Raw genomic sequence first — 72,089 nt, 5'->3', positions numbered from 1 at the left:
AGTTGCATAATTTTATGGACGATGGTTGTGTTATAATTTAACATTGGGAGAGAACATCTTTTTGATGCTTAACAATCATGTATTAGGCATTTTCGTTGAAGCTTAATTAATATAAATATAAAGGTTGCACTTAAAAACGATGTAAGATAAGATAAAATTTCAATCGTTATCCAGTATATAACGCTCTGCGTTTCAGTTGTTTATTCGTGATTTCAATATCAGAAGAAGTTAAAAGTTTTCAAGCTTTTTCGATTTTTGTTGAAACTGAAAACAGAAATGATTTTTATTAAAATACAATTATTATGAATCTTGGGATTGTGTTGGATGAACAGAATCACAACTTTTTGCATTAGAAACGTCAAGTCTAATAAATATCATTTAATTTTTATAAAAGCCCAACATCAACATCCATAAGAATATTAAAAGACTGATTAAAGAATCAAATTTTTTTTGACAATCACCAACTTTAAGTAATAATAAAAGGAATGGTAACGTAAAATTCTCTGTAAATGTCATAAATCATACCGTGAATGGAATTTTAAAAGACTGATTAAGGAATCAGACATAACAACACACCATTAATTGCCATTTATTAATCAATCAATTTCTCACCAAAACACAATTAAAATTTAAAAGAGAAAATTATAGATTAAACAAAAAAATGTTTAAAATTATAAAAATTTAAATATAGTTGATACAAAATAATTTAAATTTGGAAATTAAATGAAAAAATAAGAAATGACATATTTATACTTTAAAAGAAAATAAATTAAAATTTTAACTTATAAAAAAATTGAAAAAAAGAAAAAAATTTGTATGAGTATTTTTTTTAAGAAAAAGTAATATAAAAGTTTTTAATTTATATGTATAACCAATTTAAAAATATAAAATTTTAAATTAAAAGAGAAAAAACTTACTTTAAAAAAAATATGTATAATTAATATAAAAGAATTTAAATTTTAAATTTTAATAAAAAATTAAAAATTTACATCTATGATTCTGTAAAAAGTAAATTATTAAAATTTAATTACTATAAAAATGAATGACCATCCAGCTCCTACATCGCAAAAAGATATTTGTCACTAAATATTTGTACTTGATATTTGTGGTGATTTAAACCACGCAAAATGGGAAAAAACTAACAGTGAAGTGTAAAAATATTCAAACATAAAAAAATAAAAAATAATAATAATTAAAGCCAACTTGGCAACACTTTAATTTGATCATAGCTGATTTGACATTTGCTTGATGAAAAAGAAGGCCGCCTTGAATTGAAACTTCTATAAATAATCATGGGATAATTTCTCTACTTTTAAAATTTTCCCTCTATTAGCACATATAAATATAGGTTCGCCTTTTCTACAGTCAATGTAGATAACTTATCTACAGTGAGTCCAAAACGACGTCAGTTTGAGGCAAAAATTAAGGTATTTTTGTAATTGTAATTTATTTTACGGTTATAATAGTCTTTTTTATTATAATTTTTTAACTCAAAACGACGTCATTTTGGGAGCGAATGTAGATAACTTATACATTCACTTTAAACACATTAAAGCCTATAAATATTTAGACTAAAAATTTATAAAATGCATAATTTACTTAAAAACTATTTAGATTCTCATAAAATATAATGATATCAGTAATAAATCATAGACTTGTTGAAGTATACCGTTTTCATGATCAACTTGCATTAGTAACTCCCACTATTTTCTCAATCGTAAATTAAAAGGCCATCTTTTAATTTTTCTACAAAATAAAAACAAAAGATAATGTAATAATTCCGTGAAGATTACGATACCATTATTTCTATGCAAAATATAATCTATTTATTATAAGCACACGCACTAAACAACGCATGGAAGGAAGTATGCGTATTGTAATAATTGCATCCTTTTACAATGATCCACGCATAGCCTAGGAAATGATGTTAATGAATGAATGAAGATAGCAATGAAAAGATAACAATTAATATGAAAATAGAAATAGGGGATTATTGTGCAAAAGCCGAAGAGATAATTCAAAATATTTCGCTCAAAATTTGAAGAGGATACGAAAAATAAAAAAGCAATAGAGAAATTGGCTAAGACCAAATGTATACGTATATAGCCTAACTTGACTTATTAATAATAATATTTATCATATTAATTAATAGTATATATATATATATATGTATATATGCACACACACACTAAAATAGTGTTGTAATAATTGCATCCTTTTACAATGATCCACGCATAGCCTAGGAAATGATGTTAATGAATGAATGAAGATAGCAATGAAAAGATAACAATTAATATGAAAATAGAAATAGGGGATTATTGTGCAAAAGCCGAAGAGATAATTCAAAATATTTCGCTCAAAATTTGAAGAGGATACGAAAAATAAAAAAGCAATAGAGAAATTGGCTAAGACCAAATGTATACGTATATAGCCTAACTTGACTTATTAATAATAATATTTATCATATTAATTAATAGTATATATATATATATATATATATATGTATATATGCACACACACACTAAAATAGTGTTCTTCCCAAAAGTTATTAGGAGATAGTCGCTACCAAATGAAATAAAAGGGGAAATGCGCATTTACTCCCCATTTTGATTTTCTTCTCATTCCTTGAAAGTTGAAATCATAAAGGAACAAGATTTTTAATGCTAATTATTCTGTGTATTTCCTCACTCTTTTGAAATTTGAATTCTGAATTGATTTCAAATTTTGGATTTCAATTTTAAATTTCAAATTGTAATGTTGGGAAAGGATTTGGAAATAAAAAATTGTATAAATAATAATTTCTTTTAAAAATCGAAATAAAAAATCAATAGAAAATTAAGTTAGTCATTTATGGTGGCAGACAACTCATTCAATGTCCAACTTATTTGTACATTAGAATTACTCAGCTCTTTTAAATGCTTTCTACATTAAAATTGCTCACTCTTTTGAAATTTGAATTCTAAATTGATTTCAAATTTTGGATTTCAAATTTAAATTTCAAATTGTAATGGTGGGCAAGGATTTGGAAATAAAAAAATTAAATAAATAATAATTTCTTTTAAAAATCTAAAGAAAAAATCAATGAATAATTAATTTAATCATTTATGGTGGCAGACAACTCATTCAATGTCCCACTGATTGGTACATTGGAATTACTCAACTCTTTTAAATGTTTTATGCATTGGAATTGCTCACTCTTTTGAAATTCGAATCCTGAATTGATTTCAAATTTTGGATTTCAACTCTTCTAAATTTTGAATTTATGTTTAAATTTGAATTTTAGATTTGAATTTTTAACTTTGTAATGATGGGAAAAAATTTAGAAAATTTTGTGTGACAGACAACTCATTTAATGTCCCACTAGTTTTCTTTTGTTGTATATTATGAGTAAAAAGACCTTTAATTTTCTTTTGTTGTATATCCCACTATTTTTTGCATGGATAATTGTTAGTCCTATTAATGTTGCATAAAAAAACAAAAACATTAAAAAAAATTGTAAAATAACAAAATTATTTATATTGTAAAATAAATTTGAAATTTGGAAATAAATTAAATGAAAAATTATGTGAACTTGATATGTGGGAAAAAAGTTCAGCATTTAATATTTATGCAAGATATATATAGTAAATTTAAATTTAATATAAAATTATAGTTAACCAATAAAATATTTAAAATTATAAAAATACATTTATAGTCGATAAAAATTATTTAAAATTTAAAAGAAAAATAAGAAATGGCATAATATATACTTTACTAAAAATAAATAAAAATTTTAACATAAAATTTTTAAATATACATGTATAACCAATTAAAATAATATACATGTATTTTTAAAAAAAAATATTTAACATAAAAATTTTAAATATACATGTATAACCAATTAAAGAAATATATAAAAATCATAAATTAAAATAGAAAAAATAAACCAAAAATATGTATAATTAATATAAAAAAATTTAAATTTTAAATTTAAATAAAAAATGACGTTTGTCATTCTGTAAAAAAATTATTAAAATTTAAGAACTATAAAATGAAAATTTTAATTTAGTACATAAGAAAGAAATTAAACTTTCATTTTTTTTTATTGGAAGAGTGTAATTAACACAAATACTTGCAAAAAATAATTATTTATACAAAATGCTGAGAGTTAGAGATGAAAAACTGGGCTCGGCCTGGAGGCCGGCCCGACAATATATTTTTATAATTCAATTGAAATTTTATTTTTCTTCTTTTATAATTAAATTACTAAATTTGATTTCAATTTTTGTAAATACAAATTTGTGAAATTCCAAAGACTAACGACACTAATCCTTGCAAAAAAAAACTATTTTTATAAAATGCTGACAGTTAGAGGTGAAAAACTGGGCTCGGCCCGGAGGGTCGGCACACTAATATATTTTTATAATTCAATTGAAATTTTATCCTTCTTCTTTTATGATTAAATTACTAAATCTGATTTCAATTTTTGTAAATGCAAATTTGTGAAATTTCAAAGACTAACGACACTAATCCTTGCAAAAAAAATTATTTATATAAAATGCTGACAGGTAGAGGTGAAAAACTGAGCTCGGCCCGGAGGGCCGGCCCGCTAATATATTTTTATAATTCAACTAAAATTTTATCCTTCTTCTTTTATAATTAAATCACTAAATATGATTTCAATTTTTGTAAAAATATAATAGTTTTAACTAAAATAACTATTATTTAAAATGACAAACATTTTTAAGATATACATACTCTTTCATCAAGAAAAGTAATTGAAATGAAATCAATTAATAGTTTTTGTAATATTTTAATAAGCATGCTTTATGAAGTTGGGATATTGCTTATAAATTTTGTTCCATTTTTTTAAAATGCTTCATAGAAAATAATATAATCCAAACACGCAACTAAACGTCCAAAGCACGTGTGCTTCAACCCAGGTCATTGGAATGCATGCGAGAGTGATTTTTCAAAATATTTTTTATTTATTTCTTTCAGATGTGTGTTTAAATTCGGTTCTTTTTTAACTAATAATTAAAAAAAATGAAAAAATTGTTTTTAAGCCAAAATTGCTAACTTTTGAAAAAGGTCAAAATACTAATTTTTACTTATAAATATTTTTTAAATAATGATCAAACAAAAATAGCTGTCATTTTTTTAAAAAAATCCTTTTTAAAAAATAGTGCACAATCAGGTTCCAAATATCCCAAGTTTTGATGTTTAAAAAAAGGTTTAATGTCTTTTATGTTGTAGGAGATATAGTTATCTCCTACACATACATAAAAATATGTGAAATTCATATTTTTACTATTTCTTTTCTCTTCACATGACCCCACACACTTTTTTTTGTGTGTGTAGGAGATAATTTTATCTCGTATAACATGAAAAACATCAAACCCTTTAAAAAATAAAAGTTTAATATTTCTCTAATTCAAGGATTTGGAAAAAGAATTAAGGCATTTAAACTTTTATAATAAAATTTTGGAAAAAGTTCAAATTCCCTCGTGTCGGTTTACCTTTCAATCACTTACCCTTTATGTTTTTTTTAATCATTTATCCCATGTGCTTTTTTCATCCAACTTCCTATTTAGCCATGTTAGAATTTCTAATCAATATGTCTCTTCTATTCTTCTTCACAAAGGCTCTTTTCAAGTCCAAAAGGTTTGTCCTTACAGATTTTCTTAGAGATTCCCCTTATATATCGGAAATCATAAAAACATTTTTGTACCACCACCAAAATTGAAAATGTAAAATCTGATGCAGCTAGGAGGTTCCCAATTGGTCCAAGCTCACGAAGTTCACACCATTATGTCAAGTCTAGTGTACATGGAGAATCTGACATATGATGTCTACCCATTATAACCATACTAAAATTTCCCTTTATTTTTCTGATAACTTGTGTTGTTCCTGCTCCATCTTCCACACTCTCCTCCTTAAAGGTCACTTGTTGGCTTTTATGCTTATTACTATACCTTATATGCTCCATCAAATCAATGAAATGGTTCTTCATATTCCATCAAATCAATGTAAGGGTTCTTCATATTCCTTTGTTTGCCTTACATTTTAACCTTACCCAAAATACAGTATGTCCTACATTTGGATGCTGAGCCATGCGTAGACTAAGCTAATGCATCTTGATCATCACCACCACCTACAAAGATCATTTCAATGTTAATATAATTTCTCATAGATAACTAATAGTTTGCCACTCATTTGGCTTCTGTTAATAAAAAACTCCAACTGAGTAAAGAGCTTTCCTATAACTTTCTGGTTTAGTGTCCTAGTGTCCTAATTGTATTGAAATATGAAAAGAAAGGTTTTCTAACATTGATACATTTGATTTACATTGATAGGGGTATTTATACAAGAGTAAATAAGAGGAAAAATTAGATAATAATAACTCAGCAATGAGTCATCATCCCTATTCAAATTCCTATCAAAGAAAAAAATCAATCATTAATTAATAGGAAATAAAAAGCAAAATGATTCTAATCCTGATTTTCTACACTCCCCCTCAAGTTGGGAGGTAAATGTTGATCATTCCCAACCTGTTAATCAGGTCTTCAAAGGCTGGCCAGTCTAGGCCTTTAGTGGGGATATCTGCAATCTGCTCTTTGGTTAGAATATACATCATACACACACTTCTATCATCTAATTTTTCTTTGATAAAGTGACGATCAACTTCCACATGTTTGTTCTGTCATGGTGAATTGGATTTTGAGCAATACTGGAAGCAGCCTTGTTATCACAATACACTTGACAAGTAGGAAAAAGAGATTTTCAATTCCTCAAGAAGTCTTCTTAACCAAATTCCTTCACAAATACTACGGGTTAGAGCTCGAAATTCTGCTTCTGCACTGCTCCAGGCAACAACTGATTGTTTCTTACTTCTCTAGGTCACAAGATTTCCCCAGACACAGGTACAATATCCTGAAGTGATATTCGGTCCAATGCAAAGCAACCAAATCTGCATCTGTATATATTTCAATCATCCTCTTGTGTCCCCTTTTAAAGAACAATCATCGACCAGGGGTGTTTTTAAGGTACTTGAGAATTTTATAAACTGCACTCAGGTGTTTTTCCTTAGGAGAATACATGAATTGACTAACCATGCTAACTGCAAATGCAATATCAAGCTGAATGTAAGATTAATAGATCAATTTCCCTACCAATCTTTGGTACTACTCTTTGTCAACTTCTTTCCCATCTTCAATTCCCAATTTAATATTAGGTTCAACTGGAGTCTCTGTTGGTCTGCACCCAAGCATTCTTGTTTCTTATAACATATCTATAATACCTTTCTTCTGAGTTAAAGAAATCTCTGCCTTACTTCGAGCAACCTCCATGCCCAGGAAATATTTGAGAGATCCAAGATCCTTCAGTTCAAACTGATCAGCTAAACATTTCTTCAAAGAGTTTATTTTCTCACAATCATTACCTGTGACAATTATGTCATCGACATAAACAATGAAAATAACAATTTTACCACCATTAGAGTGTTTTAAAAATAAAGTGTGATCAGTCTGAGTTTGGAGGAATCTTCTTTCCTTAACAACTTGAGTAAACTTCTCAAACCACTTTCTTGGGAATTGTTTAAGACCATAGAGAGACTTCTTCAACTTGCATACTGAACCATCTCCTTTTTCAAAACCAGGTGGTGGATCCATATAAACTTCTTCATGTAGCTTATCATTCAAGAAGGCATTCTTTACATCTAATTATTGCAAGGGCTAATCAAGATTGAGAGCAAGCGATAAAAAAACTCGGATAGTGTTAAGCTTGACAATAGGGGCAAATGTCTCCTGATAGTCTATCCCATGAGTCTGAGTGAATCCATTAGCAACCAATCTGGCCTTATACTTGTTGATGCTATTATCCGCATTAAAATTTATTGTGAACACCCACTTGCAACCTATTGTTTTCTTTCCTATGGGTAATGCTATGGACTCCCAAGTTCTATTTTTGTTGAGCGCATCCATTTCTTCAAAGACTTCATTCCTCCATTTTGGATCATCAAGTTCTTCTTGGATGTTTTTTTTGGTATTTTTGTACTGTCTAACATAGTGTTGAAAGCACAAAAACCTGAGGATAACTTCTCATTCGTAATATGATGAGAAATAGGATGAGCAGTACAAGATCAAGTACCTTTTCAAAGAGCAATAGGCATATCTAGGTCCTCACAGGCATGTTGAGTTAAATCCGGATTGTTGGAACTAGAAGCCAAAGTGGAATCCTGGCAGTGTAAAGAATCTAGATTATTTACATTTTGAGGAGGTTGTCTTCGACTAAAACCCAACAATTGTTTCTGTTGATTATTGTCTCCATCTTTTGCCATCTGCTCATCTCCCCTTATTTCCAACTGTGGTGAGTTCTGTGATGAAGAGATAGATAAGGGAAGATATAACACTGAGGGAAGAGGTGAAACTGAGGGTTCCAAAGACTGATCTTCATCTACAAGCTCCCCCTGAAAAGAAGGCTGAGAAAAAAGAGATTGACTCTCAAAGAAAATGACATCCACGGTTGGAGAGATGAGGAATAACATTTATATCCCTTTTGAGTGGGAGAATATCCAATGAAAATACACTTGTGAGATTTAGGATCAAGTTTAGATTGTTGGTGTAATGGAACATGGACAAACTCAGCGCATCCGGATAATTTTGGAGGAAGTAAAGACATATAACTAAGAGATGGATAATTCCTTAAAAGACTTGATAATGGAGAATGAAATTGAAGGACATGTGATTGCATCCAGTTGATAAGGTAGGTGGCAGTTAGGACGGCCTTCCCCCACAAATATTTAAGGACACTCATGGTGAACATAAGAACACGAGCAACTTTAAGAAGGTGCCTATTCTTTCTTTCTACTACCCCATTTTGTTTAGGAGTATCAGGATATGAACTCTAATAAAGGATGCCTTGATGAGACAAGTATTCACCAAGGATAGAATTGAAATACTCTTTACCATTGTCTGTCCGAAGAATTTTTATGTAGGTGCCAAATTGGTTTGAACCATGGTATGAATTTTTTTAAAAAGTTGGACATTATCAGACTTTTCTTTGAGAAGATAGACTCAACACACTCGAGAATGGTCATCAATGAATGTTATAAATCATCACGAGCCAGAAATATTTTTGACACGAGATGAACCCTATATATCACTGTGAACAAGAGTAAAAAGGGATGATTCTTTATAGTTCCTAATAGGATAGGATACACAAGAGTGTTTAGCTAACAAACAGATATTACAAGAAAAATCACTAAGAGATTTGGTAACAATTTTTTAAGGTAATTGAATTTTGGGTGCCCTAACCTACGGTGCCACAATATTACATCATCACCACAATTGGAAACAAAGAAAGGATCATTTTCAGCAAAAGTAGCTTGATTCTCCACATGATCAGATCCCTAAAAAATGTAGAGTCCTCATTCTTCTTTAGCACTGCCAGTTATCCTCTCTGATTCTTATTCTTGAAAAAACACAAGTATGCACCGAAAATTTTGCTACATAACTAAGTTCTGTTTTCAGCTTACTAACAGAAATGAGATTACATGCTAAATTAGGAACATGTAGGACAGAATGTAACGCGATCTTCTAGAAGAGTTTAACTGACCCTTTCCCTGCAACTTGGGAAAAACTTCCATCTGCTATTTTGACCCGATAATTCCCATAAAATGGATTATAGGAATAGAACAATATTGGATTACCTGTCATGTGATCCAAGGCCCCAGAGTCAAGTATCCAACGAGTACTACCATCAATATGAAACACAATATGTAACAGCCCGTTGTACACCAGTATTGTTAACATTAATTATGATATTAAGCGCAGTTACAATCACAACAATTCAATTATAAAAATGCGAGTAAACTTTTTCCGTTTATTACGCGAGCATTTAAACAATAAAAAGCGTAATAAATAAAAGCTATGACCGTAACTGTAAACTCTTTGCGGAATAATTATTTAAACTACCAAGATATCGTAAAATACTTCCCTCAAGTCACTAAGGGGTTCCCATAAACCCACTTAGCTAAAATCTCACTTTTACGTTTTCTACCTATCCGAACATGGTTCGGTCTTTGAATTTCTGCGGACAAACCGCATTCTACAAGCCTCTCATCTTTTAGTATGTTATTTTAGACTTAATAAACTTTCTAGGAAGCTATCACACTAGTCATAAAGATCTTGTTTGCTCCGGATATCGCCGTTTGAAGTTGGGTAAGCAAATCTGTCAACCAACCTCAATTCGGCTCCAAACATCCTTCACTCAATCAATTATTATGGAAAATAAACTCAAGCAATTTCTCTCAAATTTTTATACAGTAAACTAGACACCTCAAGCTTAAATTTGACATATTACACACTTAATTTGACAAAGAAACGAAGCGGGAATAATTTTCCAAATCTCGCACCAGATCAGCCACATGTGCAGTGGCCACATGAGCAGTCTGTGTTCTCTGCCTTCTACATACCGACTTCCAAACCAGAATTTTCTCAAATTTTAACACAAGATAGAGGACATCTCAAGATTTAAAACAGAGTATGGAACGTCCCTATCAGACTTCTGTGGAGGGAGATATGATCTCCCAAAATTTTCCTAAATTCTGCCAATTTCTAGAAAATTCGCCAGAGTTTCCTTTATTTTTTCAATAAATCCCATATTTGTAAATGTGTTCTCTAACCTCAATTTGTACCTAATAATCATTGGGTGGCATATAAAGACCAGCAATGTCTTGGTGCTCTTACAACCCTTCACAGTTTATATCCAATTTGCTCCAAAATACATAATCAATGCTTACATTTCCAAGTTAACTTATTTCAATCACAAAGGTCCAATTGCATGCATACTTTGAATCATAAATCATCATTCACATCCTAGAATAGGTCTATTGCCCTTTCATCATGTTACATACTTCAATGTTACACAAGATCCAAATATTACAATTACACTTCTCCAGTGTAAATCATAAGACCATAAATTCTCCAAATACAACATAATGAAATAAGCCTCAAAATGAACATAATAAATATGCAACTAGACTTAGGCAAAATATGGCATGAACAAATATGACAATATACCTCATCCTAAATCCATATACAATGTTCATGCCCTAAGTCTAGTCTAGGCCCACTGGCCACCAAAATGCAAAATAAATAGAAGTCCTCCAGCTCAACCTACGGGCTTCTTGTCCGCCGCCCCGACACCACTGCTATCTCCTGATATAAAGTCCCCAAAGCGGGGTGAGATATACGAATATATCTCAGTAACCCAGAGGTTCTGGAGAATACTCCGCCCAATGGCTCACTTCGATGCATATAAATAACATAACATAACATCTAAAATCGGGTTAAAGCAAGGGATTTAGTGAAGTAGGGAAGCATAGGGATACAAAATACGACGAAGCTGGAATGGTCAATGCCAAAACCACACAACATCCAGCCTATTGGCCTCGGCATATAGCCTACGAGTTTCAAACCAAGGTGTGTTCCCAGAACATCAACCAAGGCACCCTTCATCCATAACCACCCTAGACTTCCTAATGTGCTCCTACCCGGATCACACACCACGACCCCAGGTCAACTGGAACTCCCTCACGGAGACCTATCCAGTGGAAGTCCGTAACTCCCGAAGGCAACAATCTACTGGCCAGAGACACGGTACATCCTATGTACCACCACACATACAATATGCATGAACATGTTATCCTATGTTATTCACATACATTTCCTACCATTACCCTCAACGGGCATGATGAAACACACAAGGGGATCAAACCCCAGTACCAAGAGATTACCTTACTAATCTCCTTCTCGTAGCTGCAACGCAATACTTCCCCGAGCTAGGTATAAACAGAAATGCCTACACATAGGACATTCCCAATTTAATTTCCATTCACCAATTACATGCCAATTATCAAGCACAAATGCATGGTTCAAAATACTTACCACAATCCCTTTTGGTCCGGGACCAAGGGCAACCCACCGAGCTCACGGTTCAGGGTTCAAATTCGCGGGAAGTAACCTACAAAGACCATATACGGATCATCAATATACGGTAAATTCACCAAAATCCAAAAACATCAAAATCCTCCCCTACACAATGATAGGTTCGACCATTTAAGTGTTAAATTCCAAAATATTTTCTTACATTTTCTTTTTATTTTTCCTTAGCATCCTTAGGCTACCACAACATCATTTTAGGTGCCACGTTACATCCTACATCATCACAACACCATTTTTCTATTTATTCTACTTTAGGCATAATTTCAATGTCCACACAATCCCACCATTTTTCCTTTGATTATCAAAGCATCTAATCGTCACACAACCCTTCTAATTACCATTTAACAACACAACATATCAATCATACAATTTCACAACATCAAATCCCCATTTTTCCTCTCATGACCGAATGCACCTAGCCACACACCAAGGGTTTTTCAATTCAATTTAACTACCCCACACCTCATACAATCCTATGATTAACTCATAGAACCCTATGATTAACTCATACAACCATACAACAACTCAATTACACAATCCTAAAACCAACCAACATCACAAAGCATGGAAACATGTTCAAATTTCACTAAGTTATCATCAATTTTTCCCAATAAATTTTATGACATATATCACTCCAAGACATCATTCTAAGGCATATTCATCTAATACACAATTCCCATTTGAGCTCTCTAACTACATCAATTCATGCAAAATGACTCTAAGATTCATGAAATTAAATCAATTAATCCAACCAATAGAATGTGATGAAACTTACTCAAAAGATTGGCCTAGGACTCCTCCACAACATACTAAACCATTGGAGAACAAAACAACTCCATGAGTGCAAATCTAAGCATGTTGGCCGCGGGTTTGGGGGGGGGGGGGTTTCTCAAAATCTAGGGAGTTTCATGGCTCAAGACTACCACCATTGTGTTTGGGAGGTGATTTCCAACAAGTTTCAAGACAAACTTTTCTTGATTTGGTTATGTTTTGAGTGAGTTAGAGGAGAAAGAAAATTCAAAGGAAATTAGGCCATGGAGGGGGAGGGGGGGGAACTCGGGTTTGTGAGAGAGAGAGAGAGGGAGTGTTGGTGATGATGAATAGTGTCGTGACAAGTGGACTTAAGTGAGGTGGGCCCCACCGCCACCTTACGCGATTTCAAACTAATTCAAAACTCCCTCCGATTCCACTAAACGTCCGTAATTTCATAACTTATTTAGAAACTCTAATTTTTAACATTAACCATTGTCCTTTAATTACCCTTGATAAGATGAATCCAGAGTTTTCCACTCGTTCGAGGAAATTGCAGTTTTTAAGCTTTTACGCGCGCCGTAGGCACGCTTCCCCAAACTTACTAATTTCTGTCAATTTTCATCAGAAATCATATTTCCTAGTCATATATACCATTTATAACTTATATCCAAACCTAGAGCTCAATATTTAAATGACACACTTTACGGTGCAATTGTACCGCGATATTTTTACCAGGTAAAAATACTATTCACCGAATTTTCCAAAACTTGCCCAACCACTCAATTTTTCATTCTGAATCCATTCCCAGGGTTATTTTTATCATTTAAGACCTCCTACTCAATTTTACATTTCTAGGGTTACGTGTTTGGCTAATTACCGTTTTACCCTTCCTTTGTATTTTGACCTAATTTTCAGGATTTTCACTAATCCTTCCCTTTAATCCATGTTTAATATATTAATATATAATTTAGAAATGTGAGGTGTTATACAATATCTTGTTTAGCCACATCATTGCTAGATGCTATACTAGATTGAGGGCATTAGAGAAAGTTCTTTCCATTCATCTTGTGAAGGGACTGATTTTTACCATATGCTTGCAAGTTAATGGCTAAGGACGCAGTGGTAGAGCCATTGGAGGAAACCAATGTAGAAAACAAGGAATACCCGAAAAAAAGTGCCTCCAATCACAGATTCCAACCTTGGAACAGAGAGAAGAGAAGAAGGCTAGCTGAACGAGAAAAGTCCGAAGCTCACTAGGTGTCCGCAGGGTGACGTGTAACACCCCGTGTATACCCGGTTTGTTAACATGTCATCGTATTAAGCCATGCTTAATTTAAATATTGTGGAATAACTTTTTACTTTCAATTATGACGTCATTAATATTACCAAGTTGAATTACTTAATTCATTTCAAAAACATTGTCTGTATGTAAATGCAAGTAAACAACTATCTACACTGAATAAGCTCATATATAAATAAGTGAGTATCTAAGTCACGGATCTACAACACGTAATTCGGACAATAATTCTGATACATTATTCAACTCAAATAAACTCAATCATAACAGAAAATCAATGTGGCATGGACAACCTCCATACTCACCAAATAAGGCAACAAAGCCCAATAGAGTCTCAACAATAACAACATAATTATAAAGATAACATGTCAGCATCCAGCATATAATCGTAACAGCAAACATCTAACTCAGCTCCGACCTCCTACCGCCAGAGGTCTCAACCCCTGGGTTACCTGAACCTGAAATATGTGCCCCAAACCTGGTGTGAGATCTCTAAACAGAAGTTTCAGTAACACAAGGGGTCCCCAAGGATCTTCCACCCCAAGCTCACTTACATGTGCAATATAAGTTCTAAAAGCAGTAATTCAATATCAGTTCCAAAATCAGTGCAATGCAGTAGATAATCATGTCATATGTGTTAGAACTAATCTACTAGCCAGAGAGGTGTAGGAATACGTCTATTACCCACACAGTACACGCCAATGCCGTACCTGCCCACAGGAACTTAATCTCGTCTAGGCGAACACCACATACATATCATAAGGCATTTGCACTTAACAGCTCAATAGCATTTCAATAAAACAATATATGAAAACACATCATGCATATAAACCATCCCCCCATGGGATATGGTGGAACCAAAAAATGGCAAAATCGAGGACACGAAAGCTTACCTTGCAAGCTCACTATCCAAGCCAAGAGTACAACCAAGAGCTCACACTAGCTCAAAGCCCACAAACAGCACAATCACAATCTGTTTATACAGTAAATAATCATCAATAACCATTTACCAAGGTTACATTAAGTGATGAAGGCTTTCCATCTCATATTAAGTCATTTTAGGCAGTTTCTGCAAGAGGTATTCGAATACTCCCCGATGAGTATTCGAATACTCCAGCTCTCTAGAAAGTATTCGATTACTTTCACAAAAGTTTTCGAATACCACAAGGTATTCGAATACCAACACCTAAGTATTCGAATACTACCCAGTATTCGAATACTTCTTCAAGGTATCCGAATACTTTTCTTCCTAGAAAAGTATCCAATACTCCAACAAGGAGTATTCGACTACCAGTGGACAAGTATTCGAATACTACACGAAGTATTCGAATACTTCTCCAACATAATGCAGAAATTCGAACAGACCTCTGCATAATCCCATTTTTAAAGGTTCTAACGTGATTTGGAGTCCAAAGACTCCCTTAACAGATGTTCATTAGCATGTTATGAACTCAGAAACACATTCCTTTATTCAAATGGTCCAAGTTTTACTTTTTAACCGATTAAACAAGCTTAAATCATCAAAATGACAAAGAAGTGATCATGTATACCTCCAAGGCTCCAAAACTCCGAAAATGAGACACACAAGGGGTCCTCTACACAGCACTATGGTTCTGACTTTACCAAGATACGAATTTGATCTTAAAGCTTGACCCTTTATGCCAAAAGGTGGCTTCTTGAAACTAAAGAAGCCAAAAACAAGGCTCCACTCCACCAACTCCGAAAATGCAGCCCCTTAAACCCCAACAACCATACAACTCAGGAGCCCAACTCAGAATGAGTGGTCTCACACCCTCACAAGGTTCACTACTTAGTGTTTACAAGGTTTAATGGAGAGAAATCAATGAAAAGGTGATGACTTGGTTGGTTTTCAAGCAAGTCTTAAGATTCCAAGAAGAGAGGAGAAATGGCTGAAGAGAATCAACACAAAAGAATCCTCACGTAGGCAGCCTCAATATGGCCTAGGGTTTTGTGCCCTTAGGCTTATATAAGCTCACTTAATTAACCACACATTATTAGCACTAATAGCTACGCTTATCGTTTTAATCTCAAACTTGAGATTCAGAACCTACTCATTTTTCTGAGATTTTTCATATTTTTATTTTATTTTTCGCAGCACCTTTCTGGTACACGCTTTTTCATAGCCAGTGTCAGTTCTGGCACTAATTCTCATTATTTTGACTTGAAACTTGAAATCACAGTCCTACATATTATTTTAGGAATATTCATGCTCTTATTATAATTTTCCGGGATACTTCATCGGTACGCATTTATACCGAGTAGCAGAACCGGTATCTGCACTTTTCGTCAGAAAAGCGACTTTCAACATTCTTAATCACTTACTATAATTATTTAAGCCTTATCATAATTATTAGGGTCAATTATGGAATTATTTCCTAATTCTCATATTTATTTAATTAATTTCCTAAATTAACGGTGAGAATCCTTACATGACGCGTGGATCACACGCGTCAGAGAGGGAAGCGCGTGGGGTGCATGTTACAACAGCTTCCAGACTGTTTCCGGCGCGTGGAGGCACGTGAAGGTTTAGATGCCTGTGGGCCTTTTGCAATATTGTAGATTGGCTCTTTCTGATTCCAATGTTACTTGTTTTTGCCGGAAAGGTCACCCGAAAAATTTGTTTGTAGAAGAAAAATGGTGGTTGGTGGTGGTGACAGGCTGGGATTTGACCAATTTTGGCCTTCTACAGTGACTGGTAGGTTTACTTTTCTGTTGGGGCTTTGTATGAGGTGACAACAGGCTTAACAATGGCTGGAGGTTGAGTTTTTCGGCGATTTGATGGTGGTTGAGGTGGCTGAGCTTTCTTATGACCAACATGCTCTTGATACCATATTGAAATATGAAAAGAAAGGTTTTCTAACATTGATACATTTGATTTACACTGATAGGGGTATTTATACAAGAGTAAATAAGTGGAAAAAATTAGTTAGGAATAAATCAGCTATGAGTTATCAGCCATATTGAAATTCCTATTAAAGGAAAAAAATCAACCACTAATTAATAGAAAATAAAAGCGAAAAGATTCTAATCCTGATTTTCTATAAATTGAAGCATTGGAAACCTCAACATTTCCATTTATGGACCATCGCTTATGGAATGGCATAATCACCGTGTTAGATTTCATGTCTATTGCCATGTAGCATATGTCATCATGCATGCTTGCAAATGGTGCAATTACAAAAAGAATTGCAACTTGACACACTTTTTTTATGTAGCTGAAATTGATCAAAGACATTGCTTATATGTTGAGAGGAACTCTCCTTATAAGAATATGATTTGTTAGTGTTCTTGTTTTTGGAGAGGATGGAAGCTGCCCTACCTTAAAGTTCCATGAGATGTAGAACAAAGACTGAGAGTGGTGTAGCCATTTTGGGGTTGGAGGCTTAAAGAAGGTTGATGATTGGATATACATTTTCTTTATTGTGGACACAGACAAGTACTTTGAGATCAAGGTCTAGATTGCAGTCCCTAATTGATCTTATAATATAGGCTTTGTACCTCCTTGAAGTATCATATATGCAATAAACAACTAGAGATACAAAACCAATTACATGCACCATAGTACATATAGTAAGGGTAGAATAGATATTATACTTTTGTAAGAAGGGTGTAATAGACGTAATGATTAGAAATTCTAACGCTATTAAAGGAACTTGGATGAAAAAAAAGTACAAGAAGCTAAATGATTAAAAAAAAGCATAAAGAGGGGGGGGGGGGGGGGGTAAGTGATTGAAAGGTAAACCACATTGGGGTATTTGAAATTTTTCCAAAATTTTTTAAATCACTTTGTCTTTTTTCTCAAATTCTAAAATTTCATTATTTTAAAATTACATAAGTTAATTTTATCTTCAAAAAATACTTTTCTCGAAAATAAACTCATTTTTATGTTAGTATTGAAGAGGTATATATATTATTACAATATATATATAGTCACGATCACGAAGATCATTTTATACTAGTGAAAGTTATACACTTAATCTTGGCTGTTGATTCTATTCATATTTAATTGTTCTAATTTATTATATATTTGAGCCGTTAGAGGGAAGCAAATTAATGATCAAGATTTGATATAAAACTTCTTATTCTCGCACCAGTGTAATAATATCATGCCTACACACACATATATATTTTATACCGACCATAATTATTTGTTTGAGGCCAGTCAGCTCCAGGTATTTTCACAAACTTCAACTCTTTTAATTCTGAATCAAGAGACTTAGTCATACTTAAAGTTCATTACCCCTCTTCAAATATATATTTGGTGGGAATTGGATACAAGCACTCTTGTTAAAATCACGAGTTAAAATTTAAGATCGTACGATCCTAAGATTTTCTCACCCTGGCCGATTTGAATCGCATATAAAACCAGTCTGAATGAAGATCGCACATGATCGAAGAGAAAGAGCGTAAAGACAATAGGATCCTGCGATATCACCATTGGAACAATTTAAAAAATTTCAAACCTGTTTGCCTTCTGATGTGGAAAATTAAAAATACCTATGACCCAAAATTGAAAAATACTCGAAAACTTGAAGAGAGCACTCAAATTTTGCGATTGCTTTCTTCTCTCTAGTGAAAATGACTGCTACTCTTTGCTTCTGGTGTAATGGTGTAAAACGAAAAACTTCGTTTACACTGTCAAAGACTTGAAGAGACCACTCAGATTTGCGATTGCTTTCTTTTCTCTAGTGACCGTGACTGCGAGTCTATGCTTTTGGTATTGTGGTGCGAAACCCAGTGGTGTGAGGCTGTGAGCCTAAGGAGCATACCTATTGTGCTCTGTTACCTGGGTGATGTTCCATTTTGATTTTTTGTTATCCTCGAATGACGTTCCTTGTACAGTGAAATGAAACCCATGTGTCTATTTCTAAATGTTTGATTTTTTTTATATTGTTTTATTGTTATCATTTTATGACCCTTTTATTTAATATATAATTACACATACCTTGTTAGTCTGTTACTATTTCCCAATTCACTGTACGATTAAATATGAAATCCATATATTTATTCTTATTTTCTCGCTTTTGTGTTTTGGCATTTGCATTATTTTATATATTATGTTATTATTATTTTATTATGACCCTTTTATTTTATTACTAAGGAGAAAATTCAATCTAATTTTAATCTTTAATGATTGAAGTTGTGGTGTTTAAATATTATTTTGTATTTATAAATATATTTTTTATAATTATATAAAAAATAAGATCTTATGATTCGTCTCGATTCAACGATTTACGATCTTGTTATACCCTTCCGATCTTAGGTAAGATCTCAATTTTAATAACATTGGATACAAGTTCTTTCTCTACTCAACTCAGTCTATACTCTATATTGCTAACTGAGCTACACCCATTGAGTTATATTGAAAGTATATTTTGTTTCCACTCAATTTTACATTTTTAGGACTTTAAATTCAAGTGCATTTAAAATAAGTATGAATAGTATTTCTTAATATTAATTAACACTTTCTCGGTAACACCATAATATTTTTAATTTTTGGAATTTTTTCGATATAGAACACTCATGTCGATAAAATGGCTTGAATTTCCCTTATGGTGAAAAATAGGAAAAACAGGTATTTGACCCCTTTTTATACTTATACAATGTAGAATTGATGTAATTTATTTTGGAACATCTCTTAGTTCTTTTATTTTTTAAATTATAATTTTATTATATATATATATATATATATATATATATATATATCAGATTTATTCATGATAAGATTAGATTAATTATAATTTTAAAAGATTTAATTTGATTAAAATATTCGGTTAAGATTTACCCTTTTTCATTCAACGCAACTGTAAAGAACCAATTCAACCCAAACGCTTAAACTGATGGACCTACATGTGCAAAGAAAGGAATTCCACTAGAAAGAAAGTGGGGGCGGTGAAGATCGAATCCGGGACACGAGGCTCTGATACCATTAAAAAACTAATTCAACCCAAAAGCTTAAACTGATGGGTGAGTGCTTTTTAATGTTTTTATATATCTCAACAGCAACAAATTGAATGCACGAGCATGCTAATTTTTTTTTGGTAAACGCACGAGCATGCTAATTGATTGTAACTTGAGTTACCATCTATAATGCACTGATATCGATATAGGACATGAGATGAGATATAATATGATACTCCGACATGTTAATTTAAAAAAATATATTAGATTTTGACATATTAGAACATATTTTGCAGTGTTTTAAAACTCGGACCGGTCATCGAACCGGTCGAGGTACTGGGTCACTAGTTCAACCGAGTTGAACTGGTTTTATTGTTCACATATTAAAAATATAAAAATATTACTTATATTAATAAAAATTCACATAAGAAAACTATCTATGAGCTTCAAAAAATAAATTGGTTTTCAATGATAGCAAATATTATATACTTCTAAGCTTCTAGCTCTAGACCGTTGAGATGAGATCATGAGACCATCAGTGTTTATCACCATTTAACTTCATGAGATCATTATAAGATGCAACTAAATTACATAAACAAACTACACTAATCTAAAATACCTTATTATTTTCACCTTACTTTTAATCATATTCATCAATATGATATAATTCAAGAGTTCTTATCAACAAAAAAATAATTTTTTCAAAAAAAAAAAGAAAAAGAAAAACCGGTTTAACCCGAGTCAACCGGGACGTTGAATTTCGGCCGGGTCAACCGTTCCAATCCGGGCTGACTACATAACCAGTCTAACTACCCGCTCGGACTGGGGAACCCACCAGGTCATCGAGTCCCGGGTCGACCCGGCCGGTCCGAGCCGGGTTTTAAAACACTGATATTTTGATATTAAATAATATTTTTAATTTATATAATATATACTATATTCAATATTAAATAATATTTTTAATTTATATAATATATATTATATTCAATATTCAATAATTTAACAAAAAATGAATTTAAATTTGCAATACTTATCAATTTTGTGAAAATATAAAATATCACAAATATTTATATTAAACTCAATAAAATAATAATCATAATCTAACAAATCTAATAATTAAACTAAAAACGTAACGGAACCTTTAAACAATTTCTTGAGCGTTTATAATATGTCTTAAAGTGTTGAAGGTGCATCGTAGGTTGCCATTTGTAGGGTTGCAAAAACGAGCCAACCCGTCTTAAATAAGTCGGGTTGGATTGGCCTAAATGAGCTGCCAACCCGATACAACCCGACCTAATACAACCCTAACCCAAACGAGTCAACCCTCGGGTTAAACGGGCCAGCTCGCGGGTTGGGTATTTTTTTTAAATTAAAAAAATAAAACGTTTGGTTTGAGCTTTTTAACGCTGAAGACCAGAATCCTTTTCCAGCATCAGGGCGCTAAAACGTTTGAGCTTTAACGTTTTAACGCTGAAGACCTGCATATTTCTGGCTTTGACGTGCAGCAGCGCGCTAAAACGTTCTGGATGGACGTTTTAGCGCTCCAGACCAACATCTTTTGGCTTCTTTCTGTAGCAGGGCGCTAAAACGTTCTGGATGAACGTTTTAGCGCTCAACACTTAGAATTTTTTCTCTTCTTCAGAATCTTCTTCCTTCTCCTAGAGCCAACCCGCGAGCTTTTTTCCGAGCCAACCCGCGAGCTGATTATCGAGCCAACCCGCGAGTCAACCCTAACCCGGCTCGGGTTGGGCTGGGTTGGGTTTTCTGACTCATTTATTTTTTCAAGTCACCCCTAACCCGACCCGATTTTTACGGGTTAAATGCGAATTGGGCCGGGTCGAGCTGGGTTGGCCCGTTTTGCCGACCCTAGCCATTTGCCTCAGTTATGTCTCGCTTAAGGGATTAATGTAGGCCCACTTTATCTTTAAAAGCTCCAACGTGGCACAACGTTATTGAGTATCGACCACATCCACTAAAACGCAATCCAAACCAACTCTAAAGTGCACCCCGAACATAAATTTTGATATTTTTTTTGGTTCATTAAATTTGATATTAATTTATTCTTTATTCAGATTTTCTCTGTTTTATATTTTTTTTTAAAAAAAATCTCCGTTTTTACTTTTCGTCTTCTGTCTTCTTAACTTTATTTTTCTTTAAAGTCAAACATACTTAAAAAATTGATAAACATCAATGAGGATTTATCTCAAAATTATTTATAACGTTTGTTTGGAAAATTTTTATTTTACTTTTTAACTCTTTATTTGTTATGCTTTAGCTGAAATTTATACATAACTTACAAATATATATATATATATATATATATTTCTGAATTCATTTAAAATACAAAAACTATAATAATATAGACTTGACATAAAAACTCACATTCTATAAGGTCCAAAAAGGATTAACAACTAAGTAGAAAAATAAGAAAATATTCTTTAGCTATACTAATTATAGTGTGACAATAACGAATCAAAAATTGGACTCTCAATTTTCTTAAGAGGCTCAACAATTCACGTGTTTGCCGAGTAACTTATTTATAAATAAATGATTAAATCAATCAGGTACACACTTTTGATTTCTTTTTCTATTTTTCTTAACTGTCACTATACATATATTCTATCATTTGACTATGCCGTCATTATAAATGCAGAATGATCCTCTATTCTCTAAGGTATTTGAATACTTCCCCCGTAAATACCTAAAAGAAGATATCTAAATCCTATAAAAATATATCAATCTCTAATTGCACATCCCGATCCTACATGTACTCTAAAAGAAAATTAAAGATTTGTACATGATATACAAATATTTCAAAACCATGTTAAAAATATTTGTGTAATGAATGGGATATTTAATGCATAAAATTATAATATTTACATGAAAATATGAATAAAATTACGTTAACATGTTATACAATAACAACAACTATGTATTTCATGTTGACGTGCCCAGAACCTACTTTAAAAATAAAAGATTTCTTAATATAAATAAATACTTTATGTGTGAGATTATACTATTTTTCAGTTAATATAATTTATTTGAAAACGTCTCTTAGATTTTTTATTTTGAAAATTCTATGATTTTATTATAAGGTGAAAAGAATTGAGGTCATTTGCAATTGCCTCAACGATGTCTTGCTCGAGAATATTTTTGGTATTGCATGTGTACTGAAAATTTGGTGCATCTTTTATTTATTTTGTGACACGTATCTTACTTTATATTAAATTATTTTCTTTTTAATTTTAAAATAAATTATTTATTGTTAATTTGATAAAAATAAAACACATATTACAATATAAGTGGAAGATACACCAAATTTATTGTGCACAGCACCAGAAATTTTTCGTCTTGCTCAATCGATGAATAGGGCGTTAATGTAGGCCCACTTTATCTTAAAGGCTCCAATGTGGCACAACGTTATTGAATAGCGACCACATCCACGCAAACGCAATCCGAACAAAATCTAATTCATAGGATTTCATTTCCACAAAATAATAATAATAATAAGAATCGGAACAAAAAAAACAACCATCACAACAACTTGGCTTGCATTCCTGGGAGCAGAGCGAAAATGGCCACAACCTTTGCGACCGTCGTAGGATTGGGTGGTGCATCGCTTTCATCTACCTCATCACGCCTCACCTCAGGTATTATTACATTAAAATATCATGTAGATTAGGATCAAGATGAGCATCTTATTCTTATGTGACATGTTTTGTAATTTTTTTTGCAGGGTTTGTGAAATCGCCAATGATTGCTAGGAATCCTTTGAGGCAAGCTATGGCACTGGGAGATGGTGGGAGGGTTACGTGGTAATTTTATTATTACAAGATTTATTTTTGTGTGAGTTTGAAATTAAATATATTTTTTTTTTGAAAAAAAGGGTGACATATGTGAATTGTGATGTGCTATGAAGCTTCCAGAGGGATTGGCTGAGGACAGATTTCAATGTGATTGGGTTTGGGTTGATTGGTTGGTTAGCACCTTCTAGCGTACCGGCTATCAACGGTAAAAGTCTCACCAGCCTCTTCTTTGATAGTATTGGAGCCGAACTTGCTCACTTCCCCACTCCTCCTGCTCTTTCTTCACAGTTTTGGTTAGTCTATTCTTGTTCAATTGGTTCTTTACTTTATGCCAATCATAATAATAATAGTAAAATGAGAAATTAGAAGAAAAATGATAGATAGGAAGTAATCAGTTTGATGTGTTGGATCTTCTGAGGTTGTCCTTGTCCATGAAGAGAAAACTTATTAGTTGAGTATTGCATATTTTGATTCACGTAGATGAGTAGATCCAATCTCAAAACATTTTCTATTTGTCAGTATATATCTTAAACATTGAGATATAGGATAAGGTTGAGAAAAAAATAGTAGATGAAATACAGTCGGGGCCTCTCTCTTGGGTTTTATTTTATGTCAAGAATTTAATTAATATGTACTGTAAATTCTATACTAAGTGTTGGGAACTTGGTTCCCTCAAACTTGGCTAAACAGTCTTTTTGCGGAAGTCAATCAACAAGATTCTGGATCTCGGATCTCGGCAATTACTTCGGCCTGAACTTCACCAGGTCGGGCAGCGCAGCGGAAAATCAAAAACACAAACAGGAGAGAGAGAAGGAGAACACAAACAAATTTTAACGTAGGAAAACCTTCTCCAATGAAGAAGTAAAAATTCACGGGACCTAGTCCAGATCAAACGTCCACTATGAAAATAATGGATACAAAGAATCAAAATACACCAATGTGGTGGTTAATTCAACCTCTCAAACAATGGTGATAATCAAACTACCCTAGAGATGTTTTACTCAAACTCTCTCTAGAGATCTCTCAAATACAAAGCTTAAAGCTTTGCTCACAAATCTCTCAAATAGAAAGCTTAAAGTTTTGCTCACAAATCTCTCAAATATTTTTCTCTAATTCTCTTTCTCTAACCTAGCCTCCACCCACAACTAATGAATATATAAAGGAGGTGAGATATAAGGTTTAAGGTTTAGAGTTTTTAGGAAACCCCTCAATGGGCTTGGGCTTAGCATTGAAGGAGGAAGCCCAACAAATTTCCCCCTCCGACTTCAATGCGTCGGCTTCAGCATCAACCCGGCTCCTTCACAGCAGTCTTCGAATTTTCTTGTTGGAACCGGCTTTGTCATCATGTCGCACCAATTTTGGTCAGTGTGCACTTTGATCAGTTCGAGCTCTCCACCTTCCACCACATCCTGGATCCAGTGATACCTCACATCAATATGCTTAGTGCGGGAGTGATAAGTCGAATTCTTCGCAAGATGAATTGCGCTTTGATTGTCACAACTCAGCTCGTACTTGTCTTGATCATGGCTGAGTTCCATGAGGAACTTCTTCATCCACAACATCTCTTTGCTTGCCTTAGTCGCGGCAATGTACTCAGCCTCGGTTGTCGATAGTGCAACACATTCTGAAGTCTTGATTGACAGGAGACAGCTTCTCCGACAAATCTCATAATGTATCCCGTCGTCGATTTTCTCGAGTCGGAATCTCCCCCTAAATCAGAATCTGAATAGCCTTGCAACTCGGCTGTGCCTTCTCCAAATCGGAGGCATAAGTTGGTCATACCTCGGAGATACTTGAAGGTCCACTTCACTGCTACCCAGTGCTATTTGCCTGGGTTTGACAAATAACGACTTACCATTCCAACAGCATACGCCAAGTCGGGTCTAGTGCAAACCATTGCGTACATCAAGCTTCCGACAGCGGATTGGTACGGGATCTTCAGCATCTCGTCTTTGTCTTCATCAGATCTCAGACATTGCTTCTGGTTCAGCTTTGTGTGTCCAGGTAGAGGGGTGCTCACTATTTTGGCTTTGTCCATGCTGAATCTCTTCAGAATCTTCTCAATATACTTCTCTTAACTTAGCCACAATAGCTTCTTTTGTCTATCTCGGATAATCTTGATTCCGAGAATCTGCTTTGCAAGGCCGAGGTCCTTCATTGCGAAGGACGAGCTCAACGCCTTTTTCAGGGCGGCTATCCTCGATTTGTCTTTCCCTGCAATAAGCATGTCGTCAACTTATAACAACAAAATCAAAAAATCTCTGGCCTCATACCTCTTCACAAATACGCAGTGGTCGGCTTCTGTCTTCTCAAACTTGTGATCAATCATAAATGATTCAAACTTCTTGTACCACTGACGAGGTGCTTGCTTCAAGCCATAGAGGCTCTTCTTCAACCGACATACTAAGTCTTCTTGGTCTGGAGCTTGGAACCCCTCAGGTTGCTCCATATATATCTCTTTTTTTAAGTCACCATGAAGAAATGCCGTCTTCACATCCATTTGTTCTACCTCGAGGTCCATCGAAGTCGCCATGGCTAACACGGTTCGGGCCGAGGTCATTTTCACCACAGGAGAAAAGATCTCCTCAAAGTCTACTCCTTTCTTCTGATTGAAGTCTTTCATTACAATCCGAGCTTTGTATCTCGGCTTCTGCCCGTTCTCTTCATTCTTGATCATGTAGACCCATTTATTTTTCAGAGCTCGTCTTCCTTCAGGCAACTCGGTCAGCTCATAAGTCTGATTCTCGTGCAGAGACTTCATCTTGTCTTGCATTTCTTTTTCCCATTTTTCTTTCCCTGAGCTCGTCACAGCCTCATCATAACTCTGAGGCTCACCGTCTTCAGCTACAACGGTGTATTCATCAGATGGGTATCTTGTAGAGGTCTTCTTTCTCGAATTGGATATCTCGGCTGTTCTTCATCTTTATAACCTGGTTCATCATTTTCATCTCGGATCTCATCATCAGCTCGGACCTCATCATCAGCTTGTTGTTAGTCATCATTTTCTTCATTTTCTTGATGTTCTCCCCCTGCTTCAGCTCGGACAGAAGGAACGAGTTCTTCACGTCTGACATTAACCCGGGCTTTGGGTTTCGAGATGTCATGAATGTTCTCATCTTCATGAAAGATCACATCTCGGCTTCTCACTATCTTCTTATTGATTGGATCCCAAAGTCGGAACCCGAACTCACATCTCGGCGAACCAAGATAGATGCATTCTTTTGTCTTCGCGTCAAGTTTTTCCCTTTCATCTTTAGGGATATGCACGAAATCTCGACATCCAAACACCTTCAATTGATCATAGGTCGCTTTCCGACCTGTCCAGACTTCTTCTGGAATTTCTCCTTCAAGTGGCCGTGATGGTGAGAGGTTGATCAAGTCAACAACAGTTCTAACGGCTTCTCCCCAGAATGATTTCGACAATCTGGCATTGGATAGCATACTTCGGACCTTCTCTTCAATAGTCTTGTTCATCCTCTCAGCAAGTCCATTCAACTGTGGAGTCTTGGGAGTCGTCTTCTTAAGTTGGATCCCGGCTGCTTTGCAGTATGCATCAAAAGGGCCGCAATACTCACCACCATTGTCAGATCGGACCACCTTCAATTTCTTGCCAGTCTCCCTTTTAACCATAACATGGAATTCGTTAAAGGATTGGAGTACCTGGTCTTTAGACTTCAACAAATAAACCCACACTTTGCGGGAGTGGTCATCAATGAATGAAACAAAATACTGAACTCCTCCAATAGATCTCTCTGACATAGAGCAAACATCTGTATGGACGAGGTCAAGAATATACCTGCGTTGTCTGGGTTGATCCGGTCTCACAAAAGAAATCATGTGCTGCTTTCCAGATAGGCAGTGCGTGCAACTCTCCAACGCTTGGCCTTTCAACCCGGTCAGTAATCCTTTCTTGTTCAGGATCTGGAGCCCTTTCTCGCTCATGTGGCCGAGGCGCTTGTGCCATAGCTCCAAGATAGGTTCATCTCGGATATAATTGGCTTCTCCGCCATTGATCTTTCCTTGTATCACGTACAAAGAGCCTTCCTTCTTACCTCGGGCAACAACCAAGTTTCCCTTGGCCAGCTTCCATCTAACACTACCGAAGTAGCTCCCTAACCTGACATCATCAAGCTTGCCTACTGAGATTAGATTCAATCGCATGTCAGGCATCGCATGTCAGGAACATGCCTTACATCTTTCAACACAAGTCGGCATCCAACATCTGTGGTCAGGGTTACATCTCCGACACCAACATTCTTGTTGGTCACTTGATTTCCCATATTCACCAACACCAACAATCTTGCAATGTTGGCCTCAAACGTGCTCGAAACACCTCGTTATCTTCTCCTGGCTTCTTCGCTCAGGAGGCTGTCTGTCACGATATCCATCTTCACCGACACCAACAATCTTGCAACGTTGGCATCAGACGTTCTCGAAACACCTCGTTCTCTTCTCCTGGCTTCTTTGTTCAGGAGGATGTCTGTCACGATATCCATATTCAATTTTCCATCTAGAGTCGAATTACTCAAGGTCACCACCAGAGTATCCCAGCTTTCTGGCAGCAAACTCAACAACAGCAAAGCCTGCGTCTCGTCATCAATTTTCATCTCAGCCTTTGACAGCTGATTCACGATACCTTTGTAGGTGTTGAGGTGTTCAATCATGCTCATGTCGTCCTTGTATTCCAGCTTCACAAGTCGGCGAACCAGGTGTGCTTTGTTCCTGAGAATCTTCTTCTGAATCATGGACTCCAGCTTCGTCCACAACTCGTACGAGTTCGTGAAGTCGGACACGTGCTCAAAGAGGCTTTTATCAATATATTTTCTGATCGTAGCTACCGCCTTACGACTCTGGATCTCCCACTCCTTATCGGTTTTGCTTGCCGGTCTCTCATCAAAGATAGTGTGCTTATGTAAATCTTTGTCGTAGAGATGATCTTACATCATCGGTCTCCAATAAGTGAAATTGTCTGCGGTCAGCTTGAACATATCTCCGTCATGGGTTATACCATTGGTCTCCATCTCGTCTCCCTCAGAACATGTCGAAACTCGGGCTTTGATACCACTGTTGGGAACTTGGTTCCCTCAAACTTGGCTAAGCAGCCTTTTCGCGGAAGTCAATCAACAAGATCCTGGATCTCGGATCTTGGCAATTATCTCGGCCTGAACTTCACCAGGTCGGGCAGCGCAGCGGAAAATCAAAAACACAAATAGGAGAGAGAGAGAGAGAGAGAAGGAGAACACAAACAGATTTTAACGTGGGAAAACTTTCTCCAATGAATAAGTAAAAATCCACGGGACCTAATCCAGATCAAACGTCCACTATGAAAATAATGGATACAAAGAATCAAAATACACCAATGTGGTGGTTAACTCAACCTCTCCAACAATGGTGATAATCAAACTACCCTAGAGATGTTTTACTCAAACTTTCTCTAGAGATCTCTCAAATACAAAGCTTAAAGTTTTGCTCACAAATCTCTCAAATATTTTTCTTTAATTCTCTTTCTCTAACCTAGCCTCCACCTACAACTAATGAATATATAGAGGATGTGAGATCTAGAATTTTTAGGAAACCCCTCAATGGGCTTGAGCTTAGCATTGAAGGAGGAAGCCCAACACTAAGATCTATTAGTATTTTGGTATATTATTATTGGGGTATTTGTTTCTCCTTTTACAGGAAAATAAAATTTCATTCTTGACATAATTGTGTGTGTCCCATAAGTCAAAAAGAATAATTAAAAAACAAGATTAAAACTTATGTGTACAGAGAGAGAGAGTGTTGTTTCTCCAACAGGAGAAAAACAACACCCGTTATTATTTATCATACTTGTTATATTAATTATGGGTAATATTTTTCTTATGTTGCATAAGAGAAATATTATCTCCTACACTCACATTTTTTAAATGGGTCCTATAAGATTTTTTCTCTCACCTTCAATTTTTTTTTTCTCTTATTTATTATTTGAGTAGGAGATAATACTTCTCTTATGCAACATAAGAAAAGTATTACCATTAATTATTGAGAGAATGAGCTGATAACAAATGGTGATATGTTAAAATATTAGTAGGTGTCAGCAGAAAAGAGTTTTTAATGCATTTTTTTATACAAATAGTATATACTAATTAAACTCTTGACGAAAAGTAATTTTTTTTTTTTTTTTTTTTTTTTGGCTTAATTTGAAAGCATATAGGTGAGAAAAAGTGGACTCCGGCCCAGAGTCCAAATGCTTGGCCAACGTTCTTAGCCCAATTTTTGAGTAGGCCAAATTTTAGTTATCAGTTCATTTGTGGGTATTGCTGCTTGCTTTTTCTTTTCTGTTTTAAACTTTAAAAATTACAATCTTAAACCTAGAAGTTAGGCGAGGACCGTGAATGATGAGAATTTTTTTTTAATTATATTTATATAATAGTAATAAATTTATTATTATTATTTTCATTTTCCCCCGCTCAAATATTAATTATGTAGCAACAATTGTTTTTAATTGCATGGAAAAATCGGTTTGAGCCGAATCAAGTCGATTTCTCAACATTCTTTTTTTTAAGCTTATATAATGAGAAGTTGCCCTGAGGATTGTTTAGATGGAATTTGTTTAAGCCAAAAACTGTTTTTTTTTTTTTTTAAAAGCACTTTTACTATAAAATTTGGTTGGATATCTGTTTTTAAAAAAATCATAAGCCACAAAAAAAGTCTTTTGAAAGCTAAAAATTTTAGTTTCTAAAAAGAAGAAGTAGAAATCAAGAATTAAATATTTTCAAAATTCAAATATTTTTTTAAAAATCTAAATAAATTTAGCTTTTATAAAAAAATACTTATAAAATAAGCAAGACATAAAAAATATTTTTTTTATAGAAACAGTTGGCAAGTCGCTAAATATTTTTTTCAAAACTCAAATATTTTTTTTTAGAAATCTAAATAAATTTAGCTTTTATAAAAAACACTTATAAAATTAGTAAGATATAAAAAATATTTTTTTATCCAAACAGTAAGTCGCCTCTCAATAGAAAAAGTATTTCTGCAATTAATAATTGAATTTGAAGTAAGATAAAAATAATAATTGTAAGGTCCCACCGAGATTTGAACTCGGGTTACTGGATTCAGAGTCCAATGTCCTGACCACTAGACCATGGGACCATCGTTGCTACTAAGTGGCGATACAAAATAAAAGTTATGGTATTACATCTAATAATGTATGTATTTTCAAAACTTTTTCTGGCAAGACGTAATATATGAGGCAAACTTGATGAGCAGGTTATGGATGATTACGTGGCACCTGGGGCTGTTCATATGCCTCACTTTTGGGCAAATTGGCTTCAAGGGAAGGACCGAGGACTACTTTTGAATTCCTAACTTATGGTCTTTTCTTGCTTTTTCCTTTGTTATTATTATTTTTCTGTCATGCAATGTACGATGTATAACTCTTGCCACCTTTTCCTTCTGACTAGGAAAAATCTGTGTAATATCGCTCCGTAATGTTGTATATTATTATTATTGTACTTGTCCCTCATCAATTCCCCAACTTTTTTACTCCTGCAATCTCAAGAACCTATCTTTTTTTTTCTTTTTTTTGGTACATCAAGAACCTATCTTTATTATAATTATCAAGCAAGAAAAAAAAAAGTCTTCATTCATTTTTTAAAAAATTAGCCTTGAAGGGATGGAATGGAAGTATTGCTGTACCATTTATTAGTTTAAATGTGATATAATATTAATTAATAGACGACGTAATAATAAATTAACATATATTCGTAATTAAGTAATATGATAATATATTTAAGTTTAATAATAAACATAAAGTTTTTAAGTTTATGATATTAAATATTATACTTAAAAATAAATTTAAATATACTATCATATTAAAAATAATTATTTAATACTTTTAAAAAAATCAAAACAGTGTCCGATGAGTTATTTATTTATTTCTTTAAATTTCTCTAAACCAATCTGATCGAATAAAATTTTCGTCCTAGGTTTACTGATTCTACTAATTATTTGTATGTTTAAGTTTATTTGGTAGAAGAGAAAATTCTTTTTATTCGAGAATCTCGATTTTTAAAAATATGATTTTTACATTCAATTTATGATAATATTCAAAAATATAAAATTTAAAAAAATTTAATTTTTCGAGAATTCTGAAGAATTCCGCGTACCAAACGCCTTCCAGTTCATATTGGAATTTTTTTGTCACTGGTTTCATATTGCTTGCACTGTCGGCAATGTTTAAAATAAGGAAGTTTCTCTACAACCTCACCACGTGAATGACGAAAGATAGACAAATGATGGTCCTATTTTATTTTCTTTGAACTTGAATAATTTCAGTGTACGTCTTGCCATATTTTTTTTTCTCTTATTATCAGTTTCTTATCTTTGCCAAAGCATGCAATAATGCCTGACCAACTCCAAGCACCAATGTCAATGCTCTAGTCACTCTACTAATTAAATTGGCTGTGAAGACTCAATTAGGATAGACTCATAGACCTGTTTTCCTTCCCCTTCAAAAAGCTTTCGGTTCTGCATGTCCTTGCGGGTATATCTGAGGAGATACTATGGATCTTAGAAAAAGCACTATAGGCAGTAAAGTAAGCTATAAAAGCTGAAGACTCCAATGGACGAAGATAAGCTTGTATAAAATGCAATTGCAGGATCGCTCAGCTGGTCGAATTTTCTGCCTAAGTCTCTTCTAATTTGGATTTGATTATTAGCCTTTTTTTTTCCTTTGGGAAATGTGTAATAAGTATATTTCATAATTGAGAAATACTACTCTCATCTTACATGAGGTAATTATCTTATATTCTCCCACTTCGAAATTTTTTTTTTTTTTTTATCTTTTAACAGTGGACCTCACCTAACTTCTCTCTATAATATTAGATAACTACTCTAATATAAAATGAGAATAATATTTTCTTAAAACAATTATGATGAGTATTAATAACATAATTAGATTGATATAAATTAAGTGTGATTGATATAATCATGATTATATTATAATTCATTAGAATTAGATTGATATCAATTAAGATTATTATTATTTATTATTGTTACTGTTTTATGAAAAATTATTATAAAAAATTAGTTGGCGGAATGGAATAAATAACAATAAGAAAGTTTTTTTCTCCCAATTATTTCTTAATTCTCTTCTCCCTCTATCAATCAAATTCTCTCTCTCTCTATCTATCTATCACAATACTCATCGCTTCTTTTGCCCTATTATATATTTCATTTTGTTATAAAATGATATATAATTTCACTTTAAATTTTCCGTGAGACAAGTGATGTGCCTGATACTTAAATGCCTTCTCTGATCTAAACTTTTATTAAAAAATGCAATTGAAGTGCAAGTTCCCGCATACTTACAGACACAATGGCCAAATGTCCAAATGAAACCACATTCTATGTTCCCATTCCAAAACAAAGAATTATAAGTATAGGCAAAATAACCATGGTAGGGGCCACCATGCAACAGGCACTGTGTGTTTTCTTTATGAGTTATGAACTTATTATGACCATTAGATTTGCTAAAAAGCACATTGAGCCGTTTGTTAGGGCCCCACCGCGTGCCCTTCTCCCTGTGAGTGTGTGAAGGAAGCAAGTGACTTCTTGATATGATTGATTGGGAGTTTTAAGGTGCAGTAACACTTCCTGGACTAGATTACACAGCCACCTCAATTATTATTCCGTACATTTAATTTTTTTTTAGCCTAACTCTGAGAGTGCAATCTATTTTTTCTACATGAAGCACATCTTGCTTTCTTTGTTTTCTCTACTTTAATTTGACTCTAATGTTAAGGTTATCTCTTTATCCTGGTTATGCTATCCATCAAATTATGAAGACAATTTATTGGTCTATGTATTCCCCCTAGTGACCCCTAATGATTTAGCATTCAATGCACCAGATGGTGTGATGGTATGACATAACAAATAACAATAATCAATCTTTATCTTACATATTAATAATCTTTGAATCATATAAAAAAATATTATTGGGATTGGTTCAATTAGAATAAAGTTTATAACTCCAAGGACTAACGGCAAATAGAAAATGGTGTTATAGATGACGTGAAAAGTCTGCTCAAGACAGATTTGAGGAACATTCCAGGTGAGATCAAGGGCTAAGTACAATATAATATTATAGATTAATATTCGAGTGGCAATGAACCAATGCAATACAGAGAATCAAGTCAATAACTCATCAATATCAATTTTAATTACTCGTATGCATTAAATTAGCATGGACGTTTCTTTGAACATTGATTGAATGCACCTGCCCCTCACGTGTCAGCCACGTTGTCTCTTCTCGTCTTTTTCAAAAGGGGGGGTTTTCCAACCAATCAAATGACCAATAAACAGTGTGCATCCTTCCCCCTCACAAGATTTCTCACACTCCACACCAAAAAAATAATTTTTTTTTTTCCTCTCACTTTTTCTTTCCCTCTCACAAGATTTCTCAAGGCCAACACAACAAAACACAACTCAACTCAAACTCAAACGTATCTTTCCATTTTTTGACATGTTCCCACTTTCTCTAGTCTTCAAACCCCTTTAGACCTTCAAATTATAAGCCGAGGGAGAGAAAAAGTGGTAGAAGTAGCAGTACTGTAGTATTAGAAGAAGAAAGAAGATCTTTCGTGACCCACTTTGCTAAATTCAAGGCTAAATAGTTTCATTTCCATTTTAACCAAAAAAACATTGAAAAAAAAAGAAACAAGATGATGATGATGATGCTGACCTTGTTCCCATGAACTTTGTGCAGCTAGCACTGCCCTTATCTCGTGTTGGAATCCTCATGTGAATCTCGCATACCCGGGATTTTCGGGTACGTCAAATTCCAGCACGCAATTTTTCATCACCATGTCCTCGTGTCATCAGAACAACAACCTTAACGAAGGTATTATCAAAGAGAACCACAACAAGATCAGGAAACGAGGTTGTTCCTCGTCCTCTTCTTCTTCTTTGGTCCGAAGATACCGATTCAAGAGAGCTATTTTGGTTGGGAAAAAAGGAGGTTCCAGCACCCCAGTACCTATGTGGAAGACTAGAACAACAACGACAACAACAACGTCTCCTTCTATGCCTACTCAACAACTTCACCATGCCCAATTCACTAAACCTTTGCATTCTTCTGGTTCTGGGTTACCCTCCAGAGAAAAGGAACATTCTGTGTCAGCTAGAAAACTCGCTGCTACACTTTGGGAAATCAATGATTTGCCTCCTTCGAGGGTCAAGAAGGACTTTAAGGAAAAATTCAGAAGCAGAGAGAAAGCTGTGAGCTTGTCCAGATCGGACTTTTTGCTACCATACATGTCAGATCCATCGCATAGTCCTACTTCAGAGGTAAATTCATATCAACGTATCATCACTTCCCACCCCCCCTTTGTTTTGGTTCAACGGTCATGCTTTACATTTGATTGCACAGAGAATGAAAGTGTTTGAAGGTGATGGCTGCAAAAGAAGAGTGTCAGCGTTATCTCATCAACTTCATTCGGATGATTTCTACAGTGCCAGTTTAATTGAGGTAGAGTGTGTTTAGTAAATTTATAAAACCTTTATTTTTATTTTTTCTTGGGGGTTTTATTTAATGGATGAAAATGAAGATGGATTACAATGATGACACTTGAGAGAAGTTCACTATGAAATTATTTAAGGGGCGTTCATCAACTGATCCAAATCGCAGTGACTGAACCGAAAAACCGAAAAAAAATAAACGGTTACTTTAATTGAATTAAATCGGTTTTCAGTTTGGTTGCTGAAAACCGATCCAATAAAAATCGATTCAATGTATCATGTATCTATTATTTTTAAAATTCCACTAATGCCTTTTTCGCTAAGTGAGTAACGGGTACTTAGTTACTCTCTTAGTTTCGAATCCTGGAATAGGCTATTTCTAAATTCACACCCACCCGCATTGCAGCTCCTGTCTGAAGAACCCATTTGGAATTTTGGAAGTTATTGATAGCAAATTATCTTATTTTGGTTTTTTATTGTATATTACTTTATTTTAATTCTTTATGAGTTTGAAGACTTGTTTTAGTTTGAAGACTTGAATTTTTCAGTGGTATGTAACTTTATATAGTTTCATTTTGATATAGTTAGTGATTTGTATGGCTGAAATTTTAGGCTTTTCAAAAAATCGAAAACCGATCTAATCCAAATTGAATAAAATTGGATCGGATTTGAAAAAAATCCAAACCGAATAGATGATTAAATAATCAAACCGAAGGGGTTGAATCAGATCAGACCTCGAACACCCCTAATTTAAATTGTTTCGTTGGAATCTGTCTCAAAATATCAACATTAGTTTGAAGTAACAACCATGACCTTATAGCGCTTGAGAATTCATTAGTCTAGACTTAGTTTATGGTTAAACTGTTATGACTCACTCTGAACCTGTATGATATCTTGATATTTTTCTTTTCCTGGTTGTTGGGAAGGATGGAACTGAACTATGTTGAAAACTTGAAATGCAGGAGGTAGAAAATCAGCTAAGAAAGGAGAAGAATTATGGGAAATGCACGGTTGGAATTAAGAACCGTCTGAAGGAAGCTAGGAGTGGCCTATCTACATCAAAGAAGCTTCTAAAGGTGTTAAATCAAATGTGCCTTCGAGAAAAGCAGTCATCAAGCATGCCCCTTGTCTTGGCTCTGGGAAGTGAGCTTGATAGGGTCTGCCACCAAATTGATCAACTGATCCAAGAACAGCATTCAGAACAGAATGATATTGAGTATGTCATGAAGCGTTTTGCAGAAGAAAAGGCTTCTTGGAAAAGAAGAGAACGAGAAAAGATTCATGATGCCATAAAAAATGTGGCAGAAGAGCTTGAGGTGGAGAGGAAGTTAAGAAGGCAAACTGAATGGTTGAATAAGAAGATTGCCAAAGAAATGGCTAATGAAAAAGCTTCCCATTTGAAAGCATCCAAAGAGCTTGAAAGGGAGAAACGTGCAAAAGAGATTCTGGAGCAAATTTGTGATGAACTAGCCAGAGGTATTGGGGAAGACAAAGCGCAGGTAGAGGAACTGAAAAGGGAGTCAGCTAAAGTTAGAGAAGAGGTGGAAAAGGAGAGGGAAATGCTTCAGTTAGCAGATGTTTTGCGTGAGGAGAGAGTCCAGATGAAGCTTTCAGAGGCTAAATATCAGTTTGAGGAGAAAAATGCTGTCCTTGAAAAACTGAGAAATGAGCTTGAGGGCTTTATGAGAACTAAAGATGAAGAAAATGGGAATGTTTCTCCAGAGTTTGAAAAAATCAAGGATTATAAGTCTTATTTCAACAATATCTGTCGGGGATTCCGAAATTCAGAGAAAGAGAATGATTTGGATGTAGGAGATATTGTAGAGCATGAAGGAGATGATTCAGATGATAGTGATCTCCATTCCATTGAATTAAACATGGATAATGACAATAGAGGCTACATGTGGAGTTATGCTCGTGAAAATGTTGCTCAAGATGACTCAAAAAGAGTTTCAATTGATAAAGAAAGTATTGGGAGGAAATCTTTCTCTGAGAAAATTCAGTGGGGAAGCATTTGCTTCAACAAGGGAACCACCAGTTGTAGGAAGAGGGATTTTGGTATAAATATTCAGGAAGATTCTGATAATTTTGATCCGGAAAGGTCAATTGAATTTCTCCCACAAGCTCGGATACAAGATGATAAGGATGAAAGTCAGAGCAATGGGTCTATTATGGTTCTCCAAGACTCTATGTCATGTGCCAATCCTGTTCAGAGAAATGGTCAACCATTAACTTTGCAGTATACTGTTGGAGAAGCTGGGGAAAATGGTCTTGCCTTGGAGGGTGACAATTTGAAGCAAGAAGCTGCAGGAAGAAAATCCGGATGTTAGGAGTTTTGGTAGTGATAGTTAGTGTCTTATTATCATAGATAGCTTCTAATATTTATTTTCCAAACTGTAAATGTCTTCTTTCCTTGAGTTTTCTTGAATTGAATATGTTCCAAGGCTTATCAATCTTATGTGTGGTAACTGTTAAGGCTATAGCAAGAAACATGTAAAATATTGAATAGATTGGCATACAATGCTTTTGTGCTAGCTACTTCTAGCTTTACTTGCATTTGATGTGCGAGTAACTGTTCCTATATATTCAGTCGAAATACAAGAAATAAAAAACAAGGGCATTCTTATTTGAACCAGTTGTTTAAGCCACTGGGATGGAAATTACAAGCTAGCAATGTCATTGCCATACATGGAATCTCATTATAGTTCCAAGAGAAAATAATGGTGTGGCCTCGAAACAAACGGGGTAAGAACAAGGACTTGACTACTAAAAGCTATCCTGGGGACACAATTTCATTCGAAATGTACAATTGTGATGTAAATGAAACAGTACAGACCGTGACAGGCTGACAGATAACATTATTATTGGATACTTCCAACTCCAACGATTCAAATATTTGAATTATGTACTCTTATGTTTGCCTAACGTTTGGAACTTTGGATGAACCATCGAGTAGGGCCATATCTGATATAATTTGACAATAACGGCTTTAATTTCTGGTGTAACGAACGTATCCAAATATTCATCTGGGGGAAGGAGGTATTTTCTAAGATATCCATATTAAAAGAGAAAATATACTTAAAATAAAATAAAATTACGTAGCCTATTGATTAGTGAACTTGTTCCTGGCACCTTCTATTGTTTATACTAATGGAACTACTGATTTCTTATGAGTATACATGTCAAATTCATCTTCACTCAGATAAAATTATATAGACCAAAGAATCAACTTTCTTATGAGTATACATGTTGAATTCATCTTCACTTAGATAAACTTATATAGACCAAAGAATCAAACGTAGACAGAGGAATCTGTTTAGTAATCTGCTTGTGTTCAAGCACCGTTATTGTTTACGGGATATCCAGAAGAATTTATGGGTTGAAGTAATGTGATAGATGGGTAACTACGGTCAAAACGAGAGCTTTGAGATTTCAAGATTCCAAAAGCAATTCGTAATGATGTCACATCCAATCTGATGATCAATAAGCCTTCATCAAGGCAGTATCACGAGTGCTAGAAAATCAGTAGAGAAGGGACCAATTCCTAAACATTCTAAATACCGAGCATGTAACTAATTGATGGCTAAGTACTGTAAACAATGTTTCAAGATCATTAACAACATTCAATCATCCAATTATTGATTTAGGTAAAGCCCAAATAAGCTCATCTAAATTGTATCGATGATACAAATGTTAATATACAACGAAGACAGAAAAGGATAAAAATGTGGACAGGTTCAGAATTAGAAGTTCAGAAGTTGCTGATCATAAAAGGAAGAAGCTACTTGGTCTTGTCTTCAATTTTTGTTGATGATGATGTAAAAGTAACTGGGATTGTTGGATGGTCCCTGACAACCAAGCTGAGTACTTCAGGCCGTGAATAGTGTCCAACCACATCAAAATCGAACTTAGCTCTAGCTATTTCTCCAAGATCTGCACAAAATTTACAAGAATCAGAGTGAAAGAAAAGGTAGTACTACAACCCCCAAGGGTAGCTCACTTGGCAAGTGAGTGTCCAAGGGATTGCTTTGGTCAAGGGTTTAAAACTTAACTAAAGCAATTCCTTGGAATTCTTTGGGGGCCAGAAGGAAACCACCTCCCCCTCGAAGGGGGATTAGTCTCACCCTTCCTCCGGTGACAGTGGTCCAATGCATTCTTTGCTTCAATGAAGAGTTAGCCTTAGGGCCGTACTCCGAGAGCAAAGTGACTGGAGGAAGTTGAGTGGAGATACCTCCAGGTTTGCATACCCAAAATAAAAAAAGGGTAGTACTACAAGTTCAATTCCAGCCAACCTAATAAGATTGCTAACCTAACAAAATTCCTGACATACTAAGAATCCTATATCCTAATATTCTAAGACCCCGCTAAAGTTGAAGCTCACAACAAGTGTAAATATTAGACAAGCATGAAATACCTAGGTCTGCTGAGATCAGTGCCTCCCCTTCATGATTTGGACCAGCCAGAATAGCCCCTGATGGTGAAATAATGACACTACCGCCAGCACATACAATAGAATCTGGAGTTGGCTCCTCTTCTGTGCCTGAAAAAACATACTCTGGAGGGGGTGGATAATCCTTCCTTCTACAGAACTGGTTTGCTGATAAAACAAAACATCCACCTTCAAGAGCAATGTGGGTCATTGAGGCTGGCCACACATCCCTGGCATCAGCTGTAGGTGCACAATATATCTCCACACCTGTTAAACAAACCCTACAGATTTAGCAAAAACATAACAAAACGCTGGTAAAAACCAACCAGCTCCGGTACAAGCACATAAGCACACTTTTGATTGCTCTTAAGTAATGTTGGTCATACAACATAGCGTTTAATTGGAAGATAAAAATCCAATATAATAAATTCTAACCTTTAGCATACATTGCTGTCCTTAATAGTGGCATCCTGTTCTCCCAACAAATGGCACCACCTATTTTTCCAATGGCAGTTTCAAACACTGGAATGGTTGATCCATCTCCAAATCCCCAGATAACCCGCTCCATTGCTGTTGGCATGAGTTTCCTGTGCTTTCCTAGGTAATGACCTTGAGAATCAAAGAATAGTATGGTACAATAAAGAGTGTAGCCATCCCTCTCTATCACACCCATAACTAGGTGCACTTTATACTTCCCTGCCATTGCTGCCAATCTATCCACTTCAGGACCTACATCAATTCAAGATATGTTAGAGGAAAAAGTGTGTGCCTAGAGTGAAAAATTTCAGAGATGGAATTTTTAAAAGAAAAACCCAACCGCAGATTTTTCACCTTCAATTTAAAGGTTACACCAAATTGATTCTTAGGATCAGTTTAGTGTGGATATAAAAATCAAGGCAAGAAATCCTTATATAAGTTCTATTAATAAAACTGATCTGGAGTAGCAAGTCAGGGTAGATATTCAACCCCAGATGGGAGATGGATTTGCTGTAAGGACTGATATAGAGGTTCTGGTATGGGTGACCAGTTCTCAACTTTAAAATCTTAATTTTTGACATTCCTTAGTGATAGTTTTTTCAGTAATTAAATGTATAAGTAAAAATAACTCTAGATATATTGGAACTAGAAGATTCTGAAGATCATTTGTTATTCTTTCTATTTAGGCAGTTTGTTCAAATTGTTATCTTTGTATATCTCTCCTATTCCTACGTTCTTATCTTACTGTTATCCTTAGCTTTCGTTGCTGTTATACGTTAGCTATCTTTGCTGTTTTACGTAGGTTCTCTTAGGCTGTTTTTCGGTTACTAGAGTTTAGGACTTATTGAGTCTATTTAATGACTTGTAACTTGTACATTCAATACACAATGAAATGCATTCTCTCATTACTATTTGTTATGGCATCAGAGCGATCCAATTCTAAATACTTCCGCAGCCTTTAGTTATTTTTTTCTTCATCCTTTCCACGTAAAAAAACAGCCATAACTTTCGAAGGCAGCAGTGGCTCTAAGCCTTCTGATCCCGGGTCGCCATTCTATCTGGTTGGATCCGACAATCTTGGTATTCTTCTGACTCCTGTAATGTTGTGTGGTGAAGCAAATTATGACAACTGGGCTAAACTGATGCGTAATGCTCTGCGCTCGAAGAACAAGCTGGGCCTCATTGATGGCTCCGTCAAGAAACCTGACAAAGCAAAAACTGATGAATGGCGTGCTTGGGAAATGTGTAATTCAATGATCAATGGTTGGATACATAATACCATTGATCCCAAGTTACAACCGTTCATAAAATGCTTTGACGAGGTAAAGGATCTCTGGGATGATCTGAAAGAACGTTATGCAGTACAAAATTTCTCTTGCCAATATCATATCAAAGCCACTCTCGCTAAAATCCGGCAGCAGGGAGGTACCATTGCGGATTACTACATGCAACTCAGAGTTGTTTGGGCTGAGATTGAAAGCAGCAAATCATATAAATCATGCGCATGTGGGGTGGATTGCACTTTTGCGAAGGAGATAGAAGAAGAAAATGAGCATGATCGTGTCTACAAGTTCCTGATGGGTCTCGATGAATAAGCCTATGGTAATCTTCGCTCTCAAATTCTTAACCATTCTCCTCTGCCGTTGATGAATAAAGTCTATGCCATGGTAACTCAAGAGGAGACAAATCGCTCCATCGTGCGCACTCAAACTTCTGCTTCTGATACAATAAGTTGCGCTGCACAAACAACAACACCTGTTTCTGCTCCAACAGACAAAAGCCTTGATCACATCCCTTGTATTCATTGTGGTCGCAACAACCATGAAGCATCCTGCTGCTGGCAGACGTTTGGCTATCCTGGACGCGGGAATGGAAGAGGACGAGGCCGTGGCAGGTTTGGCAGTGAAAGAAACAACTCATTTGGTCACGGGTACTACGAGCGCAACACGCTCAAGGAGGTTTTCGTTCTAAGCCTGCTGGAGTTAATGCTGCTCAAGTGAAGGAAACCACTGCCCATGCCAACGCCTTTTCAACCTTAACACCTGAGGTTGTGACACAATTGCTATCCTTTGTTGATAAGTCTCAACCGTCCACAACAAAATTAAATGGTAAACACGTTCTATGCACTTGGCTTATAGACAGTGGCGCCTCGCGCCATATGACAGGCTCTCTTCATTTTCTTGATAATATTGTTGATATTGCACCACTGCCAGTGGGATTACCAAATGGAGTTGTGACTTATGCTGTTAAACAAGGATCACTTATGCTTAATAACTCCTTTTCCTTGTCTGATGTGTTATTTGTACCACAACTCACGTGCAATTTGCTTTCTGTATCTCAACTGGTGCGACAGCTTGGCATAAATGTAATGTTCACTAATAATAGTTGCATCTTGCAGGACCGAACGCTGAGGATGGAGATTGGATTGGGTGATCACAAAGATGGCGTGTATGTGTTTCGGCCTACTCAAGTCACTGCTTTGGCTGCTAAGTCTTCTGATACGGGGGAACTCTGGCATCATCGGTTGGGCCATGCATCGCACGAAATAATTTCTATGCTTCCTTTTTCTGGGAATTTTCGTTTTGCTAATAATTCAGCATGTGATGTTTGTTTCCGTGCTAAACAGACTCGGTCAATTTTTCCTGTTAGTGATCAAAAAAGCAATAATATTTTTGAGCTTATTCATTGTGATACATGGGGTCCATATCTTACTCCTTCTACTTCTGGTGCTTATTATATTCTAACTATCGTTGATGACTTCAGCCGTGCAATATGGGTATGTTTAATGGCAAACAATGGTGCAACTTTCGATTTTATGCGAAAATTTATTCTCATGGTACATAATCAATATGGTGCATCAGTTAAAATTGTACGTACGGATAATGGCACAGAATTTAAATCCCATAAGATGAATGAATTATTTGTTGCTCACGGTATACTTCATCAGACGTCCTGCGTACATACACTGCAACAAAATGGCCGTGTTGAAAGGAAACATCGACATATTTTAAATGTCTCACGTTCTCTCTTTTTGCAGGTATTTGATTCTTTATGTTATGCTGTACTACATCCAAAACCAACAAATAAGTTCATTCCGCGTTCCAGACGATGTATATTTGTGGGTTATCCTTCAGGACAGAAAAGGTGGGGAGTATTTGATCTCGATACTGAGGATTTCTTTGTATCTCGTGATGTAAGTTTTCATGAAACTATCTTTCCATTTGCTGTAAATGCACCTTCTCCTACTGTTCCATCTTTACCTGCGTGCCTTCCAACATATGATGAAGACCCCTCAGTCATTTATGCACCTGATACTTCAGCTCGCAATTCAGAGCGCATAACTGATTGTTCAGTTCCTAGTGATATACAACATGAAATGCTGCTGGTTGACTAGGGGAGCATCTCCGAAATTGCACCATCTCACTCTTTGCAGCATCAAACAGAGAACCAGCATGCACCGTCCGAAAATGCACTGGCACCGTCCGCGAATGCACCGCATCACTCCTTGCAGCAGCACACAGCGAACCAGCATGCACCATCTCATTCTTTGCAGCATCAAACAACGCATCAGCCCCTCCTAGATGCTACTATAGCACCGTCTACTTTTTCACTGGAACAAACAGCTCTTCATGCTAATATAATGTCTCGCCCTTCAAGAGAAAGAAAGCCTCCTGCATATTTAAGTGACTTCCAATGCAATTCGGCCGACACACATACACATCATCCTAGCATAATCTCTTCTACCTCCTCTTCAGGTAAACGGTATCCTATTGCTAACTATGTGAATATTAATAAATTTACTCCAAAGCATAGAGCTTTTGTTGCAGCCTTAGATGCAGGAAATGAGCCACGTTCCTTCAAAGAAGCTATGACACATTCTGAATGGCATGATGCGATGGCTAAAGAAATAAGTGCGCTAGAAGCTAATCAGACATGGATGATTACCGATTTACCAGACGGCAAGCATGCTCTTCCTTGCAAGTGGGTCTACAAGATTAAGTATCATTCGAACGGTACCATTGAAAGATATAAAGCAAGGTTAGTTATTGCTGGAAATCATCAAATACCAGGATAAGACTTTCATGAGACCTACGCCCCTGTGGCAAAAATGGTGAATGTTAGGACTCTCTTCTCAGTTGCCGCACCAAAGGGTGGTATTTACATCAGATGGATGTCATAATGCATTCCTGAATGGTGAACTTCATGAGGAAGTTTATATGCATATTCAAGCTGGTTTTGAACGTGGTCAAGGCAGAAAAGTGTGCCGTTTACAAAATTCCTTGTATAGTTTGCGTCAGTCACCTAGAAACTCGTTTGAAAAGCTGAGTAAGTCTCTTCATGCTTACGGTTTTGTTCAATCCCAAGCAGATCATACCCTCTTCACATTTCAACAAGGTACCGTGTTTTTGGCTCTATTAATATATGTTGATGATCTAGTGTTGGCAGGCAATGATTTGAAGGCTTGTGAGGATGTAAAAATTTATCTTAAAAAATGTTTTAAAATTAAAGACCTTGGTGTTTTGAAATATTTTTTGGGTATAGAAATTGCTCGTAGTCATGAAGGGATTTTCTTGTGTCAAAGAAAATATGCATTAGACATCCTCAGAGAAACAAGCTTTTTAGACTGTAAACCAGCAGAATTTCCGATTGAGCAAAATCATCGTCTGGGTTTAGATGATGGACCTGAATTTTCTGATCCGGGTAGATATCGTCGCATTATTAGTAAACTTGTGTATTTGACTATAACTCGTCCAGACTTGTGTTATGTGGTGCATACTCTTTCTCAATTTATGCACGCTCCAAAGGAATCTCACTATGAAGCTGCTGTTCGTGAATTGAGGTACATTAAATTGAATCATGGACAAGGCATACTTCTTTCTTCCAAAAGTGATCTCAAGATTCATGCATTTTGCGATTCTGATTGGGCTAGCTGTCCATTAACTCGCCGTTCACTCTCGGGGTTCTTTATAATGCTTGGTGATTCACCAATATCATGGAAAACTAAGAAGCAACTAACAGTTTCACGTTCCTCTACCGAGGCCTAGTATCAGTCTATGGCTGGCGCAACCGCAGAGTTGGTTTGGTTAAAATCTTTTCTTGCCTCTCTTACTATTAATCATGACAAACCAATGGAGTTATGTTGTGACAATCAAGCAGCCATGCACATTGCAGCCAACCCGGTTTTCCATGAGCGTACCAAGCATATTGAAATCGACTGCCACTTTGTACAGGAACGTTTGTTAGCCAAAACTATTCGAACTACATATGTTCGATCTCATTTGCAACGTGCAAACATCTTTACAAAGGCACTAGGGCGCGCCTCCTTCATGACTTTCCTTCCCAAGTTGGGCATTTCAAGTCTTCATGCACCAACTTGAGGGGGAGTATTGGAACTAGAAGATTCTGAAGATCATTTGTTATTCTTTGTATCTAGGCAGTTTGTTCAGATTGTTATCTTTGTATATCTTTCCTATTCCTACGTTCTTAGCTTACTGTTATCCTTAGCTTTCGTTGCTGTTATACGTTAGCTATCTTTGCTGTTTTACGTAGGTTCTCTTAGGCTGTTTTTCGGTTACTAGAGTTTAGGACTTATTGAGTCTATTTAATGACTTGTAACTTGTACATTCAATACACAATGAAATGCATTCTCTCATTACTATTTGTTAAGATACTTTTGTTTCGTTTCTTCTTCTTCTTTTGTTCCAACATATACAAGCTATTAAATCATATGTTAAGGTTTGGATGATTTTCTTATTTTGACTATAAGTTTGAGGATTATAGACTTAACTTATGTCTGTCTGGTGCTATGTTCCTATAATAACTATATTATGAAAATGTCAACATCTAGAATTTCCAAGTGCTAGATGATCGTTCATTTATCTAAAATTTTCATACTCTATATATATATTGGTTAATATTACATTAACCATGACACACGGTGGAGCAGAGAGGAAAGTGTCTGTTGGGCTAGGTTCTTGTGAGAGGAAGAAGATTGTGAAGAACCAATTCAACCCAGAAGCTTAAGCTGTTGGGTGAGACTTTATATATCTCTCCTACGCTCCCTTACAAGAAAATGAGAGGCGGCGAGGATCGAACCCGGGACAATCAAACTCTGGTACAAACCAATTCAACCCAAAAGCTTAAGCTGTTGGGTGAGAACACATTGAAGGTTTTATATATCTCTAACAAAGATAATAACTTAGAGGATTTGCAAGAGAGCTGGGAGAGTATGGACAAAAGTCCTTCCTCCATGCATATTTAGAATATTTCGAAGGATATCATGCATTTGGTGTCACAATTGTTAATGTCATTGGGCCCCACATCGTGTGAATGTTGCGTATCATATCATTATCATGAGATGAGGATACCCTGTGTGAGGGAGGAAGGGGAACTAGCCCAAGTTGGGCACCTATCCACGTCAAAAGTATATTGAATATTGATACAATTTTTTTTCCCACTTCCATAACAAACTGAACCTTAGAGTCATGATTCTCGAATTGAATTAAAAGTAATGTCATCAGAATAATTACTTTCTGTGTTTAAAAGAAAAAATAACAAGTTGATAGTAGCTCAACAATTAGACTAAGAAAGCATTTGAACACAATCAAGATTCTCGAACTCATAGATCCTACCTAACATTTGACAACAAAGTTTGACACGTAAAACTTGAAATTGTAACACAGGAACGAAAAATCTTACCTTTAATATAAAATTATATTAAAATTGTATATATACTTATAAAAATAACACAAAAAAATACAAAAAAAAATATAGACAAAATATTAAATTGGGCCAAGGACGGTGGCCCATTGTCACGAAAAAAAATTATTATTATTTTGATTTGCCAAAAGTGTCGCCATCCATTTGGATGAAACTAATTCTCTTCGGAGTTTAGAATATAAAGGGTTTGAGGTTAAAAAAAAACTAAATTTAAACTATGCATCTTAAGTAAAGTTTGTGGCCCATTCTCCCATCCTATCCCCAGCTGACACGCGTACGCCACAGATGCAAGAGACCAAGGGGATCACGGCACATCTTAAGTAAAGTTTGTGGCCCATTCTCCCATCCTATCCCCAGCTGACACGCGTACGCCACAGATGCAAGAGACCAAGGGGATCACGGCACATACAGCAACGCAGTGCCAGTCACAGACACAGCAATATCAATGTCAAACCCATAGGATGATGTTATTTTGACAACCATTTGAAAAATACAATAAAATAATATATCAGTAACTTCAACATCAGTAGCAAATAGCAAATCATAGATTTGCTCAACACACGCATAGGGAAGTAGATACATATGTGATATTCTATGGTATAAAAAGGTTTTGTTAGCTCTTTACCAGGCACATCAATGGCTGCAGAATGATACTTGCGGAACTCCTCTCTACCCTTGGCTGTTCTGATTCCAATAGCACAACCAAAAACGGAACCACGCGGGTAGCCACCCACAAATGCTTCTGGAAACACTACCAGCTGTGATCCATAGCTAGCCGCTTCAGCCAGCAATCTCTCTGCCTTATCTGCACACAAAAATCATCACAAATCAGGAATCAATTCAAACACCAAGAACCCAACGTTCTCATCATTTCATTTCACTTAGTAAACAACATCCTAGCTCAACTCAAACCCAAAGACGATCACCCCGTAAACCAATAAAAAGAACTCAACAAAATAAGCTTAATTTGAAGCAAAAAGATCTTCGTTTGGACCCATGTGAAGCACCCCAAATGGTATTTCGGACACCAAAATACAAAAAGACAGTAAATTTAACACCAAAAAGGAATAGGTAACAAATTAGAAGACATGGGTAGAAAATATTTTGAGAAAAAAAAAAAACAATTATTGGAAGAAACAGAGTAAAAGACTGAAAGAGCAACTAAAAGTTTGATTGGAACAGAGAAACACTTGATTGAAGTGGGAAAGGACCTAAAGTGGCGGGGGTGTCGTAGAAGATGGTGGAGGCTTGAACAACGGTGGCTCGGACCGTGGGCGCGGTGAAATCGGAACCCATGTTCACCTCGGCGAACAGTGGCCCATCGTTTATGGTCGGAGTGGTTGTTGTTACAAGTGCCATGTCTTCCAGAATTTCCCTGTCTTTTCTGTTGCAGTCTTAAAACTCAGAATGAGATCCACCTTTCATTTGCATATTTATATGAAAAAGTATTTAAATAAAGGAAAAAACGTTTGTTATTTTTTCTTTTTTGGTACATAACGAGTTGTTATTTTAAATGACATAATTTTATGTTATTTTTTAATAAAATTAAATTGTTTGAGTGTGTTTTGTTAATTTTTCTTTTTTATAAAATTAAGAAAAAAAGAAAGTGGAGAAAAGAGAATGTAAAAATACACAAAAATAACTTAATTTCATTTAAAATGATATAACTTTGTGTTATTTAAAATGACAAACACTTCTTCCATAAATAAATGATTTTTTTAATTTTATCATTTAAGAACCTATAAAAAAGTTTAGAAATTGATTTGATTTATGGATGGAATATTTAACTTAAGAAAAATATAGAATGGAAATTTATTTCATTGTTTATAAAGAAATAAAATTAGAAATAAAATGATTTTAGATTTTTTCTTATTTTATTTTGCTACATAAATCTTTTGCACGTGTATATATAAAAATTCACTTAAATATAAATAAATTTAGCAAAGTTTTAATTTTATTAAATTGAATGAAATTAATTTCGTTTTGCTAATCAACACATGCAAGTGATATTTGTAGGAGATACAGACCAAAACGAAAAGGACGTTCATGAACCCGTCAACTTTCTTTGGTGGGAAAAATTTGTATATACCAGTGTTCAAAAATTCGGTCTGGCCAGATCAACCTGAAAATTGGTAAATTAGTATATAGTTGATTTGGGTAAAACAGTGGATTGGTCAAGCATTAGAACCAATGCGAATCGGTGAAACCAGGCCGATTTTGAAAAAAATCGGTAACCTGTTTAATTCAACCATTGATATGGCTGGTTTATACATATTTGATAAAAAAAATCAATAAAAAGTTTATAAATTTAATAAGACTATTTCTGACATTTTTTTTTTAAATTTAAGAAGCTTATAAAATAAGATGAAATTATAATTAACAGGATAAATTAATGAATCGTCAAGATTTCATCTGAATTTCATTTGTGATAAATGATGTTAAATATTTACAGAGTATTATGTATTTATTTATTTGTTGGACAATGTTGTGCAATTTATTATTTTTCATATTAGAATATTTGAAACTGATATCATTTTTACATATATTTATAGATTTTTTAGTATAAATGATAAATTTGCATATACTTATTAAGCGGTTGAATCAGATATCCAATAATCTAATATCTCGACCAGTCGAGTTTATTAACATTGTTATATATTAACATAAAATTTAATATGTTCAAATTATTTTATCTTTTGAAAGGTATTTATACGGTTTTGGGAAAACTCGTGAGCCAGAATACTAAGGTTCTGTTCTTAATCAATTGACTTGGAATTATCACTTTCTCTAATTAGATGGAACAAATTATAAAATGTGAACTAGTTTTGAGTAATTACTCTAAATAAAATTAGGGCTTGCAAATGTAAGTTTTCCTACAGGGAGAGAAAATGGTGGAGCTCATCTTAAAGAAAAAATAAAAAATAAAAAAGTAATTGGCACGGACATCGAAGTGAGAGTGGTAAGAGAAGAGATTTCTCATGCAACATGAGAAATCTTTTTCCCATAAAACTATTATAGTGAAAGGGAAACGCATGCAGGAAAAGATTAGAATAGGTAAAGGTGTAAATAAACAAGGCGAGCGCCACGATTTGGAAAACATTCATCCACTTATTGAATTAGATGACCAAGTAAGCTCATCTAAATTGTTTTCAAGATACATAAGGCTAAAATTGTGGACAGGTCCATAACGTGAGGTTCAGAAGTTGCTGATAATGAAGGGAAGAAACTACTTAGTCTTCTCTTCAACTTCTTTTGATGTTGATGTAATAGTAACTGGTTTTGTTGGTGTTGTATAAATGAGTTATGAATAAGAAGTTGAAAGAGTCGTGTCTTTTCGTTTCGAAGCTTTTTCGCTTGTGAATAGTCGCGTCTTTTCGTTTGTTAATAGTCGCGTCTCTTCACTTGTGAATAGTCGCGTCTCCTCGCTTGCGAGGAGTCGTGTCTCTTCACTTGCGAACAGTCACGCGCCTGTTCATTTCTGAATAGTCATGTCTTTTCATCTTATGATCATTCATCTCTATAAATACGAGTGATTTGTAAATAATAAGAGAAGATTTTCTGACTCCTTATAAAAAAAGGTTTGATATTTGTCATTTTAAATGACATAAAGTTATGTCATATTTTAGGAGAGAGATAGACACAAAGAATGAAAATCATGGGAGAGAAAATGGTTAATTTTTTTTTAATTTTTAATTTCAAATAAAAAATTATTATGTGTCTATCTCTTTCTTAAAATAACATAATTTTATATCATTTAAAATGGCATAATTTTATATTATTTAAAATAACAAATTTTTTTCAAAAAAAAATCATCGTGAATCTGTGTTTCGATTTTCAATCAACATCCATTTTTTGCTTTTGAAAAAATTTGAAACACGGTTATCTCCATTCTCCCGTTAGTTGAACAGTAATATATTTGTATTGATATGCTTCTGTACGTTTCTGCCTTTCCATGAAGTGAAAGGGAAATCACGTAAGAGCATGATTTTTTCCTACACAAATTTATTTTTCGTACTAACTAATTTTCTTTTTCTTTTATAATATAAAATGTGGGGCCCATATTTAATTTGTCTCTACTTTTTTTATCTCATGCAATCCTACAACATAAGAAAATATTAACCCATTGTGAAATTGCATAACATTGTATGCTTCTCGATAATCGTGTTTTCCCTATGCATTTGAATACCACTCGTAATTACGGTTTTTCATATTGATTTTAAAACACATTATCACTTTTCGGTAAGCCTGCGTCGATATTGGCTTTCAATACATACCAAAGCTGTGCCTGTGGTTTCGTTCTCAATCCTATATATATAAATAGGAAATAATGTTAGTTATTTTAAATGACACAATTTATCTCATTTCATTCTCACAAAGAGCTGAGACCCACATCTCCTTCTTTTGTTTTTACTTTTTCCCCCTCCTTTATCTATCTCTTTCTCTCACTTAAAATAAAATAACTTTACATCCTTTAAAATGATACACACTTTTTCTATATAAATATCGGCTTTTTTACCCTTATAACCTTTAATTAATAATTAATTACCAATTTGACCTTCATTTGAAACTAATTCGAAAATTTAACCCCTTCAGAAAACATAACACCAATCTGCTCCTGTTTGACCGTTAACCATGAAGCCTACCCGGGTACACTCCTCCCTACCCTGGTATTTTTTGAAATTTTTACCTACCCGGGTAGAGAGGGGTGTACCCGGGTAGAGTTCTTGAATCTGAAAAAATGGTTGAATTAGTTACCCGGGTAGGAAGGGTTGTACCCGGATAAACATCAAGAGTAGGATTTTTATATAACCGAGATGCTAAAAAGTTTCTTTTTCCAATTCATATTCTCCTCGGATTTATATTTCTATCAGGTTAATGAAAACGCAAAAAATTGAAGCACCTTCTGATTATAGAAAACAAAATGAAATTAGTAAAAAATTAATACAACATTACCATGTAATTGTATCCCCTAGTTTCTCTAATCTTCCTCAACTCTTCATCGTTCTCATAATCATTTGGATTCAGCTTCCAGTATAAGAGTCCCAATTCTGCAAAACTCACCATTTTTCTGCAACGTCACAACTAAGTAAAACTATAGATAGATAGATAGAGAGAGAGAGTAATGACCCGCTAATTGGTTGATGGAAACAAATTCATTAGGGCTGCCATGGTGAGGAAACCTTGGATCTTCGTTGCTATCGTCCATGAACCATGCCTGTCACAGTTTTTTTCATTTATATAAAAACGCTACTCTGGATGTTTACCCGGGTACAACCCTTCTTACCCGGGTAACTAATTCAACCATTTTTCCAGATTCAAGAACTCTACCCGGGTACACCCCTCTCTACCCGGGTAGATAAAAAATTTCAAAAAATATCAGGGTAGGGAGGGGTGTACCCGGGTAGGCTTCATGGTCAACGGTCAAACAGGGGCAGATTGGTGTTATGTTTTCTGAAGGGGTTAAATTTTCGAATTAGTTTCAAATGAAGGTCAAATTGGTAATTAATTATTAATTAAAGGTTATAAGGGTCAAAAAGCCATAAATATCATTGTCATATCGAGAATCGTGTTTTCATATTGTAAAAGGGTCTGAATTGTTACGTTTCCTATATCTTTGATTCTTGATGAGCATTGGAATCTCGTTTTTCGTGTTTGAAATTTTCTTCATTTCTTTTATTGTGTGGGATTGACTATTGTCTTTAATATATTAGGGGACATTTGATACAAATGAAATTTTCTTTATCAAGAAAATGTGATTATTAGGGATATGTAGAAAAAGTGATTTAGATAGAAGAATTTAAAAAAATTATTTGGTTAGGCAAAATATTATTGAAAAAATTGAGTGAAATTTCTGAATCTATATTTGGTTGAAGATAAAATATTGATGGAAAACCAGGCTGAAATTACAAAATAACCCTAATGAGAACTAATGTTGAAGTCATCAAAGGGTACATCTCTCATGTTCACCTTTTTCACTTAACTAGCTATTACTCAAATACCACTCTCCAAGTAGGATTTGATCACCATATTTTTGGTCCAATTTTGCTTACAAAGTTCAATTACTAGGCAAATCGGTTAGTTAGACAAATTTTTAAATAACCTCTACCAAACATGGATATACTACTTACCCACTTTCAAATGCCTAGCAATATTTTAAGATGACATGTACCAAACACACCCTTAAGAGAAAAACAATATCCTACACTCACAAATGAGAGAGAATAAGGAAGAGAAAAAAAAATTAAAGTGGGTCTCACATTCAATTTGTATCTGGTGCATAAATAATAATTTCATATAACATGAATTTATTATTTCTCTTTATATATATATATATATATATATATATATATATATATATATATATATATATATAGGGACAAGATCTTTTGACATCGGTGTCGAATTTAAAGTTGGACACCTCATCTGAGAGTCGTTAGATAAAAAAGATCAACAACTCTGATTTGTAAGCATGTAACACTGTTGATCTTTTTTGATCTAATGACTCTCAGATGAGGTGTCAAATTTTAAATTTGACATTGGTGTCAAAGGATCTTACCCCATATATATAGACTCTGATTTGTAAGCATGTGACACCATTGATCTTTTTTGATATAAAGACTCTCATATAAGGTGTCAAATTTTAAATTTGATACCGGTGTCAAATGATCATACCTTATATATATATATATATATATATATATATATATATATATATATATATATATATGGGTTTGATTTTCTCATTTTGCATGAGAATTCAATTCTCATGTTGTGACTCAACTAGTGGTGGGCCTCACATTTATTAAAAAAAGAAAAAGAAAAGAAAAGTTTTGCACGCAAATCGAAGGGTCACAAAATGAGAATTGAATTCTCATGCAACATGAGAAAATATTTTCTCATATATATATATGGCTTATCATTTCTTAAGCTGTTTGAGATAATTTTATCTTCGGTTACTAACTCATAACCGTACAAAGATGGATCAATGGTGATAAACGAAGAGAGAGAAAAAGGGAATTATAACCATTTAAAGGTGAATCAATTAATATAAGAAAATAAATAAATAAAACGACGTAATTTTGAGGTGGCCGGAGATAAACTTATTTCAAGTTGCCGGAGAAATATTTTTCTCATATATATATATATATATGGTAAAATCATTTCTGCAGCTGCTTTACGTACAGCAACGACATGTGTATGGTTATGATTCCTCACATTTAATGCTTTCATCATTTGTATAGTTATGATTCCCCGCATTTAATGCTTTCAAGTATATATATGACAAGTATTTGATTGCTACACGTACATCAGTTGCAGAAATATAAATCCCTATATATATATATATATATATATATATATATATATATATATATGGTTTGATTTTCTCATGTTGAATGAGAATTCAATTCTCATGTTGTAGAGATAAAAAGCATGTGAGATCCATGTGTTAGAAAAAATTATATGTGGGACCCATGTCAGCATGGAAATCGAGAAGTGTGTAGAAAAATTTGAATTCTAATGTTGAATGAGAATTATAAAACCCTATATATATATTGCATTGCTGATATATATTACTGGTTTCGGTAATCGTTCTTTGTAAATTTGTTCGCTGAAAGTTTATATATGATTGATTTTGAAAGTCGCTTCTCCGTTTAATATCCACTTATTCCATATTCACTTTATACCAAGTTTGATTATTTCTCGGTTTTCAATTTCGTCTTTCTACTATATCGTCTTCCTATTATATTTTATTTCTCGATTTATTGTTTATTAAAATCTGTAATCATATTGCTTTAAATTAAATCAGCAATGTGTTAAAAGGTTTGTTAATACTGCCTTTGATGATTTTAAATTTCAAGACATATTCTGATTTTTGGAAACTAGAATTTCGAAATTGCAATATTATAAATAATCATTGGCAATTTTTTTATTTTATCATATTTTTTGGTAATTTGATATCAATGATTAGATTTTTTTGTTGGGTTTAATTTCGGTTTGTGTAACAGAAATGACAAGTTTGGCTACTGTGATCCCTTCGGTCACAACTCATGGTGAGAAGCTCGAGAAATTCAATGGGGTTGATTTTAAGAGATGTCAATCAAAGATGTTATTTTATTTTATTTCTCCTGGCTAAATATCTCACGAAGGATGCTCCTAAGATGGAGGAAGGGGAAACAGACAAGGAACATGTTGCTGTTGTTAATGCATGGAAACATTCGAATTTTCTATGCAGAAATTATGTCCTCAATGGTCTTGATAACTCCTTGTGCAATGTGTATCGCACCTACAAAACCTCCAAGGAATTGTGAGATAGTCTAGATCAGAAGTACAAAAATGAAGATGTCAGACACAAGAAGTTTATTGTCAACAGATTCTTGGACTTTAAGATGGAGGATTCAAAAATTATAATGAGTCAAGTCCAAGAGCTTCAAGTGATTATGCATGAAATTCATACGGAGGGCATGGCCCTCAGTGGTTCATTCCCAGTGGCTGCATTAATAGAAAAATTACCTCCATCATGGAAGGATTTCAAGAATTATCTCAAACATAAGAGAAAGGAGATGTCACTTGAAGATCTAATTGTACGATTGAGGATAGAAGAAGATAACAAGCATTCTGAAAGGACAATTCAAACATTAAAATAAATGAAGAATACTATGTTTGATCACGTTCGATTTACCACAAAATATATGGGGAGAAGCCATACTAACGGCTAATTTTACAAGAAATAGATTGCCTCATAGTAAGATAAACAAGATCCCCTACAAGGCATGGAAAGGTAGGAAACCTTCCCTCAATCACTTAAAAGTGTGGAGGTGTTTGGCTAAGGTCGTGGTTCCAAAACCAAAGAGGGTTATAATCGGACCTAAAAATATGGATTGTGTTTTCACAGGAAATGCTCTCAACAGTAGTGCATATCGATTCCTTGTTCATAAGTATGACGTATCAGAAATCCATGTTAATACGATTATAGAATCAAAGGACGCCACATCTTTCTGTATAAATGGTATGTGGGGGAAATAATAATGATGACATGTTGATTATGGGTAGCGATATAAAAATGATAAAGGCTACCAAACGTATGCTGACCAATAGGTTTGATATGAAGGATATGGGAGTTGTTGATGTTATTCTTGGAATTAAAATCCATAGAGCAACTGTTGTACTGACACTAACTCAATCTCATTACATTACCAAGATTCTTGAAAAGTTAAGAATCAAGAAATTCCATTAGTCAAGACTCCAGTAGATGCAATTATGCATTTCTACAAGTGTACTGGTCCAGATGTAAGTCAAAAGGAGTATGCTAGTGTTCTAGGTAGTTTAATGTATGTTATGAACTGTACTAGACCAGACATAACATTTGCGGTAAGCATGCTAAGTCGTTATACAAGCAACCTGAGTGAGTATCATTAGAAAGCAATGAAAAGGGTCTTGGGCTACTTGAAGCATACTCAAAATCATGCTCTGCATTACTCGAAGTATCCTATAGTGTTGAAAGGATATTGTGATGCAAATTGATGTTGGACAAGTGGCTTCAATACTCAGGGGGGGTGAATTGAGTTTTAGTTAAAATCTTTTCGCAAAGTGCCTCCTTTGATATTTTGAAGAGTATTTCTTCAATTAAATGATTTAACAAGGAAAAGTCTAAGTGTAGAAGCAAGTGTGTGATCAATAAAATAAGCGAGTGAATAGATAAACACAATCTAAAAATGCAATTTCAAGATTAAAGTAAGGAGTTCAAGGTTAGAGAAATTGAAAACTAGATGTATCTTGGTTCGGTCACCACCACCGTAACCTACATCCAAACTAAAGCCGCTCGATCAATCCTTTTCACTAGCTATTAAGCTTGAGGGTGCTTGACAAACAACTACAATCTTTCAAGACTTCGGGCTCTTGACGCCTTACAATTTTTCACTCCAAATTTTCTTAGGAATTTGGTGACCTCTCAAGTATAAAGGGTTCAATCCCCTAACTATTCAAGAAATTCAAATAGAGGTGTTTACCGATACCTAAGTACTCTCAAATTACAGACTATACAAGTTGAAGAACTATGTGTATTGACACTTTCACAAGAATAAAGCTCAAAGAGTGTTTATGATCAAGATGAATGAGAATAAGCAAATAATACTATTTAATTCAAGAATAATGATCAAGAAGTGTTGTCTAATCAATGGAACAATGATTCTTATTTATAGAGGCTCTCCATTGCTGTATCAACAATCATTTTCGCAAACTAGCCATTTTATAGCCGTTATTTTTGTCTTAAGCATCAGTGGGTAATCGATTACCATAGGTTGGGTAATCGATTACCTCAAAGGGTAATCGATTATCAACTTGTCAAAGGTTGGAATTCGTTTTGAAAATGGTTTTCCTTGCTTTCAATCATTTGATAAATACTAAAGAAGGGTTTTTCATGAAAGTTAGATGGTAGAGATATCAAATGATGAGTTTATGCATGTGTTTTGAAAAATACTCCTTGAGCTTATTTATGTAAGATGTTCATTTCCTTTACATTTGATTCTAAGTCCTAAGCTATATTATTTGCGTATTCTTTGAACTTAGATTCTTCTCTTGAAGCTTAAGTCTTGATCTTCTTTAAGCTTTGTCATTGTATTGATGGACTTCACATTGGTTCGTTGATCATTTAAACTTCTTTTTGATTGTTGTGAGTTGTATCATTCTTGAGGCCTCTTCCAAGGTTGTTTATTATCATCAAAACTATTGTATTATAGAGATCTTTATTTTGAGTGCATTGGTTCCACAATCTCCCCCCTTTTTGATGAAGACAAACTCAATTTGAGATAGGGTTAGAGTAATATGTGTTTTTATCAAAGAGTAGTACTAAGACTCCCCCTAGGTCATGAATGATATAACAAAAATATAAAAGATAGAGTTGAAGTTTCCGTTTGCCCTATTTTTACCTTTGTAGTTTATTCTCGCCCTTTTGACCTTAATGTGTGCCTCTAACTCAGAAGCTTACACATAATGGGAGAGTTGTGTGATTTTCTCAATTTGCATATCTTCTCCCCCTTTGACAACATCAAAAAGCATTATATAATCCAAAACAGAAAATAGTGACATCTAAAGAGAATTCCAAACAATAAGCTATAGAAAGCCAAAATCAGGTTATAAACATCCAAAAGGATCCAAACTAGTACAAATAGTCAAAGTATGCACAATAGTTCAAGCAACTATAGGAGTCCATAGTGGAGTCTGTTGCGACTCGACAAGTGCACCAGTCGTAAAAGTAATAAAGTGTACTGAGTATGAGATCGTTCCCACGAGGATTGGTTTTCAAGCACTAGTTCGCTAACAACGGTTTAGTTGGACAATCAAGATTTGGATTTGAAAAGAATTGAAATTAAAAACAATCAATAACATGCAATTTCAGAATTAAAAGCAAGAAAGTAATTGAAAATATGATTGATTAAGAATTTAAAAACAAGCGTAGTTAAGGTTTCGACTTTCTCCAATCTCCTCTATATGCAATGAATTAAATTGTTAAGAATCTGTTCTTAATATAATGCCAATCAATTCTTTCTAAGTTAATTATGGCTCAATTCCTTGTTACCCTACATCTATATGATCTTGAAAGAACTCTAGTTCCCTGATTATTCCCCAAGAAAACATGCATTAAGATCAAGAATTCAACGATTGCACAATTACCATATGTCTATCCCTAGATCACAAGGATTGTGATAAATTTACCAAGTCAGGGTTCATGCACCAACATCCCTATTGTCATACAATTCCCCTAAATCAATCTATAAGGAGCAAACTCATAGAAAGCATTAAAGACGGATAAATTTATTCAATTATAAAAAGAAAATAATTCGGAGATAATTTAATTCATAAACATAAAGATTCAATTGGGTTCCATCTACCCCTAACTACAGAAAAAACTTAGCCTTGCATGCTGAATTCAAAAGCAATAATAAAGACAAGAGAACCCCAAGCCTCCATTGGTGTGATGTTGACTTGGTTCCTCAGTGCTCCCACGCTCCACAACAGGATTCCTCCTTGTGCTGCTTCAGACGCCTCTCCGTACTTTCCCTCTTTTATGGTCCCAAGGCCCTTTATTTATAGAGGAGAAAAATATCGTTTTAATCTCCATTCAAATCTCCTTCAAATCTTCATTCAAATCTTAATTTGGATATTGATAATAATTGGGCCTGAATTTTGACGCATCAGAGCGTTTTGGCGCTCATTAGAGCGCCAAAACGCTCTCCTAGTGTATTCTTGTCTGCCTTAGGGCTTTTTAGTGCTCATCTGGGCGCTAAAACGCTCTCTTACAAAGGAACTTTGTGCTGTCAGGGCGTTTTAATGCTCTGTTGGGCGCTAAAACGCTCTCCTCCAGTGGATTTTTGCTATTTTGCTTCTTTAGGGCGTTTTAGCGCTATGTTGGGCGCTAAAACGCTCTCCATCAGCTTGTGAATTGCTTGTAACTTGCTTTCTTTGGACTTCCTTGGGTATTCAAACATCTTTTTTCGTTCCTTTGCTCCATTAAGCATTCTTTTATGTCAAAATACCTTCAAAATAGGCAAGATTACAACATGTTAGCTAAAAATTCCAATCTTTATTATTTTATAATGTACAGCCCTAATTTCCATGCAATTCACTATGTAATTCTTGTATAAATTAGCCTAAAACCATGGTAAACCAAGGGTTTATCAAACATTCCCAAATTTAAATATTGCTGTCCTCAGCAATCAATCAGAATAAACTAAGGGAATTTGGAGCAGGAATTCTCAATTGCATGGAAATTTGATAGGAATGATTCAATCAGAGAATTGATTACAGAGCATTCAGACTTTAAAGAATGATACATCAATCAACAAGATGCATAATTCATCAGTTAAAAATTTCGATGAAATTTCTTAAGATCAAGGAAAATTTTCTGAAACACTCCCTCACTAGGATTTCAATTCACTCACACTCAACTGTTTAGGGGGTTGGTGTTTCACTCATCTTGCACTGAATCAACACTATCATACGCTTGCTTATATTCTCGCTCTCCACAGTTGTTATGATAAATCAAGAAGATCAAGAGGTCTTCATCAGGGTTGTAATGTGGCATGGTTAAACGAAGGGAAAATTTTTGGGAACGAGTTTCAAGATTAAAATCCAGATTCAAATAGGAATAAGTACAATTTGTAACCAACTTTTCTTCTTCTTTTCTGTTCATTCTTCTTCTTTTTCCTTTGGACTTTTTCTCTTTCATCGTTCTCTTTTATAAGAACATTTCACTTCTTTATTTTCACTTCTTTTCCTTTCCTTTTTCGGAGTAATTTTTCTTCTTCTTTGTTCTAACCAATTCCTTTGGCTTTGCCCTTTTTACTTGTACTTCCATACATCAAAAACTTATGCAATCACAATTTACATCCATCCCTTACTTCAAATCTGAAATTTAATCTTCAATTAAGGTGAGGAATTATATGGGAAGTGGCTATTCATATTCAAGGGTTTTCAATGAATAACAAGTCTAGGCTCAAGGGGGCTCAACTAAGTAATATCAACAAAGGTTAGCTATTTGGCCATCTAGTTAAAGAAAGAACATGCCTCTATCATTTCTACAAAATATATCACAGACCATTTCAAGCAAGAAACAAAGCAAATTCTAGAGTATCTCATATAGTGGAATGCACACTTAATAAAAATTTTCTGTATAGGCTCAAAATCTCACGGCTTATGAATGCACAGTAGTTTTCCTGTTCTTTATCTCAATCAATACCATCACCAAAGATAATATTAGATGAATCATGTCACTTATTGCAATGATGCTCATTATAAAAAATTATGTAAGCACATCATCATGCTCTAAATCAAATCACTGATCAAAATTCCTACCAATCTTCCATTTATTTCCACTGAGAAAGAAAAACTTTAAAATTTTCACAAAAATAATAGATTGGGGGTTTTCAAATCAAACTAAAAATTCAATTCAAAAAGAATTCAGCTAAAGCAAAGGAGAATGGATTTGAGATAGTTCCCTATTTTAGCCGGATATTCTGTATTTACTCATGAAGTTCCTCCGGCTTACTCAATTGTGCTTAGATGAACCGCGTGTTCCCCAATTCCCAGATTTAAATGTTGCTATCCTCAGCAACAGATTTAAATCTAAAAAAGAAAATGCGTTGAGAAATAAAAAACTAGTTGCTCTCTCTTGTTGTTTGTTCCTTTTTCTTCACCTGCAAAATTCACTCAATGACAGTCATTAGTCTCAACGCCTTCTCCTATATTTTTGAATTTTTCTTTATTTAATTCAAAAAAAATAACTAAAACAGTGAAATTAAAACAAAACAGTAAAGTGTGGGTTTGCCTACCCATTAGCGCTTGTTTAACGTCACGAGCCTGACATACCTGATTTACCTTCATGGTGGCTCAAAGCATGAGCTTGGTGATGACCAAGCTCCATCATTCAGAAATTGTGTCCTACCATAATGCTCTTGCGCATATGAGTGAGATACAGTAGCCTCAAGAACTTTGAATTTGGTATTTATATGCTTTCCTTTGCTCTTGGGCTTCTCCATTTTAACCTTTGGCTTACCTTCTTGAGGAGAATTCTCTTTGTGCTCTTCTTCACCTTTCTTTTTACCAATATAGTAGACTTGATCTTCTAGTTGAACTTCAGGTGGAGAATTTTCTTTTTCAAAGAACTTGAATATAGTCTGCTCTCCGTCCACTCATAAGTTCAGCTCACCCTTAAGCACATCAATCAGTGCTCCTGAGGTTGCCAAGAAGGGACTTCCAAAAATCATAGAAATAATGGCAACTTCTTCAATATCAAGGATGACAAAATCAACAGGAATGATGAATTTGTCTACCTTTACCAATATATCCTCAATGATGCCATAAGCTTGCTTTGAAGAGCGGTCAGCCAGTTGCACTATTGTTCTTGTGGGCTTCACTTCAGTAATCCCTAGATTCTTCATCATGGAGAGTGGCATGACATTGATGCTAGCTCCAAGATCACATAAAACATTATCCACTTCCACTTTGCCTATAGTGCATGGAATGCTGAAGCTCCCTGGATCCTTGACTTTGGTAGGTAACTTCTTTTGGATGATAGCATTACATTCTTCTGTCAGATTTACCGTCTCATATTCTCGCAACTTATGCTTCCTTGATAATAGATCCTTCATGAACCTTGCATAGTTGGGCATGTTCTTTAAAGCTTCAACAAAAGGAATGTTGATCTGCAACCTCCTGAATATGTCTAGAAACTTTGAATACTGTTGCTTCTGATTCTCTTTCTTTAATCTCTGAGGATACGGGATTCGAGCATATGGGGAGAGATCTAAGGGCTTGTCTTGCCTTTCTAAAGTTTTCTTCTTCTCCCACTTAAATAATTTCCTTTCAACTTTTTCAGGATTGCCCTTGTCAACTTCAATAGTATCCTTTGCCTTTTCTTGCTTCTCTTCTTCAACTGATGCTTCTCCATCCTTCTTCTCTTCTTCAGGCTGCTCCTTTATAGGATGAATCATTGTCCCACTTCTTGTGATAATTGCATTGCAGTGCTCTCTAGGATTAATGATAGTGTCTCCTGGAAAGGTACCCTTAGCTTTCTTAGCAAATTGCCTTGACAACTGGCCAATCTGAGTTTTCAAATTTCTTATGGAAGCTTCTTGATTCTAGAGTGTTGATCTGGTCTCTTGCATGAATGCAGATGTATCCTCCCTGAAAGCATTTGCACCTTGAATATAGTCTGAAGTGGTCTTAGAGAGTTGTGCGAAGGCTTTCTCCCACTCTAAGGTGTTACTTTGTTGTGGGGGATGTGGTTGCACTGGAAGGGGAGGGTTGAACTGATGGTTGGATTTGTAACTGAATCCTGGATGCTGATTTTGATTCTTCCACCCTTGATTGTAGTTATTCCTAAACTGGTTCCTCCCCGGATCATTCTGGTTCTTCTGATCATACCAGAGTCTGTTTACTTCAGCAGTTTCAGGTGCTCTCATCAAATCACATTCTTCTGTAGCATGAGTACCTGCACATATACCACAAGTTACATTAGGATTATTAATAGAAGAGACTTGAGAATTAAAAAATTGCTTTGTGAGAGCATCAAGTTGTGCTTGTTGTCTCTTGTTAATTTGCAATATTTGCTCGTTTTGGGCCAACAGTGCATCATAGCCGTCGAGCTTCATGATTCCCGCTCTCCTTTGAGTGACTGGAGGATTGTCGAACTCCTGAGAGGCTAAAGATTCCAACAATTCCAGCGCTTCCTCTGGAGTTTTTGTTTTCAATGATCCCCCTGATGCAGCATTCACCAAGGTTCTTGTACTAGGCGTCATTCCTTGGAAGAAAATCTGTCCTTTCTCGCAAGCTTCAAAGCCATATTATGGACACTTCCTTAGCAGTCCTTTGAACCTTTCCCATCCCTCGTACAAGGATTCACTTTCTTTTTGTTCAAAAGAAGTGATATCTGCTTTGAGCCTTGCCATCTTTGAAGCTGAGAAGAATCTGGCCAAGAGCTTGGTCGCCAAATCATCCCAGTTGGTGATGCTTCCTTGAGGCAGTGACCGCAACCACCCTCTTGCTTCTTTTTTCAGTGAGCATGGGAAAAGTCTGAGCAAGATGGCGTCACGTAAGACTCCATTCATCTTCAAGGTGCCACAGTAGAGCAAGAAATTCTCTAGATGACTGTAGGGGTCTGCCGTGCTTCCTCCAGCAAACTACTCTTTTTGTATTCATTGCAGTAGAGCTGGCTTGAGTTCAAAGTTGTTAGCGTCCATGTTGGGTCTAACGATGCTCACCGTCTGCGAAACTCGAGTTGGAGTCATGTAATCTCCCCACGTCCTTGGAATAGGTGGGAGTCGATTATTCTCTGCCATAGTTTCCTCCTTTGGTTCCGTCGAGCTTGATGCTTCCTTTGCTTCTTTTTCTTTTCTTTCTTTTGCGCTCTCTCTTAGTTTTCTTTCTGTCTTTTCTATCTAATGATCAAACTGCAAGGATCGTGGGTGAACAGTACCTCACATAAACTAAGAGTAAAAAAGATTATGCAGAAAATAGAAAACAGAAAATAATATAATGCAGAAAATGCAGGAAAAATAAAATAAAATAAAATTAAAATAATAAAAAATTAAAAATTAAAAATAAACAAATGTAAAAGTTAAAAAATTAAAAAGTAAAAATTAAAAAGTATAAAAATAAAAAAATTAAAAAAATTAAATTAAAAAAAAGTAAAAATAAAAAACAATTTAAAAAATAAAAAGAAAAAGAAAAATAAAATAAAATAGAATAGAATAGAATAAAATTATACAGAAAATTTAAATTGTAGAAAAATAAAAAGTCCAATCTAGATTGCTTATAGCTTCTTCTAATGTTGAAGGACCCAATCCCCGGCAACGGCGACAAAAACTTGTTGCGACTCGGCAAGTGCACCGGTCATAAAAGTAATAAAGTGTACTGAGTACGAAATCGTTCTCACGAGGATTGATTTTCAAGCACTAGTTCGCTAACAACGGTTTAGTTGGACAATCAAGATTTGGATTTGAAAAGAATTGAAATTAAAAACAATCAATAACATGCAATTTCAGAATTCAAAGCAAGAAAGTAATTGAAAAGATGATTGATTAAGAATTTAAAAACAAGCGTAGTTAAGGTTTCGACTTTCCCCAATCTCCTTTATATGCAATGAATTAAATCGTCAAGAATCTGTTCTTAATATAATGCCAATCAATTCTTTCTAAGTTAATTAGGGCTCAATTCCTTCTTACAGTCCACTGTATCCCCCCAAATGAACCCTCTAGTTTTGCGTTCTATATCATCACAAGTAGTCTTTGAAATGATGGAAGTTTGCATCGGATACAATGAGATAGCAGATAAAACAGACTTCACCAAAGTCACCCTACCAACAGGAGATAAATTGGACTGCTTCCAAGAATTTAATCTTTTGTGAACTCTATCCAACACATAGCCAAAAGAGCTTCTCCTAATTCTTCTATGATGAAACGGGATACCCAAGTAATGCCCCAAATCAGATGTTAAAGAAAGACCCATCTTATTACTGATCTCTTGAGCACGAGAATGGTTGATATTTTTAGAGAAAAAAATCTTACTTTTGTTGTTCACCTTCTGACCCGAAGCTTTACAAAAACAATCCAAGATTGTTGAAATTAGACCAGCTTGTTCAGTTGAAGCTTCTGCAAAAATTAATGAATTATCTGCAAAAATAAATGAGATATGGGAGGCCCATTTTTCTTAAGAACAATAGGCTTCCAACCTTTATGTGATATTGCACTATTAATCAGGTGACCAAGCTTCTCAATGCATAACACAAAAAGATAAGGAGAAAGAGGATCCCCTGACGAATTCCTCTTGTAGGGTAAAACTCCTTAGTGGTATACCCATTCAAAGAATGTTCATAAAACAAGTCGAGACACAGCTCATGATGAGTTGAATGAAACTAGTTGGAAATTTTAGCTCATGAAGAGTATTTTCCAAAAAATCCCATCCCATCCTATCATAAGCTTTCTCCAAATCGATTTTAATAGCCATCCAACCTTGCTTCCCTTTCTTAGCACGCATCGAATGGAAAATCTCCTGGGAAATAATAATATTATCTGATCCATGCCTTCCTTTAAATTAGGCATGACCAAGCTAGGCATAAGATCCTTCAAACGTTTGGCAATTATCTTAGTGACTATTTTATAAATGACATTACACAAGCTAATTGGCCTGAAATGTTTAAAAGATTCAGGTGTCTCAAGCTTCGGAATCAGACAAAGCAACATTTGATTAACCTCATTTATCTTCATGGGATCCTCAAAAACTTCTATAATGAATCTGCAAACCGATGGCCCAATTAGATGCCATTGGGAATGAAAAAAAGCTGCATGTAAACCATCCACTCCAGGAGCTTTGTAAGGTCCTATTTTGGTAACAACCATCTTGATTTCTTCCACAGTCGGAATTCTACCAATACGATGCAAAGCGTTGGACTGTAACCCAGGAAAACAATTTAAAATGGGCAACAAAGGCTTCTGCAGGAATTCTTCACGATAAAGATCTTCAAAGTAAGAAACTCTCATTTCCATTAATTGGTTAGGATCACCAACCCAATCACCATTGTCATCTTTCAAAGCATCAATTCTATTTTTCCTTCTTCGCACCACAGTTGAAGAGTGGAAAAGACGAGTGTTACGATATCCATTGGAGGCGAGATCTTTGGAACCAGGTGAGTTCCTCTCGAATGTAAATAGTATTCAATTCATTCCAAAGCTTCTTCTGTAACCTCTCCAGAGAACTACTAGGTTGATGCCAAAGGCTTTCATTAATATCACGAAGCCGAGCATGATGGTTCCTCTTTTGCTGCATCGTGACTTTGAAGGTCTCCTGATGCCAGGTCGTCGCTTTCTGTTTAAAGTTTGTACTCGCCTCATTCCAAGTCACCCTTTTTGGCCAACTATCTTCAACAACATGATGGAACTCCTCATGAGTTAACCAAGCTGCCATGTGTTAGTATATGGATGTCCTAGAGACAATCTTTTAATTAGATTAGGACATATGTGGACCTTTGTATTGTCGCAAATAAATAAAAACACTATTTATCCAGTTTCATATTTTGTCTCAATATTACTGTTAATATTTTATATGAGTAACTGGATAAATCCCTTGGAATAAAATAGGTATCCCTTGAGTATCTGTGATGAGATCACGATCATGAGGATTCAAGGATACTGGATATTTATTCCTAATTTTATGTTCCTAGTCTAGAGACACTGAGAATGGGGATCAGTGATCTCGGGTAAGACTAGTACGACTTATCTACTTGTATTCAGATGCAAGGTAAAGACCTCATGAGCTATAGATATGGAGATGTCTTAGCTAAAGTCGTGGGTGGATCTATAAGGGTATAGCTCGCACTGAACAGACCCACAAAAGAGACTCTATGAGAAAATCTCATTGAGAGTATCATTAGAGTAGTCTCTTTATATTTGGGTATGTCTTTCCTTATACCAGAAGTTATTACCTAGACTGTGTTCTAGAAGGCATGCTTTGACTGTATACCTCGTCTGCCTGAAACATGGAGACTCATAGGTATACTGTTGGGCTTGTCCTGAAAGAGCACAGGGCTAGGGTGATAAGCTGAAGGAATTCATCAAATCTCTGTGAGAGATTAGGTTATCTGTAAACCGAAGAAATCGGGATGACATTTACAGGGACTCGGGAATCTATGCACAGTAAAAGAGATCATGAGATGATATGTCTTTAGAGTCAGTAAATTGAAGATTCCCTATTTCAAATAAAGCTTACTCTAAACCGCAAGGGTTGATACGCTTCCTTACCCTAGGTTTTATGGGAAGGTAACTGAGACGAAAAGAAATACATACGGCAACCAAATATATGTAATAGGATGATCAAGTCATTAATCTAACTAGCTCTGGGGAAACAAAGCATTGCTAGTGCTTTGTGTTGTCATTAAATGGGTTGTGGGCTTGTTGGGCCCGAGCCCATTTATGTCAGTGGCTATGTTGGACCTAATGGGTCACACACTAACACCTTAATGTCATGATGATATAGCATTAAAGGTATTGGGCCTAATAATGGTTGTTAGGCCAAGATGAAGTTTGGAAGCCACCTAAGAGGGAGATGGCGCATGGTATTGTTAATGGGCTTGGATGATCCAAGATATTACTAATTAATTTAATTAGTTAAATTAATTATCAAATATTTAAATTTTGAATTTTGAATTTGAAATTTGAATTTTGAAATTTGAAATTTGAATTTGAATTTTGAAATTTGAATTTTGAATTTGAAATTTGAAATTTGAAATTTGAATTTGAATTTTGAAATTTGAATTTTGAATTTGAAATTTGAATTTGAATTTGAAATTTGAATTTGAATTTAGAATTTAAATGTTTGAACGTTTGAATTTAAATGTTTGAATTCGAATTTGAATTGGCTATGAAAAGTTGTTTCATAACAAAAGGATAAGATGATATCTTGTTGGAACAAATCCCTTGTATCAAGAGAAGATCTATGGAGATCTCCAAGGGCTGATTTGGGGCGCCATTTTGGTGGGAGATGATCGTCATCTTGTCAAACCAACAAGCTCCAATCAGATTTAGTTGTTGAGAGAATCAGTGAGCTAGTTAGTTCAAACTTGAATGCAACAACTCAAATGTATCTGGACCCTTTTTGGGCTGAATAGGGGCGCATGAATTGGTGGTCATATGATGACCATTGGTTCAGAATTTTGACTAGATAAAGACCTAGTCTTATGAGGATTCAAAGGGGAGGTTGTTGGGATTTTTGAATATCAACAACTCCACCTTTGTCTCACTCACTTGTGCGCCACTTTCATTATAAGTAAAGTAAAAATTCTGATTTGATACACTAATTCTCTCCCTCTATTGTGCGCCTAGTTGGTGAGTTCCTCCTTAAGGTTTTTCAAAAGAACCTAGCCAATTCTTCTATATACCATTCCCACTCTTGTGAAGTTTTCATGCTGGAGACTTCACTCTTCTAAACACATATACCTAGCCTCCTTTTTCACCTATTGAGCGCATAGCAAGCCTCTCTGTGGTGGTCAATTGGTGGCTTTCAAGAAAGCGTTCTTGCATCTTGACGTGGGTGGTGTGGATCAACGTTAGAGGGTTTGAACCCTTCAAACCTAACACTGATCGTCTTGGAGTTTTGAACTCACAAACAAAGGTAACATCACATGCCATAAAGCATGATTCTTGATTGCATGTGTAATTCCGCATATGAAAAATTTTGTTTTTCCCTCTCACATGCTACGGCCTTCAAGGCCATTTTACTTTCACCATGAATCTAAAGGGTCTTTGGCCTGAAACATTAGCTTTTGTTCTACTTCCAAAGCATAATCAATCTATGATCTGATTCGTAAAATGGCATATGAGTAACCATGCGATCAGGAAAGGACACATTCCAAGGATCATTAGCAACCACCCTATCTAATCTTTCTTGCAATCTGCCTCTTTGCCAAGTGAACTTAGGACCTTGATAGCCAACATCCGTCAGATGTAAGAACCTGCACCGTTAATTAAGGAAATTAATTAATTAATTATGTGAAATTAGGAAATAATTTTATAATTGACCCTAATAATTATTATGAGGCTTTAATAATTATAGTAAGTGGGTAATAATGCTGAAAGTCGCTTTTCTGACGAAAAGTTCAGATACCGGTTCTGCTAGTCGGTATAAATGCGTACCGATGAAGTATCCCGAAAAATTATAATAAGTGCATGAATATTTCTAGAATAATATGTAGGACTGTGATTTCAAGTTTCAAGTTACAATAATGAGAACTGGTGCCAGAGCTGATACTGGCTATGGAAAAGCGCGTACCGGAAAGGTGCTGCGAAAAATAAAATAAAAATATGATAAATCTTGTAAAATTGAGTAGGTTAAGAATCTTGAGTTTGAGATTAAAATGCTAAGCGTAGCAATTAATTTTAATAATGTGTGATTAAAACTTAAGTGGCTATATATAGTCTTGGCACATGATCCTAGGTCTTTTTGGTGAGCCTCCAGCGTGAGAAATTCTGAGTGTGTGAGACCAACCACCTTGCTACTTCCTTTCTTCTCCATTTTCTCACCAAAGACACCACCTTTGATCATAGTTTCTTCTCTTGATCAACATATCTTGGTGTGAGCCACCTTGTGAGGGTGAGAGGACCTTGTTTCTGAGTTCTTGCTACTGCCTTGTGAGGTGTGAGGTGCTGAGTTTCTGGTTTTGGAGTTGTGGTGTCATATTCTTGGTGCTTGGTGCTCCAAGAAGCTATCTTGTGAAGAAAAGAACCAACCTTGGTGTGTCATTTTCGTTTTGGGACCAAGTCAGAACTGGAAGAGTTGTTTGGTGAGCTCCATGAGCTTTTCTTGCTGAGTTTTAAGCTTGGGTAAGTGCTACCACCTTTATTCTTGAGTTTTAATGCTTAAAAGAGATGTTTTGGCATGTTTAAAGAGTTAAACAAATATGTAATCTGAGTATGAACCTAAAAGGGTAAAATAATGGAGTCTTGGACGTATTAAAATGGTAAAAGATGAACCTTTGGACGGATATCTCGCGAAATGCAGAACTGCATTCTGTCGCGAAATATCTGGATATGCATATCCGGATATGGATATCCGGATATGATATCTGGATATTGGGACAACAACGAACCTGTTTTGGTAAAAATTTGATATCTTGAGCTACAAAGTTCCAAATCGAGTGCCGTTTGGACCTATGTGAGCTAACATATAGGGCTATAACTCTGTATAATTTCATAGCCATTGGATATGTGGATTGATCGCAGTGTCATTTTGAAGTCGCGTTTTGGTTGCTGGAAATTTCGGTTACAACAGTCCCTTTGCGTAAAACCATAACCGGAGTTATACAACTCCGATTGAGGCGTATAATATATCGTTGTAAATTTGGAGATGTCTAGTTTAACATATTAAAATCTTAGAATTTTTGGTGAAAATATGCAATTAAAGTTTTAAAAAGAGTAAACGCAGAGTAATGCTTAAGGCTTTGAGAAAAGCCTGCAGTATGCGAAAATGAGAAAGAAAACGTATTTCTTTTGACATGAAATTATAGAGCATGAGTATTGATGTTAATTCTGGTATAAACAGACTGTGATTGTGCTGTTTGGTGACCTTGAGCTAGCGTGGACTCATGGCTTGGATAGTTAGCTTGCGAGGTAAGCTTTCGTGTCCTCGGTTTAACCATTGTTGGTTCCACAATTTCCCATGGGGGGATGGTTGTATGCATGATGTGTTTTCATGTACTGTTTTATTGAAATGCTATAGAGCTGTTAAGTGCAATTGCTTATGATATCTATGTAGTGTTACGCCTACAGGAGGCCAGGGGGCGATCCTGTGGGCGGGTGCAGCGAATGGCTAGTACCGTGTGGGTTTATGGATTCCTACACTTCTCTACTCAGTAGAATAGTTAACACACATGTAATGATTATATGCTGCATTGCACTATTTTGAAAATTATATTGTTAAACTGCTTTTGAACTTATATTGCACATGTAAGTGAGCTTAGGGTGGAAGATCCTTGAGGACCCCTTGTCTTACTGAGATTTCTTGTTTAGAGATCTCACCCCACGTTTAGGGACGCTTAATTCAGGTTCAGGCAATTTGGGGGCTGATGCCTCTGGCGGCAGGAGGCCGGAGCTGAGTTAGATTATGTTGTTATCATGTTATTATGCTGTATGCTGACATGATGTGGACTTGGTTGCTGTTTATGTTCCCTGTCATTTATGATTATTGAGTGGAGACTGCTGTTGGGCTTGTGCCTTATTTGGTGAGCATGGGGTTTGTCCATGCCACTTTGATTTCCGTTTGGTTTAAGTTTATCTGTGTTGTATAAACTACTAGATGGTCCGGCCTACGTGTTGTAGTTCCGCGACTAGAGACATATTTATGATATTAATTAATGATGTATTTCAGTTAGCTGTCTTTTGCAATATTCATACAGGCGATGTTTTTATGAAAATGATTAAGTAATCAACTTGGCTAAGTATAATGACGTCATAATTGAAAAGAAAAAGATATTCTGCATTTTTAAATTAAGCGTGGCTTAATACGATGACATGTTAACAAACCGGGTTAACACGAGATGTTACATTTTATGCTATCAGAGCAAAGGTTCTAAGGAAAAGCCTGTATGTATTGCATAACTTAAGATGCTTGGTTGTATCTGTCTTGTGTGTTTGCTCCGTTGAGTGTTATTATGATGATGCAAATGTGATCACATTGCGTGGGCCTGATCAACTCATAATGTGTGTAACTTCTGCAAAGTCATGGTAATACCCAGGAGAACCCGCTAAACTGTTGAGGGTCAACCCGACCCGATTCTGATTGCATTGGCTGAGATGCAGGAGGCCACTAGATTGGCCAACGTGGCAATGATGGACGCCGTAAGAGAGGCGAACCAGAAGGCCACGGAGGATGCTCTTGAGGCAAATCGGCTGGCGAACATGACCTTGATGAGGGTTATGTTGGAGGAGATGAGGGTTGGTTCTGCTGTTGGCCAGTATCCTCCGCCACCACCTCCACCGCCACCGCCGCCGCCGCCTCGACCTAGTGTTCAGGTTGAGAGCCTGAGTCACATTGGTAGTGCTATTCATGTCACTGGGGTGATGGAACCCTATTTTGAGCCTGCTGAGGACCGTGACGTGATTGATCGTCGATTGAATGCCTTCCGCAAGCATAATCCACCTTCCTTCGACGGGTCA

General features: G+C 35.1%; 4 protein-coding genes and 2 non-coding genes across 7 annotated transcripts; 3 read left to right on the top strand and 3 right to left on the bottom strand.

Annotated features, from left to right (window-relative positions):
- The first annotated feature begins 23,449 nt into the window (after positions 1 to 23,449).
- Positions 23,450 to 31,273, top strand: LOC133302247 (photosystem I subunit O). Its single transcript, XM_061502001.1, has 4 exons — positions 23,450 to 23,606; positions 23,693 to 23,771; positions 23,876 to 24,055; positions 31,014 to 31,273. Exons 1-4 carry the CDS (start codon positions 23,531 to 23,533, stop codon positions 31,102 to 31,104), a joined length of 426 nt encoding a protein of 141 aa, XP_061357985.1. The 5' UTR covers positions 23,450 to 23,530; the 3' UTR covers positions 31,105 to 31,273.
- On the bottom strand, positions 30,825 to 30,896 carry TRNAQ-CUG (transfer RNA glutamine (anticodon CUG)). Its single transcript has one exon. It is a non-coding gene; the product is annotated as a tRNA-Gln (tRNA).
- Positions 31,274 to 34,610: 3,337 nt separating the features above from the next.
- LOC133302250 (uncharacterized protein At5g41620-like) lies at positions 34,611 to 37,594 on the top strand. Its single transcript, XM_061502004.1, has 3 exons — positions 34,611 to 35,093; positions 35,176 to 35,274; positions 36,227 to 37,594. The coding sequence occupies exons 1-3, from the start codon at positions 34,611 to 34,613 to the stop codon at positions 37,592 to 37,594; spliced, it is 1,950 nt and encodes a 649-aa protein (XP_061357988.1).
- Positions 37,595 to 38,828: 1,234 nt separating this feature from the next.
- Positions 38,829 to 48,298, bottom strand: LOC133302244 (bifunctional nitrilase/nitrile hydratase NIT4A). Of its 2 annotated transcripts, none has more exons than XM_061501997.1 (5): positions 48,102 to 48,298; positions 47,564 to 47,695; positions 40,129 to 40,422; positions 39,679 to 39,960; positions 38,829 to 39,197 (listed from the first exon to the last, which is right to left on the bottom strand). In XM_061501997.1, exons 1-5 carry the CDS (start codon positions 48,247 to 48,249, stop codon positions 39,046 to 39,048), a joined length of 1,008 nt encoding a protein of 335 aa, XP_061357981.1. In that variant the 5' UTR covers positions 48,250 to 48,298; the 3' UTR covers positions 38,829 to 39,045. The 2 variants fall into 2 exon arrangements, with proteins under 2 accessions (XP_061357981.1, XP_061357980.1); XM_061501996.1 differs by having other exon boundaries at positions 38,832 to 39,197; positions 47,516 to 47,695.
- Positions 48,299 to 61,577: 13,279 nt separating this feature from the next.
- Positions 61,578 to 62,378, bottom strand: LOC133302249 (uncharacterized). Its single transcript, XM_061502003.1, has one exon. It carries the CDS (start codon positions 62,376 to 62,378, stop codon positions 61,578 to 61,580), a length of 801 nt encoding a protein of 266 aa, XP_061357987.1.
- An 844-nt stretch (positions 62,379 to 63,222) lies between these two features.
- On the top strand, positions 63,223 to 63,329 carry LOC133302251 (small nucleolar RNA R71). The gene has a single exon (XR_009750325.1). It is a non-coding gene; the product is annotated as a small nucleolar RNA R71 (small nucleolar RNA).
- Positions 63,330 to 72,089: the final 8,760 nt, after the last annotated feature.

The sequence above is a fragment of the Gastrolobium bilobum genome, unplaced genomic scaffold, assembly GCF_033153095.1.
Source record: "Gastrolobium bilobum isolate Gb01-03AN ecotype WA unplaced genomic scaffold, APGP_CSIRO_Gbil_v1 utg13284, whole genome shotgun sequence".
Classification (NCBI taxonomy): Eukaryota; Viridiplantae; Streptophyta; class Magnoliopsida; order Fabales; family Fabaceae; genus Gastrolobium; species Gastrolobium bilobum.
Note: the sequence above shows the minus strand (reverse complement) of the source record. Positions and strands in the feature narration are given on the sequence as shown.

Coding starts and splice junctions, on each gene's coding strand:
- LOC133302247 (XM_061502001.1), top strand. CDS start 23,531: ATGGCCACAACCTTTGCGACCGTCGTAGGATTGGGTGGTGCATCGCTT. Junction 23,772..23,875: donor GATGGTGGGAGGGTTACGTG/GTAATTTTATTA, acceptor TGTGCTATGAAG/CTTCCAGAGGGATTGGCTGA. Junction 24,056..31,013: donor GCTCTTTCTTCACAGTTTTG/GTTAGTCTATTC, acceptor CTTGATGAGCAG/GTTATGGATGATTACGTGGC.
- LOC133302244 (XM_061501996.1), bottom strand. CDS start 48,249: ATGGCACTTGTAACAACAACCACTCCGACCATAAACGATGGGCCACTG. Junction 47,696..48,101: donor CGACACCCCCGCCACTTTAG/GTCCTTTCCCAC, acceptor TTTTGTGTGCAG/ATAAGGCAGAGAGATTGCTG. Junction 39,198..39,678: donor ACTGATCTCAGCAGACCTAG/GTATTTCATGCT, acceptor AATTTTGTGCAG/ATCTTGGAGAAATAGCTAGA.
- LOC133302250 (XM_061502004.1), top strand. CDS start 34,611: ATGTCCTCGTGTCATCAGAACAACAACCTTAACGAAGGTATTATCAAA. Junction 35,094..35,175: donor CGCATAGTCCTACTTCAGAG/GTAAATTCATAT, acceptor TTGATTGCACAG/AGAATGAAAGTGTTTGAAGG. Junction 35,275..36,226: donor ACAGTGCCAGTTTAATTGAG/GTAGAGTGTGTT, acceptor CTTGAAATGCAG/GAGGTAGAAAATCAGCTAAG.
- LOC133302249 (XM_061502003.1), bottom strand. CDS start 62,378: ATGATTCATCCTATAAAGGAGCAGCCTGAAGAAGAGAAGAAGGATGGA.